At 39.0% G+C, this 65,802-nt stretch overlaps 3 protein-coding genes and 1 pseudogene across 4 annotated transcripts; all 4 read right to left on the bottom strand.

Moving 5' to 3' along the window:
• Window positions 1–373: 373 nt before the first annotated feature.
• On the bottom strand, window positions 374–3,947 carry LOC122641005 (30S ribosomal protein S5, chloroplastic-like). Of its 2 annotated transcripts, XM_043834318.1 has the most exons (3): window positions 3,930–3,947; window positions 3,146–3,855; window positions 374–776 (listed from the first exon to the last, which is right to left on the bottom strand). In XM_043834318.1, exons 1-3 carry the CDS (start codon window positions 3,930–3,932, stop codon window positions 527–529), a joined length of 963 nt encoding a protein of 320 aa, XP_043690253.1. In that variant the 5' UTR covers window positions 3,933–3,947; the 3' UTR covers window positions 374–526. The 2 variants fall into 2 exon arrangements, with proteins under 2 accessions (XP_043690253.1, XP_043690252.1); XM_043834317.1 differs by lacking the exon at window positions 3,930–3,947 and having other exon boundaries at window positions 3,146–3,895.
• A 25,995-nt stretch (window positions 3,948–29,942) lies between these two features.
• On the bottom strand, window positions 29,943–31,062 carry LOC122641008 (annotated as a pseudogene).
• Window positions 31,063–40,700: 9,638 nt separating this feature from the next.
• Window positions 40,701–43,927, bottom strand: LOC122638671 (B3 domain-containing transcription factor LEC2; the record flags this gene model as incomplete). Its single annotated transcript, XM_043831524.1, has 6 exons — window positions 43,133–43,927; window positions 42,948–43,022; window positions 42,532–42,632; window positions 42,394–42,440; window positions 42,224–42,300; window positions 40,701–40,808 (listed from the first exon to the last, which is right to left on the bottom strand). Coding segments are annotated over exons 1-6 (1,203 nt in total), but the record flags the coding sequence as incomplete, so codon positions are not given.
• Window positions 43,928–53,446: 9,519 nt separating this feature from the next.
• Window positions 53,447–54,957, bottom strand: LOC122638672. The gene is made up of 6 exons (XM_043831525.1): window positions 54,921–54,957; window positions 54,626–54,831; window positions 54,327–54,530; window positions 54,088–54,180; window positions 53,871–53,978; window positions 53,447–53,782 (listed from the first exon to the last, which is right to left on the bottom strand). The coding sequence occupies exons 1-6, from the start codon at window positions 54,955–54,957 to the stop codon at window positions 53,447–53,449; spliced, it is 984 nt and encodes a 327-aa protein (XP_043687460.1).
• Between the last annotated feature and the right edge of the window lie 10,845 nt (window positions 54,958–65,802).

Here is a 65,802-nt window from a genome sequence, read left to right on the forward strand (position 1 = left end):
CAACATGTTTGTGTGTTGTGTGCAACTCCAAGTCAATCGACAGATTTGATTTTTCTGAGGCCACAAAGACATGCTATATACGACCCCCATGGAAGGATAACTAACCCATAATTTTTTGAACCTGAAATAAATACTGGATTTAAAGTATGTTTTAAAAATAGCTCATGCAGTACGCAAATGATAGCCAATGAATATCAGAAGCATCCAACTTAGGCTCTTGGCAAATGGTGTTTGCAAGAGTAATTGATAACAAGACCAAGACAAATCTTATTTGGATTCAAGGGAGTGAATCAAGATCAGCTCATGTCTCTCATCTTTGAGATGCTGCCTCTATATGTTCACCTTTAACTTTGTGTCACAGACAAAGGCCATGTTTGATATCCAAATCTTTCATTAGCTTTTCTCAAGAGAAAGATTACAAATTCATTAGCGAAAACAAATTACAAAGTCCTTGCCAGTAAAAGAAGTTCACAGAAAATGGTTCAGGAATCAAATCTAACTAAAAAAGTGATTTCCACCAGTTGCTTCACTTCCAGAGTTCTTCCATGGGGATTCCACGCTCACGAGCAACTTCACTAAACTGTTTCATCTTCTGTACTGCAACAACAGTTGCTCTTGCATTGTTAAGGGCATTTTTACTCCTTATTTGCTTACCCAAAGCATTCTCGACGCCTGCCATTTCTAAAACAATCCTAACTGCACCTCCAGCAATCACTCCAGTACCTGGTGAAGCAGGTCTTAGCATCACCTTTGCTGCTCCATAATCTCCATCGGACCTGTCATTCATTAGTGCAGAAAACTTGTTATAAGTCGAGTAACTTAATTTAAATAAACTAAATAACAAGAGTGAAAGTTATTTTCTTATCAGGATTTCCATTCAATACATAGCTTCATAAATGCACATATGTGTACTAGTAAAACTAAAATCTTTGTAGACTGACACAAAAAAAAAGGCCACGACGATCAAACAAAAGGAGAACGTCGAACCCTCAGATTGAGACTAATAGCTGCCCATAAGCTAAGGACTGTGTGCAAAAATTAACACGAGGAACAGAAATCACAAAAGGGGACAAATGGAAAGCTATACACAACAGTTATCAATGGTTCGGTTGGAGAAGAAATAGGAAATGAGTCTGAAGAAGTCCACTCGGAGAAAGGTCCTGGTATAAAAGATTTCTCAATAGGATCAAGAAGCATAAAGGCCAAGCATACAGTATATCTTTTCCATAAATTAATTTTTTTTTTTTTTGAACATGTATAAATATAAAACATCATAACTTTCTCTGACAAATTGGGTAGATTAATCAATCCACAATGAATTTGAAGAATTCCATATATTCCAGTACATCTCCAGGTCCATTGCAGTTGGGAAAGAACATATAGTGAGCTAGAGGCTGGCCCCATCTTACAGGTTAGGATTAGTAGTTAAAATTGTTTTCTTATCAGGATCAGGTCTTATACTAGGGGGTATGGGAGTAGTATTACTTACCAATCCCATTTTTTCTGCCGTTTCATTGGGATTAGTTCTTGTTTGTATATCCTTATTCTATATTCCATTGAACTCCCATTTTGTAGCTGCTGCACAGCTCCATATTTATGTGGGAGCCAAAAATGTCTTAATCATATTTGCTGTGATGTTCATGAATGGTTCAGAATATTACAACGATTTTCATCTTTGGACCGTTGGAGATGGGGTTACTTCACTGGTTTGTACAAGTATTTTTGTTTCACTAACTACTACTATCCTAGACACATCATGGAATGGGATTATTTGGACTACAAGATCAAACCAGATTATAAAACAGGACTTGATAAGTAATAGTTTCTTGTTCTCTCACAGTGATATGGACAGACACCAAAAGATGCTTTCATTCTCACATTCTGCATCTTAAATGCACCCCCATACACCCCTCCCTAATCCAATCACTTGTATTTGCAGCTCTCCCAACCCAATACCTATATTCTCTCCAATCCTAAATCTCTAAAAATTTTCACTGTTATTCCAAACCTTACCTCTCACGCTATCATGTGTCCCCCACACATTCCCCAATCCAAAGTGAATAAAAACTAGGGATCTCACAGCTCTAATCTAATCCCACATGATTCCTCGATTCATTAACTTTTTTTTGGTGGGGGGTGATGTATCTATTCTTTCACTAGTAGGTCCTTGCAGTCTTTCCATACTTCCATTAGATATACACAACTCCATCAAGCACAAACAACTGTTTAAGTGCAACCCTCATCTATTACTCAGTTAGGATCTTTTAGCATTTTATATAAAGTTGCCATCTCAAAACCTCTTCTTTTGACCCCCAAAAAATAAAAAATAAACAAATAATTAGCCTCAATTATAACCAAAGCTTCTTTGTGTTCTGTCTACTTGTGGTACATTTTATTCCCATTTCTTCTTCTTTTGGAGATGTTAAGAATCAATCAAGTTTATTTAATCATTCTTCTTCTCCTCCAGTCAGAATCAAAGTAGCCCATAAATCAAGAAAAACGTGATGAAAATTGATTGATATAACAATTAGAGATCATCATTTGTATGTTCAGATGTGGGGATATTTGGATAAATCAGCATATCAACATATTGTATGAGCTGTTCACATAATGCCATTGTCAAAAGGTTTAGTTAAGGGCATTCTCCCCTTCCCCTCTTAGTTTATCAGTAAAAATGTAAAATAAATGGAGAAGTTGGAGAAAAGCTCTACCCAAAATCCATCGAAGCAGAGACATTACTGATTCATGCATAATGTGAGTCAGATGCTGAACTTAATATCCTTCAAGTAGGAAACTGTTTCCCAATTTCACAAAAGACCATTTAAACAGAACACAGGACACACACAACCAGCCTCTATTCCCATCCAACTAATTCAGCTACAATGTTGATAATCACTTTAAACTCAGAGAACTAAACCAAAAAACACAAAGACCCTCACTATCCAGAGAGCATTCCGAGATTGGCTGTTACTAATTTAGTTTGTTTGGGGCATTAAAAGAATCGAAATTGGCCTTTCAGGTCAATTTATCTTCCTATACCCAACCAAAAGTTCCAATAAAGTCCATATCTGACCCCATTTTAAATTCAAGATGCAAGGATTTGTTTGACCGGAACAGATTAAGAAGAGTGGTCGGTTTCCTTTACCTGTGAGGGAACGTCTTGTACTTGGTCATGGGCACGGTGATTAAATTCCTCCTGGCATTGGTAGCGGACTTTTGAACCGCCCCAATAACCTCCTTAGCTTTGCCAACACCAACCCCAACCTGACCCTGCTTATCGCCCACCACCACAATAGCCCTGAAATGCAATTGCTTCCCACCCTTGACCACCTTAGTCACTCTCCTCACCTGAACCACTCTTTCCTCTAGCCCATCCCTGATCTTCTCCTTCTTCGTCTTCGACCCAAACCCAGTAGCCTTCTTTATCTTGGAGTCCATGACATAGATGTCGTTACCGAGCACACTAACGCCACTGTAGGCGGGTCCATACATCTCCTCATAGGCAGCGGCGATTTCATCTTCGGTTTCAGGAACACCCTCGTCGAAGGCCGGTGGAGGTACGTAGCCTTCGGGAGGCTCGACAGGTTCGAAGGGAATTTCCTCTTCTGGGTTAAATTCGTCGAAGAAGGTGGTGTCGATGTCGCTGGATTTAGCTTGTGAGGGCTTGAATTTGCTGGGTTTGGGGAGGAATGAGAGGCAAAATGTTGGTGGGGTTTTGGGTCTCTTAATTTTGCTGTATAAGCAACAGAAATTGGTGGGTAGAAGGGGTTCAGGGGATAGTTTGAAGTGAGAGGTCGACAGAGCTGTACGGATAGAGAGCGAAGAAAAAGAAGATAGAGCAGTTGCAGAGGCAGCCATTTTTCCACTTGTTTGAACTTGTCTCCGAGTCGAAGAAGATAAACTCAATAAATGGTGAAGTGATCCATGACCATGAGTGCAATCGCTTCTGCGTCCGTTGCCTTGCCTCTCTCTCTATTCTCTGGAACTGGCAGGCTTATCCTCAACAAAAGGATTTCGAGTCCCAGACTCCCAAACCCATCCTCTCAGCCCAGGCCCCTTTGGTGAGGGTCCAGTATAGAGTGATAACAGAGTTCCTTTGGGAGGCTGTTTGCTACTGGGCCGGATCAATTTTTTATTTTTTTTTTTGGGGAGTAAAGCATGTAAAGGAGCTTTAATATTAATAAAAGAATGAGGGGAGGATTTTTTTTTTTTTTGGGGGGGGGGGGGGTGTAAATAGGGGGAGGAATTTACATCCCATAGTATTTCTTCCCTTTGACATCATTCTACAAGAGGGTGGTAAGAGCTTAAGGGAGATTATCTATATAGAGTGTTGCAATTATTGCAACATTTCCATCGTTAAAGAAAGCTACGATAAGAGTTATCAAAGTTGTTTGGCTTTACACAAGTCTCCATAAACCCAAACAGAACAAGATTATGTTTGGCGGCCCAGTCTATCACAGATCGACGTTTCTCAGGTTCATTGAGGCCCCTGATGTTCCAAGCTCTTAACTTAATCATTGGGAGGAAGGGGAGGTGGAGCTTTGCACTGGGTGGCTCCGACCTGGGCTTCTATCACGTTCATGGTGACTGGTATTGACTCCATCATCACAGTTGGGCTCAATCCCAGGCTCATCTGATTCTTGGAGAACTGCAAATCGGCTTCCCCTTGTATTTGAAGTAGAGGGAATACCCTATTTGGTTGTTGTAGAATCAATGGACTGGGCCATGGCTCGCACAAAGGGCACTATGGTTGGTGTTTCTTTGGAGTGAGATATTTCGGTCCCTACACGTCTGGGCGAAAGAGAAGATCCACTTCTGCTAGAGCCAGGTTTGGATGAGGGGGTGAGTGGTAGAGGTGGGTTGGGGACTGCAGGCGTGATGTGTTTGCAACTGCTACTAGGTGTCACATGAGAAATTGCCACTTCTTTGCCATGATCTCTAACTGCCACTTTTTTACCATGATCTCTAAGTGCCACTTTTTTGCCATGATCTCTAATTGCCCCCGGCGGAGGAGTGTTCTTTGGAGGAGTGTGAGCCACATCAGTAGTTGATAAGTGAGTGGGGTTGCCACATGTACCATTGGTAGTTTCCTGATTTGAAGTAGTCCGTGGACGGTTACCAGTCGGCTGATGGAGCTCAGTCAACGGTGGTAACGGTCGTTTCGCTTGACTCCGGCGATGGGGAGTTTTCTGCCAGTCAATCTCTTCCGTTATAGTATCCTTGTTCCTTGTTGTAGCTACTGGTGTAAGTGTGATAGGAGTCACTGGACAGGTCCTCTCATTATGACCAAATACCTTCCAGGTATTGCAAATTGGTGGATCCCAATCATACTCAACCTTTTGTTCCAAGACAGAACCATCATCTAAATAAATTGGAATAACTGAGGGGAGTCCATCCTTAACATTGATAAGTACACAAAACCTTGCAAAAAAAAAAGACACTCCCTTTGCGAAGTGTGTCGGTCTGCGCAAATAGGTTTCCCAAGCACACTTGCAATCTTTCCTAAGGTGCAGGTACCCTTGAAGTGAAGGTTAAGACCATATAACCTGACCCATAAAGGAAGCCGGGTTTCCTCTTTTTTGGTTAGAGAAATCTATGGAGACCATGATCGGAGGATCAAAGGACGGGTGCCAAGTGACCAGGGACCTTCATCTAAAATTTTTCGGCTTAACTCCGTGACTTGGAAATCAAAAATGAAAATTCAGCTTTCCAAGCCAAATACTTCAATCTCACCTATGTGATCCCATTTCTCGTGTACATACTGTTTCATGGTTGCAAAGGAAGGCTTGGGGTCAAAGACGTATCCAACTAGTGTTGAGTCCCAACGATCCTTTTCCTTAGAGAGGTCTTCTTTATTGTAGTGTGCCACTTTCTTACTGTTCACTATCTCAGGTTCAAAAAACGAAATAGAGTCCGCTCCTTCTCTAACTTGGCCTCCAGAAAAGAGGCTTGCCCATGAGCGCCCTACAATATTTTGGTTGGCTATGGGGACATCAGTAAATGGAATAGGAGTAGAGCCAGCATCGTGGACCACCGGGACTAGGTTCACGGTTCACAGATAGTTGGACTGTCTGATCAAATTTTTCAGACATCCAACCATGAAAACCTAGCAGGGATATTATAGCTCAAACTGTAGGATCACCAAGGCTGCTAATCCTAAGGGTGCAATTTCGTTCCTGTCGGCCCGAGCTTGCCCTGATCCTGAATAAAGCCTAGCTTGAGATATGAGGGTGGGTCATGGCTAGAAATTTTTTACCCTAGCAGGCCCTATCGGGCCTGCCTTCTTCTTTCTATTTCATCCTTCCTTTTCTCCCCAACTCAGCCCAGCCCCTACATCTCTTAAAGATAGTTCTGGTTGATTTATCACTATGCCAACATGAAATCAACTGACTTCATGTAGTTTCACGCATAATAATAGATATAGTAGTACTTTATTGGGAAGATACTTATACTATACATTAGTACCTTCGATTAAAATAGATAAAGTTTCAAACCACAAGGTTAAAATACCTTTGTCCTAAAGGTCAGGCTAGTGAATATTAAAATTACTAAATAGCTTGATATGAATTAAAATATCCAAACCAAAAAGGACGAAAAATAGCAACATAGTTGTCATGCCCCATTGTTAGGGAAAATTAGGGTCAGCTCAGCCTAGCCCTATTACGGGTCAAGGTAGGATTTGTAAGGCCCTAAGTGAGGGTCGAACCAAGCCTGGCCCCGCTAAGAGGACTCAAGGTTGAGTTGGAGTTTTAAAAAAGCTAACCCAACTTGACCCTATTGCAGCCCTGGTTAATCCGTTGGGTTGAGTGGTTGTTGGCCAAGTCAATCGTCAACAACACTTATTGGTAACTAATACAATGAATCTTAATTCAACTAAGCCTTTTCTCATAAAGTTTTAAAAAGTCTGACCCAACCCGACCCTATTGCAGCCCTAGCTAATCCGCTGGGTTGAGTGGTTGTTGGCCAAGTCAATCTTCAGTAACACTTACTAATTACTAATACACCAAATCTAAATTCAACTAAGCCTTTTCTTCTAAGGTTTCAAAAAATTTAGAGTCGAGTTCGCCTAATCTCTAATTCAAATGAAATCAGATCGTGCTCCATTGATTTCGGTTCATCCACCCACCGATTCTTTTAAGAAAAACTAAATCAGCCAAAAAAGTAATAAAATCTCACTATTTCTTATGACCAAAACCAACATCAATTTCATACAAGGGAGAGATTTTTCTATGGGGAAACATGGCCTTTGCACGTGCAAGGGACAATGGGAGCGTACACAAAAGCATGGACAGGACATGCATTTTTCGCCTTTCATGGCGATGGAGCGGCCATTTCCTCCTCTGTCTTTGGACACAATGCACCCCCCCCCCCCCACAAAGTTCAGTTTCCCTTCATACAATTTGAAAGTATCTAAAAAAATGCTTTAAATGCCTTTGAGATCACCCAATTTGAATTTTTGGAGCCAAAGACATAAGCTTTCAAAGTTTTGATAAACTAGGGGAAGGCTAGGTCCAACCTAGTCCAAAATGGAACCAGTCAACTCAAAGGTTTTTTCATAGCAAAATTTCACTTTGACTCCTAATGGACTCAATTCTACGTGCAATGAGCTCGATTTGACGTCGGGCGTGATTCCTTTGAAGCCTACACGACGTCGATAAAAATCTCCTATGTTGAGCGGATCTTTATCCTCTCAATTACATTGCCCGTACTTGACTCAAGCACATCTAACAGAGGAGGCAGAAATGACTATCCTACCCCCTGCCCGAACACACTGCCCGAGGTGGGGTCCACCTCCCTCTATTAGATGTACTTGAAGGTCAAGTACGGGCATTGTAATTGAGAGGATAAAAATTCATGTTGAGCAAAGCCATCATAATTCGAGAACCCAGGACCCTGTATCGATGTACACTGGTCTCTGTTCAATACATGCCCATATTGACGTTGAGTGTACTTCCTTCGATACATGCTCGACATTGAAGTTCATGTTTTAGGTGTCGAACAGAGTATATTAGATGTCGTTGAGATATAGAGTTTTGTAAAAAAAAATTGGATTCTTGGTTTTCATGCAATCCATCACCACAAAACCTTTGGGATGACTTTTTGGGTTCCAAAAACTGTCCAAATGCATTTCTTGGACTCCAAGGTACTCTTTGAATTGTGATTAACCATAACTCTTTCCCATTTATCATTGATTAGAAGATTTTATTCTCTTTTTTCAACCGTTGATGAGAAATTGCCTATTTCTCATCTAATATCCAAAGATTTTTAGTGAGATTTGACCCTCCACAACATAAAGAGAATGAGGATGTTGATTGAGCTTATAAATAGATCATTGCCTCCACATTTGAGAACAATTTTTGGAGAATGCAAGTACCCCTACTACTGCAACTCGACTTTAGGGTTTGAGAGAGAAGTTATGTCCTCCGCCTGAGCTGAAGCACCCTCCACTCTAATATTCTGATGATTTATTCTACTCGGTATACACTTTTTATCCTTCATCTCTTTATTTTATATCATTTAGTGTTCTATTTTGCTTATAATCTAAGAAAATTCAACACACAACTAAAGGAGGTTAATTACTTTGGAAGATGCATTCTTCATTAAAAGAAAATCAAACTTTAACAATAGGTGATCAGAACAAGAGAAATATTCTTGGGAGCAATATTTGGAGAGTATGCTTCTTCAAGATCACATAGACTCTGTCCGTAAATTAGTGATGTAGATCTTGAATGTTTATAAACTCCTTGCTGGAGATTGGACTGACGCTGCTAAAAACAACTTTGACAAAGGGACTTACACCGGTTGTTTTTAGAAGGGGCACCAATACAGTCTAAGTAGACAAATCTCTATACATGCCCACTTTGATGTCAAACATCTTGCCTGATCTCATAGTTCCAAATTGCATACATGTCACTTCTACCGAACTAGCAAGTGAGTTTGGCACAGAGATCCTCTAGCCTTTAATTTCGACCCCGCTTTCGACACTTAAAACTCTGCAAATGTTTGCTCCAACCTCCAGCCCATGAAGAAGGGGAGAGTTGAGGGTAGAAGATCCAACAATGTAGGCAAGATTCTCCAAGAGAAAGAAAACAATAACAATTAGATGCACTTCCAACATAGACTCTTCATTGTCATGTGGAGTTACAAAAAGAATAGAATTGTAACTGTTAACCACTATGGGATAGTGATGAGCATTATCAATAACCTTTTGATGAGCACTATTAATATACATTTGAGGAGCTTTAAAAGCCATAATTGACAAAAGATAAGGAGAAGTTGTAGTTGCATGAAACTGAACTCCTTCATTCCTGAGTTGAGTTGGATGAAATGAGGAGAAGAAAACGGTTGTTGCTTGTCAGAATTGATGGGCGTTGAATGGAAAAGGATTCTGTTCAGCCATGGCGGGAGCTGGACCGTCCAGCCTTGCTAAACGACAGCAAAATCAAGGGTGGGTCCCTTGTGGGCCCCACATGTGAAATGACCACCCCACCCCTGATTTTACTGTCGTTTAGTGGGGCTGGACCATCCAGCTCCTGCCACGGCTGGACAGGAGCCAGCCCACATTGAATTGTGTAAACCGCTTGAGCTTTAAAAGCAATAACCGAAGAAGGATAAGGAGAAGATGTAGTTGCATGAAACTGAACTCCTTCATGAGTAGAATTGCATGGAATGAGGAGAAGAAAACGACTATTGCTTGTCAGAATTGATGGGCGTTGAATTGTGTAACCGCTTGGCAAGTAAATGGAATTAATGGGCATTGAATTGGTGGACTATTACTCAAAATAGCCTTTAGTTGGTGAAACGTTCTCTGCCCCTAATCTGCTGCTCTCCAATCGGCTAAGGTTCACCCATGGCATTTCTTCTTCCTCTTTGCCGATGAGAAATGGTCAGATATAGTCGACTGTGGTAGCATAAAGGAGTTTTCCTTAATTTTTTTTGTCATTGATAAACGATAAATACCTTCACTCTTGTGAGAATTTTACTCTCTCTCTCTCTTAGTTGCATAAAATCATTATTCTTGTCAACTTCTCTTTTTGATATATATGCTACAAAAGAAATCTTATGTTGCTAAACATAGGGAAGAGGTTTTAGGATTTCTATTTAAAATATAATATAAGATAAATATTAAAAATTCATAATTGAAGATATTTTACTAATATATCATCTTAGGTAAAATAATTGATCATTCAAGTAAATTATGATCATTCTCTCCATTTTAACAAAACAATCCTCAGGGCATGATAATAATTATTATCACCACCCTAAACTATTGTAATTCTACGTACAAAGAATCGATACCATTGATAGGACCACTAAAATTATTGCAAAAAAATTATAAATAAATATTAATACTAATTAAAATTTTCAAAAGTTTTCTAGATTATCAACAAACATGCTGCCAGACCTGAATTTCCTCTAATTATCCATAGACATTCTCTCTGATATTCTCGATTATATGAAATGGATTCAATGTTGAGCATCTCTTTTGTGGATATCTCGACAAAATGAATCCATCACACCAATATATAGTTTAAGAGACATGAACTGTTGTTACACCAAAACTCATAATACCTAACTGTTACGAAAAAGATCTCTCAAGTTAGGAACTCAATAATAAGCTACTAATGAGAATCTTGTTCCTTAAACATCTGAAAGCATTAGATTCAAGATTCTCAAGTGATCCAGTCCAATGTACATACATATGTACACTCAAACTTGTGTCTAAGAATTGGCATTCTATACATCACAGACTATAATGACCGTATGTACGAGGTTATGAATTCTATCCTTAACCATGAACAACTTTAGATGAAAACCTAAGGACAACCATCGCCCATTAATATCATGTATAACAATATAAATTAAACAATTTATATAATTGAATTTGATAAATACATTTCCAATATCTCCACCTAAAAAGAACAAAGAAAAATGGTTCTTTGGTCCATTAGGGGAGGGTATGCTAGCATCCTATCTGTAGCTCTGTTCTACTCACATGAAATTACCTAATTGCCCTTTTATGCATGAAAACATTCCGTCCCATGGCCACTTGCTCAAGAACCTCTTAAAAAAAACAATAGGTACATATGAATTTCTTGTTTACCCTCTTTTTTCCAAATTCACTTTATACATTCTTGTGTTATACAATTAATCTTGTCGACAGAACAAAGGAAATAGATAATACACCATTTCATTTAACCGGGGCTCTATTACCCTTTTCGGGCTTGTCGATGCCGCCTTCATTTTTCTTCATAAGGTATTCGTTGTAAAGAGAGTCAAAGTTGGGGAACATATCAAGTTCATTGAAGATAATTTCATCAAAGTCGGTGAAGTGCGAATGCGAACTACAAGCGTCCATAACTTCTTCTTGTGCTACTTGTCTTACAGTTAGAGTAGCGTCATTGTACAGTGAGGGTTCCTCCACCCCCACTGCTGCTGGTAGCAGTGGTTGGGCAACAGTACTGGTAAGAGAAGCAGTAGTTCTGAAGGCAGAAGGAGCTGCACCAACAGCATCAGATGACGAACATTCTCCTACAGCACTACTACCACTACTTTGAGTTTGAGGTATGTAATAGAATTGTTGTTGGTGTTGTTGTTGTTGCAGTTGTCTTTGTTGTAGGTATTGTAGCAGCGGTGCATAGTACAGAGGTCGGTTCACTGGAAACCCGGGCGTTACAGCAGGTTTTGGTTCCGCCTTCTTTCCAAGGATGAACTGCACACATACACAAAGCCAAACAGTTGAAAAACTGAAGCACAACCCTATTGACCCTACACCTGTGGAGGACAACATCAGAATCTGTTGAAGTGTTAGAAATGAAATCAATAAAAATTACAATGTACCGCTCATGCCCAGGCCAGGCATCACCCCACACGTGTCCATTTGGTTTAGTCCTTTTTTATTGTCTTCTATAGCCAGACAAAACTTCTTTTCCCCAACAGCCTAAGAAACCTAAATTTGGCATTTACAAAGGCAAAAGGGGTATTACAGTAATTCCAATCAAAAGCTCACCAGCTCCTTGCTTTCATCCTCTTCATACACCATGATGGAATCTCCAGCTTGAAGGCCATTCTGCTTCACAAAGTCCCCTATTCAAGTATCGAAACTCTATATTTTCAGAACATAAACCCTAAAAAGAACAATAAACACACAAGCAGATTCATCTATTCAGATTTTCTTACCTGTATTTTCAAGTACATACATTCTGCTATTCAGGTTTTGCCAAAACCTGCATTATTTACAGAGACAAACTTGCTTTAGAATAGGCAAACCACCATGATTTAATTTAAGAAAGTATACTCAAGAGAAATGGAAGAAAATGAAGAAACCTACCTGTATCTCATGCACCAGACCCTGGTGGAAGAGACATCTCTCACTGTAATTTGAATCCCTTCTCTCACTGTAAGGTTTGGGAGATGTGCTTCGGCATTCTTCTGTTCATGTTCAAAGCTGGAATTTTCGTTAGGAGGAATTATCCAAACACCAATATCATGTTGGAAAAAAGACGAGACACAGGACATGAAAATCATTAAAATAAAAAATTTGAAAATGGGAATATGGGTTTTTGATTTGTTTATGAAAACCGAGAAAGTCGGGAAGGTGTTTGTTATTGGCCAGTCAGAAGTACGAGTATGTCGCAGCAAGCTCTGTGAATGGAGGTAACTACATTGGGGAGTTCTTTAACTTTTGCTGTTTCTCTTTTCTTTGAAAACGGGAGAAAAGGAAAGGAAACACATAAAGTAGTGAACGAGATTTTATTTTTTGATGGAAGTGTAATCACACAAACCACACACCAATCCCAATAGGTTAACCGACTTTTAGAAGTAGTGAACAAGATTGCAGAGTAATGAACACAACACCAGACCTTTGGGAGAACGATTCTTCCCACGGAACCAACATCGCTCTTTTTCAGTTCTTTCTGAAACAAGAATCTCAGTGTCTACAAAAAGGAAAAATAAAGCAAAATGACAAAAAAGTCAGTTAAACAATTCAGAACCTTAAAAAAACTCAAAACACAACAAAATAGAGATAAAAAAAGAAACCACCTTGTTATCAGATGTCGTAATGTTTTTGTTATCTTCACAGTCGATGTTGTTATCATCGCTGGGTATGGCCGTAGCAGGGAAAGCTTGTTCGTCGCCTATCGGTGCTAGATGAGACAAGATGAGAGAAGGGGAAGAAGAAGATAAAGTTCCCGATGAACCCATTCTCCTTGCTATCCTTCTCTTATTCCTCGCTGCCTTCGTTACCGAAGACGGCCATCTGATAAGCTGCTGCTGGAGTTTCGATCTTGATGATGGCCAAAACAGCTCCTGAGGATAAGAAGCCCCCACACCTGTATCCACCATTCTCCGATGATCCTCGGAGATGGCGTGAGACTCTGAAAAACCAGTGGCGGTTGTAATGGTGGGACAGATGGTGATGGTTGTGGTTAGTTTTGGGATATTCTGATCCATGGTGAAACGCGGAAGAGGAGAAAGGTTCTGGTGGTGGGATGGGGAATTTGCAGGAGGTGTTGAAGGAGCCATGGGAGATAATAGTGGTGTGGATGACAATGGAAAAGAGAAGATGACCAACGGAGGAAGAACAAGTGGAAACAAGAGGAGGAAAACTTGTCAGGAGTTGCAGGGGGGTTGGGTGAAGGAAAGCATGAGGGAGAAAGAGAGAGAAAGAGAGGAGGGGCAAAAAAGTAGTGGTGGAGACGCCTGATGGGGTTGGGTTTTGTGACAGATGGGCGGTGAATGCTGATATCGGGATACCCATCTGACCAATTCTAGCAGAGGCTCTCGAAACTTGGCACAATTCTGGTTTAAATCTAGACAGAGGCCAAGGAGGCCTTGCTTGCACGGAACACCATGTCCATGGTGCTTCCATACATTCGTGGCCCCATGTCATGCCTTCCTCCTTCAGTTCCTCTTTCTATCTTTCTTCCTTTTTTTCTCCTCTCACAGGCTCACAGCTCACATGCCAATGACATCCCATGCCCATCACCATGAAGTCCATCAATCTGGGTTTTCCAGCTCAAGCTCACAAGGGTGGGTGGCTCGCTGAGGGTTGGGCTGGGTTAATAGAGATCATGAATTAGTTAATAATTTTGTTTTGGGCAGGGATCGATGTCTGGTCGTGTAGCACCTACACCAGCACAAGGGCCAATAAGAGCACGTACAAGAGCATCTAACTGAATGGGATTTTTAAGTTCATCTAACAAGTGGTGTCAGAGATTTCTTTCACTAACAAAAAACTACTAAACACCTAAGCTCTTAAACCGCAAAAAATAAAATATAAAAACACATGCATTCTACCAAAAAATACACACACACAACTTAATGCATATACTTAAGTAACTGGAGGCTAGACCTTCACTTGGGTCGAAATCCACACTCACACACACAAAAAATAGACAACTTAATCATGGATTTTTGGTGGAGGGTGTGAGCAGCCATGTATGCATATCACATACAATAAATTTCAACCCAAAAATGCCACATCTGAAGTATGAATTCATTGATGATGAAAATTACAAGCGCACTTGTAGCAAAGCATAATTAAAATGATACCAATGCATGTATTACCAATTAATATCACTTTCCAAGTTATTAGATTTTTTTTTTCTGGCATGCAACAACAACACAACCTGTAATCATAAAATGTAAATGGTCTCTAATATTGATTAAAAATAATAGTAATAATAAAACCACATAAGAGCACTGCACACTAGCCCTGGTGGAGTCATAAACTTTTGCATGCATCACCAAAACTGACATATTAATCGAGAAACCATTTTGACTCATTCTCCTAGGACCTAGATCTAGCATGCAAAGCTAGCAATTTGTGATGGCTCTGTTGTGATATCATTTGATATTGCTTTGCATGTAAACTGTATTGCTTTGGATGCAACAGTATAAACATGTCCTCTAATCGCAAACATGGATGCAATATCAATGCAGATCTAGAAATGCAAGAACATTATATATTCATACTGGATATAGATATAGCGTTGCAGAAATGGTAGATAATTAAAAGATTTTAAAGCCTAAAACAGAACAATCTATCACACCCATAAATGAGAGTTACAATCCATTATTTAGCAATATTCATGCAACATGCAACCTAAGAAACTTCAACACACAACTAAAGGACTGTAATTACTTTGGAAGAAGCCTTTCTACATTAAAAGAAAATCAAGCTTTAACAAGTTAAGGTGATCAGAATAAGAGAAATATACCTAGAAGCAATATTTGGAAAGTAAACTTCTTCAAGATCACATGGACTTTCTCCACAAACTGCTGATTGTAGATTTCAGAAGTTTACAAACTCCCTTGCTAGAGATGGAGCGGACCCAGCTAAAAACAACTTGATGAAGGGACTCACACCGGTTATCTTTAGAAGGGTCATCAATACAAACTAAGTCGACACTACCAAGAATGATGAGGGAAAGGAGAAGAAACACACTTACTTATACTGAAACTTTATGATACACTTGGCATCATGCATGCAGAATTGTCACTTGTCAGTCTCCTTGAATGTCACGAGACTCGTGTTAATAAACATGGCAAATATGGTTAAAGACCATTTAGCAAATGTCATTGCATGCGTAGATTGAGCTGTCCCAAAACTGATCCAATGACTAAATAGGATGGGATGGTTCTAGGATGAGCATCCCAACGGGTCTATAATTGAAAGACCAATAAATAACAGGCTGAAACTAGAACTGCTAGGACCCATTTAAGACACATATTTACTTATTTAGCATTTTTTTTGGTACACTTATTTAGGGTTAGTTAATACTTAATAGTTATAACTTATATATGAGTTATGTCATAATTACCCAAAAAAAAAATTTGTGTCAAAGAAACACCTATATTTGAGTAACTTAAATGTTTGAGACTATGAAGGCCCAAAACTATTAAGGAACCGGACCCAAACCCAGAACCAGAACTAGGTTATGTCGTAATTACAAAGGAACACTTGCATTTGAGTATTTGAGACTTCAAGGGTCTGTATGGCAACGTTAAAAAAAACTGTTTCTGTTTTAGTACTTTTTTGGAACAGAAATGGGACAAAACCTGTCTGTGTTTACCCCTTTTTTTTTTTGATTGAAGAAGTAAAAAAAAACCAGATTTGCCACAGTTTTGAGAAACAACAAAAAGGAGCTCCGAAAAAACAGAAACACAAATTGAAAGCAAAAAAGTGCATGATACAGACTCGATATTCACGAATCACCAGCAACTCCAACTCCACCGCCACCACCTCTGCTGCCATGGAAAAAGACTCAATCGAAACCGCCAAGCTATCGGTTCCACAAGAAACCAAGATGACAGAGAGTGGGAGTTTAAAAAGTTAAAGGTTTCAACTGGTTTCGACCAGTTTTGATCGAAACTGGTCGAAACCAGTTGAACAAACCAAACCATGACTTAAAAGCATGGAAAAAATGAACTCATTCAAAACCGACCGAAACCATTGAGATATCTCGGTTTCGCAAGAAACCAAGACTAGACAGAGTGGGAGTTTAAAAAGTTAAAGGTTTCAGTTGGTTTCAATCGAAACTGGTCGAAACTAGTCGAACCAAACCAAACCATACCTTAGAAGTAACAAGTTTCGATCGAAACTTGCCACTTCTCGCAAGTTTCGATCGAAACATGCCATTTCTCGCAAGTTTCGATCGAAACATAGGAGAACTCAGTGGTTTCGACATAGGGAGTAGGAATTTGGCTAAAAAGTGTGGATTTCTTCGCATATTTCCTTCGTTTGATACATCTACAACTTACATCAATTCTCTTAATCTAGTGTGTGAATATGGGGATATGGGGATGGGTCAGGTGCTGGGTCATCCTTTGTCGACAGTCTCTTCGGGTATCCATCTCAGTCATGTGTGTTGGGTCCAACTTCTTACAGTCACAGTGAGCCCTTCCCTAGGTTGGGATATCTTATACAAGTTGATGATGGGGCAGCTATGGACTATCGGAACAATTGGGCTCAAAGCAAGTCATGGGATACATATGTGGTACATTTAGAGGAATGGCTCCAAAATATTCAATGGTACATAGCTCGCGGATTGGACCCACCAAGAAACTCCGCATGGAATTGAGCAAATGTTGACAGTTGAGCAACTTTTTTTTATTTGGATAACATGTATTATTCAGTGTTCTTGTACTTTAACTTTATGTGAACTAAGTATTATAATACCAGATTTAGTGTATCCTTCAGCATACACTAGTAAACTTGGGTCAATAACCACAAGTACCATTTTGAGTGTTTTCTTTTTATGAAAATAGTTCATGCATTGTGTTTAGAATTTCAAAAATATGCTGTATACAAAAAATCAGACCTAAAAAACCATTTCTGGGCCTCAAACCCTCCGTCTTGAGTTGACTGGGAAAAAGTACCAAGTTTCGACCATATCTCAGTTCGGGCTGGTCGAAACCCGAGATTTAGAACCTTGGCCGCCGCAGCCACCACTACCACCTCCACCTTCACTGCCACCAATACCACCACCACAGAATAAAAGAAATTATTCTCTTAATATGCAATCCATAAATGGCAGAAACAATTTTTTTCCAATTTTACCATACAATATTTGTTGATACAGAATTACTCCAAAATCACATAAACACAAAAAACTGTTTCTGACTCCATCTAAAACTTGTGAGATCTCGACCGAGATCTCAATTTTCCAAGGGTTCGAGACGAGATCTCATACGAGTTCTAAAAGTGCAATTTCTCGGTCGAGATCTCGACCCAAACTCCTTTATATGAGTGCCAGATCTTGAGATCTGGGCGAGATCTCGGTAGGAAATCTTGGTATACAGACACCTATCTCTTAGTATACAAACATTTATGCCAGAAATCAGGACAGACACTTATTTATGCCTAATCTCTTGGTATCATTTAAATAATATGTTTTCCTTAAGATATTATTCATAAATAAGCAAATACCCCCCTATTTGAATCCAATAAAAATAGTTTAAAAATCAAATTCCAAAAGGAAAAAAAGTCAACCCCCCAGTTCAAGAACAAAAATTGGATTTTCGGCGGTAGGTGCAATTTTCAACTTTCTAATGCTGGGGATTTCTCAAATCTTAAAATTCTATAAATCTTAATATGGTAAAACATTGCTAAAAACCAAAAGTACGGTAAAATATTCATTTGTTTAGATGTCCAAAAAAATATTTTCATTCAGAGTGATTTTGACAGCATTCGCGCACACCAAATTAAGTTTGACCAGTACATAACTCCTTCAATATAAATCAGATTTAAGGCCAAGATTGTTTAAATCAGATTTATATTGAAGGAGTTATGTACCAGTCAAACATAGTTTGGTGTGCGCGAATGCTGTCAAAATCGCTCTGAATGAAAATATTTTTTTGGACATCAAAACAAATGAATATTTTACCGTACTTTTGGTTTTTAACAATGTTTTACCATATTAACATTTATGGAATTTTAAGATTTGAGAAATCCTTAGCATTAGAAAGTTGAAAATTGCACCTACTGCTGAAAATCCAATTTTTGTTCTTGAACTGGGGGGTCGACTTTTTTTCCTTTTGGAATTTTATTTTTTAACTATTTTTATTGGACTCAAATACGGAGTATTTGCTTATTTATGAATAATATCTTAAGTAAATGAATACAAAAACATTTACTTAAATGATAGAGAAAATTACTTGGACACCCCCTAGAATATTGCCCATTTTCTTACTATTCCCAACTTTTCAAACAATTACTTGATACCCCCTGAAACCTGACGGTGTTAGTCTGTTGTTAGTGTTTAAATGGAAATGTCCATTTTACCCTCACCCCTAACCTCCAGTAAACCATAAAACGCAGGAAAAACCTGCAATTGAAAATCTAATACCCAGCCCTCGGTGTTGCACTTCTGCTGGCCATTCCGGCAGTCAGCCGCAGCACTGTCCAACACCTGTGATGACCGTCCGTCAGGCGGTCAGTTAGTTTAGTTCTTCTCTCCCTATTATATTTTGGGTTATTTGGGGAAGGAAGGAAGGGAGGGAGGGAGTTGGGAGCGACACGATTTCTTTATTTCGCAAGCAATTCAAAAACCTTAGTTTGTTTGTTTTCTGCTCCAATCTTCCTCTATTAAATTAACTCAATTTCTTCACTTTGATTTTGACAATTGATATTTATTTTCAACAATCTCTCTGTTGATTTGCAACCAATCTTGCGCTTCGATCTTTTATTTCCATCTCAGGTAGGGTTATTAGGGTTATTTTGCTCCCTCCCCCACTGTTCTTTTTTTCTCTTTATTTTTGCTCCTTAATTCTTTTGGTTGATAGATCGGTGTGTTATGTTCTTTCAATGTTTGAAATTCGCAGATTGCAGTTGCAGTAGCAAAAGTCTCGCCATGGCCAAAAGTTCTTTCAATCAAATTGGTGTCGGCTCCATTTCGTGCTTAATCTTTGAGGATGCCCTAATGGTTTTTGAAACAGCGGCCATGGCTGCCCATTTTTTTTTTTTGGTTACAGTAAGAAGAAGAAGAAGAAGAAGAAGGAGAAGGGGGGTAAATCTGTCACTTCAGTACCCTTTAAGGGTAGTTTAGGCATTACAAAAGAAATAACCGATGACATCATCACTAAACTAATGGACATGACCTACTTGAAAGAAATGGTAAAATGCAAGGGGTGTTAAAGTAATTGTTTGAAAAAGGGGGGATAGTAAGAAAAGGGGCAATAGTCTAGGGGGTGTCCAAGTAATTTTCTCTAAATGATATTAGGCATAAATAAGTGTCTGTCCTGGTTTCTGTCCTGATTTCTTGCATAAGTAAGTATCTGCCCTGGTTTCCCACTAAGTGAAACTCCTATTTGGATTTTGTTTTTGCAAAATCTGATAGTGTCAATGTGTTTAAATGGCCTAAAATAGGCTGAGTACCAAGTTTCAGACCAAACTAGGTCTAAAACCCACCGAAACCAGGTTTCAAGTTGAAAAAAAAAATGCACCAACTCGACCGAGATCTCGGTTTTTCCCAGGGTCGAGTTCCGAGTTTTAGTATCTTGTCTGACTCAGAAACATTGCCATACAGAGCCTAAGTGCCCAGAACCTGATCGGCTCATTATTAAAACGAAACCAAATCCTAGTTTTGGGACCGTTTAGTATATAAGGCAATTTTGGAATCGGCCCCTTCAACTGGAACCAGTAAGGAATCTCTCTGATTACCTAGAACCATCCCATTTTACACCTTTATTATATGAGGTGCACCCTTATTGATGTATGCATATGTGCTCTTCCATTGAAGCACTAGATGGCAATTGCCCTCACTTTTCTTTTTAATCGCTACAAGAAAAATGGGCAAGGCCTGAGATTCTGTGGAGGTTTTAACGGCGGTAATACTAAAGTTTCATATTTAGTGGCGGCAAAATAATACCACCATAAAATATTCAAGGGTGCAACTTGTTGTCACCAAGTAGGTGAACTAAGAAATTAAAACCTTACATTTTTTGCCCTTGTCTTATTATCAAAAGTTATTTAAGTCAATGATAAAAAGGCATTTTCAAAATAAGTTGAAAGCGACTTTCATAATGTCATTTTCAATAGTTATCATTGTCCATGTGAAATGACATGATTTATCCTCATGGGAAAAAAAAGTATGTTACACTAAAAGGGTAAAAATGGAAAGATTACAATCTTGTATTAACCAACCTTGGTGACAACAAGATTACCGAATATTGAACATGTTAAAAATATAGTAGAGGATAAAAAATTCCGCTTCTAAAGAGAGTTTTTGCAAACAGTAAAAGCGCATTGAGTTCAACACATTCAGTGGCAGTTTTATATTACCACCACTACAAGTGCATCTTTAGTGACAGTTTATCATTACTGCCACAAATATCTTTTTATAATTCCAAAAATCTACACATTTTAGCAAAGCATGGTGGAATGGACCCTTCAATTCTACCCTTTAAAAAAAAATAGATAGAGAGTTGTGGATGACCACTTTATACATGCAAGTGGGTATTGGGGCTCTAGCCTCTAGTATTCTAGCCATTAAAAGGTTGACTTAGCAATGTTGACCAAATCAATTTGATTGGAAACTCAAATGATTTTATCTTCATCATTAACGATGGTCTCATGCTGATGTAGATCGAAGCATGAAGAAGACAGACAAAATTCCAAAAAAAAAAGTTACTGTTCACGTGAACAATACCGTGAACAGTACCATGAGTTACTGTTTACATGACATTGTTCATATGAACAGTGATTTGGGGCTGATATGGACAGACTGGTGGAGATTGAAAGCAACTTGAAGACTTTATTTAATTTCTATTTTTATTAGGCCTAGTTTCTAATTCAGTCATTATTGTGTTTCTAATTTTGTTCCTTGCATGTTGGCTGAACTATAAAGCCTAGTTTCTATTTTCATTAGGTTTCTATTTTTTTTTAGAAGTTGCTATTTCTTTTAGGAGTTTTTATTTCTTAAGTTTTTTATTTTGTAAGCTGACCTATTCCATTAAATAGGCAGCCCCTCTTGTAATAGAAACAGATTTGGAGAAAATAATTTTCAGGCCTTGTTGCCATCAGTTATGGGAGAAATTCCATGTTTCAACAGCTGGGATAGTTGTGGGTAAGAGACCCAGGCTGAGAGAGCCATTCCCCTACCCCGTTCTCTTCTATATCCGTTTCGTCTTCTTCTTCTTCTTATCCTTTTATGTTATTCTTCAAATGTAACAAAAAAGTAGCAATAAAAAAAAAGAGTTGCAGTTTTTAATTTGATATTTTCATTGTATCGATCTTGGTTGCAATCGATCTCCCGCTGGTTTCCCTGGTTCGAGGTCGACTTTTGCATTACAAGCTCTACTCTATGTCTTTGATTTCCTTTGATTGCCCCGAAAAGGACCCACAAATTGTGCCCATATGGTTTACGAGATTTTTTTTATTTATTTGGATTAAAAGTCATTTATTGATCAAAGCATGATGGGCTCATGGAGTCCCTGTTGCAGAGATGGACAAGCTATGGAGTGGATATAAGTCAAATTGTCGCACACCTTAACGACAATACCTTCTGGGCCAAGGTGCCAGAAACCAAATTGATGAACCTTGGAATATAGACGAAAGAGCACTCTAGGAAATATGGTGAGAGATGCTGGATATCCTTAATGTTAGAAGTTATTGATTAAGGGTTCACAGCACTGTGAACAGTGTCGTGAACAGTATTCACGGGTACTGTTCACGTGAACAGTAATTTGACTTTGATGATGTATTTCCATTTATGCCCTTAATAGGGTTATGTCTTATTATATATTGAATGAAATGGGAGTGATGCAGATACACTACCTTGGACTGACCCAAACCCAGTTTGGAATCCAGATGGAGATGAACCGGGTCCAGATTGAGTTTTTGGAATTTAGTAGGATTTTAGGAATTTATGCTATTTGGGGAAATAATGTCTTTTAGTTTATTCTATTCTCTTTATTTTAGAAGTTAGCTACATAGGATATCTGGTTTTCTAATTGTTCTTAGATTCTTCATTTGAATTAGTTTCCTAGTTAGAAAGTTGGTCTTTATTTTTAGGAGTCTTTTATTTCTCTTTATATATGGTGTAACTCCCCATTGTTGAATAGATTTTGAAGAATGAATTGAATTTATGGTTTGAGTAGCCTGAGGGCTGTGTGCGTGTGCACTCTTCTTCCCCCTCCCCCTTGCTTATGCGATTTCTCCTCTCTCCTCCTGCAACTCTAATTCTTCCCAGCTTCCCCTCTTCTCCTAACAGGCCCTCCACCAATTTGGTATCAGAGCCGAAGGATCCATCTCGTTCCCCATCACCCTCTCTCATTCTCTTCCCTATTCTCTCTTTCCGTTACTGTTCTGCTATACGACCAGCAGCAGTGAAATAAAATAAAAAAAATCACCCTTCGACTCCAGCGACCACAACTCCCCTTCGTTTCGACCCTCTTAGCAAAACCCAACCCACCTTCTCTTTCTTCCTCGCTGTAACAGCAAACCAAAAAAATAAAATAAAATTTCTCCCTCCCTTTGATTCCCATTCCCACCCCAATCTCTTCGATCCCCAGCGGCACCCCATCCCACCACCTCCTTTGTTTTCGTTTTCGCTTAACATTCACTGCCCCCTGCTTCTTGGTTTTGCCAGAACCGAACAAAAAAAAAAGTGCAGAGAGAGCAAGAGAACTGACACCGAAAGAAAAAAGAAATCGCACCTGATTTCAGCAGCTGTGGTTCGAACTCCATCTCCAGCATGCATCACTGGTCATCGAAGTTCCACTGCTGATCGAGCTCCTCGGTTGCAGCTCGCTGCACTTCTCCCACCATCTCCTCTCTGGTTCTCCAGCGGTAGAAAGCAAGTCCATAACGTCTTCTGCCCCCTACGATAAGTTCTCCCATTACTCCCAATTTTCCAACAGTACCCCTCCCTTCTAACGGCTTAGTTGTTTTAAGGGTTAAATTTATTTTTCCAGAATTGCACCTCTTTCTACCAATACTCTAAATTATCCTTTTTTCTCTTTATTTTTTTTTAATTTATTTTTTCCCCAAGTTACTCTTCTGATGTCTCTTGTTTCCATTTTCTCCTAAATTTTCTTTAGTTCCCAAGTTTACCCCCTCCTCTATACGTGATGCTCCTCTGATGTGTTTCCCAGAATCTCAATTCTGCCTATTGTTATATCTTTCACTTCATTTATGGGATTGCCATTAACTCTTTGATTTGATTACTTTCTTCTGGACATGGAATATTTTGTGTTCTGTTTAGAGTTTGATTGCCCAATGGAAAGCTTGCTGTGTTGTTTATTGATGAAGGGCAAGCACCAATTTTGTCTCACGATCTGTGGTAGAGATATTATCCAAGAACGACCAGATCATTGTTCACTCTGAGGATTATGTATTCGTCGAAGTCCCAGTTTCTTATTATTGTGATGGTGCTCATTGTGAAGTGTTTGATTCTCCTCGGCATGTTATTAAATTGGGTCGTGAATGGCTAGAAGAACGAAAAGGCATTATTGATCTTGACGAAAACTTGTGCACTCTACATCCTTTTCACATGCCCCAGACATTCATTCTTCATGGGTTAGTTGATGATGTTTGTTCCAAGCCAAAAGAGGCAGCAACGGTGATACAGCCTCAACCAGAGCAGCCAATAGTGGCAACGGAAGATGAGCAGATCGTAGCTCAAGTAACGACGGATTCTAGTGTAGTGAAAGCTATTCCACATCATAAGTTTGTTCTTCCCCACAATTTTCCAGCCATGGATGCACCCCCAAAGCTTCATATTTTGGATTTTCTTCAAGTTGCAAACATGGAACCTATAGCCCCTGCTAGTGAGCTTTTATTCCTACCATTCTACAAAACTCGTGGACGAGTTTTTCTCAACACTGGAGGAATTGATGCAGATACACTACCTTGGACAGACCCAAACCCAGTTTGGTATCCAGATGGAGATGAACCGGGCATAGTTATCAAGGCGTCGCCGTTGCCATGGCATCCAGGCTCCTTGGTCGTCTTGGACACCTTGGGCGCCATGGCGGTGTCACCTTGAATTTTGACCCTCTAAAACGCATGGTCGCCTTGCCGCCATGATAACTATGGAACCGGGTCCAGATTGAGTTTTTGGAATTTAGTAGGATTTTAGGAATTTATGTTATTTGGGGAAATAATGACTTTTAGTTTATTTTATTCTCTTTATTTTAGAAGTTAGCTAAGTAGGATATTTGGTTTTCTAATTGTTCTTAGTTTCCTTATTTGAATTAGTTTCCTAGTTAGAAAGTTAGTCTTTATTTTTAGGAGTCTTTTATTTCTCTTTATATATGGTGTAACTCCCCATCGTTGAATAGATTTTGAATAATGAATTGAGTTTATGGTTTGAGTAGCCTGAGGGCTGTGTGCATGTGCACTCTTCTTCCCCCTCCCCCCTTCTTCTTATGCGATTTCTCCTCTCTCCTCCTGCAACTCTGATTCTTCCCAGCTTCCCCTCTTCTCCTAACCGACCCTCCACCAGGGAGACTCAACATAATGTTGTGACTCCCAAGTTACAGCTCTCTCTCTTCTTCTTTCTTCTCCTCTCTTCTCTTCTCCACTTCTACAGATGGAGGAAACCTTAGTGGTAATGAATCAACATCTCCTGCTAAAGGGTGGTCTTCTCGATTTTCTTTAGCAAATGATGCTACTGAAGAAGGATTCTCTCCACTTTGTAGAGCCTTCCATGTTAAACGGAGTTCGCACCGCCTCATGCTCCAAGGAGGTTTTTCTGCATAAATGGCTTGCTATAAATCATCTATTATAGGTTATTTCTTAGGACATTGTCCTTCTTTTGAAGCTGTCAAGATGACATTATCCAAAGTGTGGAAGATTTCAGGTTCAATGGAGGTTTTACTCCTTGAAAATGGGTTCTATCTATTTAATTTTAGTCATGAAGAAGACAAACTGAGAGTTCTAGAAGGACCTTGGCATGTTCCTAAGAAAGCTCTAATCCTCCACCCTTGGAGCCGCCCATTGATCTCTCTTCAAAATCAAGATCTCAGTTCACTATGTATGGGACAAATGCACAATCACAAGGAAGAAAGCCAAACAAACAATCACAATATGAAGAATTTAATGTGTTTCGGCACAAATGTCTTAATCCACTGGAGAGAACCAGAAATTTTCTACTAAACCTGAAAAACTCTCTACAACTCTCTCCACCTCGCAAAGTGATTTCCCCTTTGCTTGTGTCTAATACTACAAGGTCTGGGAGTAGTATTACTTACCAATCCCATTTTTTTCTGCCTTTTCATTGGGATTGATTCTTGTTTGCATATTCTTATTCTATATTCCATCGAACTCCCATTTTGTAGCTGCTGCACAGCTCCATATTATGTGGGAGCCAAAAGTGTCTTAATCATATTTGCTGTGATGTTCATGAATGGTTCAGAATATTACAACGATTTCCATCTTTGGACTGTTGGAGATGGGGTCACTTCACTGGTTTGTACAGGTATTTTTGTTTCACTAATTAGTACTATCCTAGACACATCAAGGGACGGGGTTATTTGGACTACAAGATTAAACCAGATTATAGAACAAGACTTGATAAGCAATGATTTCTTGTTCTCTCACAGTGATATGCACAGACACCAAAAGATGTTTTCATTCTTACGCTCTGCATCTTAAATGTGCCCCCATACACCCCTCCCAAATCGAATCACTTGTATTTGCAGCTCTCCTAACCCAACCCTTACCCATTTTTGGATGAACATCCTATACCTATATTTTCTCCGTCGTTAAATCTCTAAAAAATTTCACTGTAATTCCAAACCTTACCTTTCACGCTACCATGTGTTCCCCACACATTCCCCAATCCAAAGTGAATCAAAAATAGGGATCTCACTGCTCTAATTTAATCCCACATGATTCCTAGATTCATTCACTTTTTTTTTTGGTGGGGGGTTGATGTATCTATTCTTTCAATCGTAAGTCCTTTCAGTCTTTCCATACTTCTATCAGATATACACTACTCCATCAGAGACAAACAACTCTTTTAAGTGCAACCCTCATCTTGATGTAGATCGAAGCATGAAGAGAAGAATGACCAAAATAGAAGTCGGAAAAAATTTACTGTTCACATAAAGAGTACGCAATTTACTGTTCATATGAACAGTGTTGTGAGTCCAGCTTAGATTATATGTGCTTCTATTTTCCAATATCTAGAAGCCTTGGACAGCAAGGCACTCAAGGATCGATGGGACAGCTTCTAGAAGTTATTGTTTCCTTTTTGTTATTTCAGTCCTTATTAATCTTAGCTAAATTAGAGTTTCTGTTTTAGTTGTTTAGCAGAGTTAGAGTTTCTATTCTAGTTACCTTCTAATTTGGTTCCATCACTTGTAACCCATTATTCATCCAGACTCCACCCATCACAGATATGTACGAAAGATAGGTGTAGCGCAAGTTAAAGAAGCCTAAAGAAGGATGAAAGTAGGCAAGACACTAGGACCGGATGAGATTCCAACAGAAGTGTGGAAGGCCCTATGAGTATGTGGGGTATGTTGGTTAACCAAGTTATTTAACAAGATTATGATCACAAGGAGAATGCTAGATGATTGGAGGAGAAGCATTGTAGTTCCGGTCTACAAAAATAAGGATGATGTCCAGAGCTGCAATAACTATAGAAGCATAAAACTGATGAGTCATACTATGAAACTGTGGGAGAAGGTTATTGAACCCATTTGAGAAGAGAGACTCATATCTCGAAGAATCAATTTGGTTTTATGCCAGGTAGATCCACAACAAAAAAGCTATCTACCTCCTAAGGAGGCTCATGGAAAGATGTAGAGTTAGCAGGAAGAATCTCCATATGGTTTTTATAGACTAGGAGAAAGCCTATGACAGAGTACCTAGAGATTTAATCTGGCATGTTCTTGTCAAGAGAGGGGAATAAAGTATATTGAGGTAATTAAAGATATGTATGAGGGTGTGGTGACTAGTGTGAGATCTATGGGTGGCCAGGCAAGGAATTCCCAATTCCGGTTGGGTTACATCAAGGATCAGCCCTAAGCCCTTATTTGTTTGCGCTTATCATGGATGAATTAACCAAGAACATCCAAGACGAGGTACCGTGGTGTATGCTCTTCGTCGATGATATCGTTTTGGTGGATGAGACAAAACCAAGGATTAACGCTAAGTTTGAGTTGTGGAGGTTGACATTGGAAACAAGAGGCTTTAAGATTAGTAGATCAAAGACGGAGTATATGATGTGCAACTTTAGTCACACTATGATGGATGATGACATGGTGAAAATTGAGGAGCGAGAGATACCGCCAAGTGACTATTTTAGATATCTAGGGTCTATCATACACAAAGAAAGTGACATAGATGATGATGTTTCACAAAGAATTAAAGTAGGATGGATGAAGTGGAGAGCTACCACCGGAGTTCTGTGCAATCGACACATTCCTTTAAAGCTTAAAGGAAAGTTATACATGACTGTTGTCCACCTGGCTATGATATATGGGGTGGAATGTTGGGCAGTTACGAAGTGCCATATAACAAAGCTATGTGTTGCAGAGATGAGGATTAAGATGGATGTGCGGCAAAACTAGGAAGGATAAAGTGAGGAACAAACGTATTAGAGCTGATGTGGGAGTTGCCTCGATCAACGACAAACTCCAAGAATGTTGCCTGAGGAGGTTTGGCCATATACAACAGAGGCCTAGGGATGCCCCAGAAACGAGAAGTGATCTGATGCCGATTGAAGGAGCTAAAAAAGCTAGGGGCATGCCTAAAATGACCATAGGTGAGGTTGTGAAGAATGACATGCATAGTCTGGGTCTTGTACCAAGTATGACCTCAGATAGAGCCTATTGGAGGGCAAGGATCCACGTTATCGACACCATGTAGCTGAGATTTTCCAGAATTCCTAGGCTATCATCTTTCCTCTTACTTTCATCTTTCATTTATCATTACTTAACTTTCTTATCCCATTTCTTTTTGAGTTTCTCTTACTTTCCTTTCCCTTTGTGAGGACCTCAATTTTCTCTACTTTGTTTTTGAAAGGATCCATGTAGCCAACCCCATTTATTTGGGATAAGGGTGTGTTGTTGTTGTACTTGTAACCCAAGTCTCAGCTTTATAAGGGAACTTTATATTTATTTGTTTCTATTTTTGGGTCTTATATATTGTACTGCCCTAAGAGGCCACCCAACGATTTATGTTGATGAATGAAACTTGCTTTTATGCAACTTATGTCCTGGCAGTAGGATGAGAGGCTGATAGAGCCGACCCTATCCCCCTATCTGTGTTCTTGTATCTTCTTCTTTCTTCTTCCACTCGATCCCGGCTGTTGTTGCTACTTTGAGGCTGCAAATCAACTGCTGTTACAATTCTTGTGAAGACCAGAAACAATTCTTAATCAGTTAATCACCATTAAGACCTGCTGCTGTTTACTCACTCAAGTGAAGGACAGCTGCACACCTGCGGCTCTATTTCTCTACCTGATTCTGCTCAAGGCTTCAGAACTCATCAACTACTAGGCCTATTGAGGCCATATTTGAAGCATCTTGAGAGTCCATCCCGCTCTTCAATCGACTCTGCTTGGTTTTTCCAACTGCTGGTCAGATTGCTTTCTCCATTAACCTTCTATTTTTGAAGACCAGTTCCTATTTTCGAACCCTATAAAAAACTCAGCAATTGGCCATCAGATTTGGCTCAAATGTGGAGCAGACATTCACTTAACTAAGGGCAGTCTTTGATAAGGCTTGGAGGACATTCCCAGTGCTGGTTTGCCTAGTGTTTGCTACTTTCTAATTTCTGTACTTACCTTTTAGTTTCTGGTTTCAGCCTAGAGACCCTAGACTAGGCCTGGGTTTGGGAATTAATTGTTGCTTCAATTATATTGTAATGTGGGTATTCTCGGGGTTTGGTTATCTCTAATCTAGCCATATATTATATCTAATACTCAGTTAGGAGCTTTTAGCATTTTACATAAAGTTACCCTCTCAAACCTCTTCTTTTGACCCCCAAAAAATAAAAAATAAACAAATAATTAGCCTCGGACAATTATAACCAAAGCTTTTCTGTGTTCTGTCTACCTGTGGTATGTTTTATTCCATTTCTTCTTCTTTTGGAGATGTTAGTAATCAATCCAGTTTATTTAATCATTCTTCTTCTCCTTCAGTCAGAATCAAAGTAGCTCATAAATCAAGAAAACATGATGAAAATTGATTGATATAACAATTAGAGATCAGCATTTGCATGTTCAAATGTCAGGATATTTGGATAAATCAGCATATCAACATATTGTATGAGCTGTTCACATAAAGCCATTGTGAAAAGGTTTAGTTAGGGGTATTCTCCCCTCCCCATCTTTGTTTATCAGTCAAAATAAATGGGAAATTTTGAGAAAAGCCCAACCCAAAAATCCATGGAAGCAGAGACATTACTGATTCATGCATAATGCAAGTCAGATGCTGAACTTAACATCCTTCAAGTAAGAAACTATTTCCCAATTTCCCGAAGGACCATTTCAATAGAACACAGGACACACATAACCAGCCTCTATTCCCACCCAACTAACTGATCTACAATGTTGATAATCACTTTAAACTCAGAAAACTAAACAAAAAACACAGAAACCCCCACTATCCAGAAAGCATTCCGAGACTGGCTGTTATTAATTCAGTTTGTTTTGGGCATTAAAAGAATAAAATTTGGCCTTTCAGGTCAATTTATCTTTCTATTCCCAACCAAAACTTCCAATAAAGTCAATATCTGACCTCATTTTAAATTCAAGATGCAAGGATTTGTTTGACCAGAAACTAGAACGGAGTCCCAATAGACAAACAGATTGAGAAGAGTTGTTGGTTTCCTTTACCTGTGAGGGAACGTCTTGTAATTGGTCATGGGCAAGGTGACTAAATTCCTCCTAGCATTGGTAGCGGACTTTTGAACCGCCCCAAGAACCTCCTTAGCCTTGCCAACACCAACCCAAACCTGACCCTGCTTATCGCCCACCAACACAATAGCCCTGAAATGCAATTGCTTCCCACCCTTGACTACCTTAGTCACTCTCCTCAACTGAACCACTCTTTCCTCTAGCCCATCCCTGACCTTCTCCTTCTTCGTCTTCGACCCAAACGCAGTAGCCTTCTTCATCTAGGAGTCCATGACATAGATAATGTTACCGAGCACACTAACGCCATTGCAGGCGGGTCCATACATCTCCTCATAGGCAGCGGCGGTTTCAGGAACACCCTCGTCGAAGGCCGGTTGAGACACGTAGCCTTCGGGAGGCTCGACAGGTTCGGAGGGAATTTCCTTTTCTGGGTTAAATTCATCGAAGAAGGTGGTGTCGATGTCGTTGGATTTAGCCTGTGAGGGCTTGAATTTGCTGGGTTTGGGGAGGAATGAGAGGGAAAATGTTGGTGGGGTTTTGGGTGTCCTAATTTTGCTGTATAAGAAGCAGAAATTGATGGGTAGAAAGGGTTCAGGGGATAGTTTGAAGTGAGAGGTAGGAAGAGCTGTACGGGTAGAGAGCGAGGGCACAGAAGATAGAGCGGTTGCAGAGGCAGCCATTCTTCCAGTTGTTTGAACTTTTCTGTTTCTCAGTTGAAGAAGATAACCTCAATAAATGATGCAGTGATCCAAGACCATGAGAGCAATCGCTTCTGTTTCTGTTGCCTTGCCCCCCTCTCTCTCTCTCTTCTCTAGAACGGCAGGCTTATCTCAAACCCATTCTCTCAGCCCGGCCCCTTTGGTGAGGGTCCAGTGGAGAGTGATGACCGATGACAATGGGGTTCACCGTACACAGATTGAACCGGATGATCAGATTTCAGACATCCAACCATGAAAACCTAACAAGGATATTCCGGATTAGACTGTGAGATCATCAAGGCTGCAAATCCTATGGATGCAATTTCGTCCCGGTGGATTCGAGCCCACCTTGATCCTGAACAGAATTTGAGCTGAGATACGAGGGCGGATTAAATCTAAGAATTTATTATTGTGAGTCAAGGCCGGGCTGAGCCAGGATTGAGGCCTCAAGTTGAGCTCAGCATGACCCTGCATTTTTCTTTCTTTTTCTTCCTCTTCTCCCTGACTCACCCCAGTCCCTACATCTCCTAAAGATAGTTTTAGTTGATTACCACATTGACAACCTGAAATCGACTGATTTTATGTAGTTTCACACATAATAATAGATATAGAGAGGAATAGGTATGTTAGCGGTATACCGTATGCTAACACCTTATGTCTGTCTATCTCTTCCACCCTTTGAAATTATTTCCTTACCCCTCAAAAGAAGCAATAGAGAGAGATAGACTCATAGGGTGCTAGTATACCTAGCCTTTTTCCCTTAATAGATATAGTAGAACTTTAGTGGGAAGAAACTTATACCATGCCTTAATAGCCCATGGTACCTTCAGTTAAAACAGATAGAATTTCAAACCATGCAGTTAAAATACCTTATCCAAACTAGAAAGGAAGGAAAATAATACCATAGTTGTCACGCCCCATGGTCAAGGCAAATCAAGCCCAGCTCAACTTGGCCTTGGGGCAGGTCAAGGTTGGGGTTTTCAGTCGTTGAGTGAGGGTCGGGTTGAATTGGGCCCCTCTATGTGACCTCGAGGTTGAGTTGGGGTTTTGACAACTCTAACCCAACCCGACCCTATTGCAGCCCTAACTAATCCATTGGGTTGAGTGGTTGTTGGCCAAGTCAATCTTCAACTTCAACAACACTTACTACTAACTAATATATTGAATCTTAGTTGCTAATAAGGTTTTAAAAAGTTTGACCCAACCCGTCCCTGTTGCAGCCCTAGCTAATCCGTTGGTTTGAGTGGTTGTTGGCCAAGTCAATCTTCAGCAACACTTAATGCTTACTAATACATCAAATCTAAATCCAACTAAGCCTTTTCTTCTCAGGATTCAAAAAATTCAGAGTGATTTAATTTCTAATTCAAATGAAATCAGATTGTGCTCCATTGATTTCGGCTCATCCACCCACCGATTCTTATAAGTAAATCAACCAAAAAAGAAATAAAATCTCACTATTTCTTATGACCAAAACAATCATCAATTTCATACAAGGGAGAAATTTCTCTATGGGGAGCGTGATCCCTATGCACCCGAAGCCAACGGGAGCACACGCGAAAGCATCAACAGGGCATGCATTTTCACGTTGCATGGGGCAGGGGGCCATTTCCCCCTTTGTGTTTGGACGTAGTGCACGCGCTCCTCGACATAGTTCTTTTTCCTTTCATATAATTTGAAAGTATCTAAAAAATGCTTTAAATGCCTTTGGGATCACCTAATTTGAATTTGGGGAGCCAAAGACAAACTTTCAAAGTTTTGATAAACCAGAGCAAGGCTAGCCCCAAAGGCTTTTTCATAAAAAAAAGTAATTTCACTTTGACTCCCAATGGACTCAATTCTATGCGCAATGAGCTCAATTTGATGTCGAGTGGCGTGGTTCCTTCGAAGCCTGCTCGACGTCGACAGAAATCTCCTTCAGTGAGCAAAGCCATCATAATTTTAAAACCTAGGACCCTGTATCGATGTACACTGGTCTCTATTCAACGCTAAACATGCCCATATTGATATTGAGTGTACTTCCTTCAATACATGCTCGACATCAAAGTTCATGTTTTAGGTGTCGAACATAATCTATTAGATGTTGTTAAGATATAGATTTTTGCAAAAAAATTGGACTCTTGGTTTTCATGCAATCTGTCATCACAAAATCATTGGGATGACTCTTTGGGGTCCAAATTAAAAACTATCCAAATGCATTTCTTGGATGCCAAGGAACCCTTTGAATTGTGATTAACCACAACTCTTCCCCGTTTCTTATTGATTGGAAGATTTTATCCTCTTTTTTCAACTGTTGATGAGAAACTACCGCTTTCTCAACCAAAATCCAACAGTTTTGGTTGAGATTTGACTCTCCACATCATAAAGAGAATGAGGATGTTGATTGAGATTATAAATAGATCACTCCCCCCCCCCCCCCAACATTTGAAAACAAGTTTTGGAGAATGCAGGTACCCCTACTACTGCAACTCGACTTTAGGGTTTGAGAGAAAAGTTAGGTCCTCCGCTTGAGCTAAAACATCCTCCACTCCAATATTCCGATTATTTATTCTACTAGGTATACACGTCTTATACTTCATCTTTTTATTTTATATCATTCGGTGTTCTATTTTGCTTATAATCTATGAAATTCAACACACAACTAAAGGAAGTTAATTACTTTGGAAAAGCCTTTCTTCATTAAAAGTAAATCAACCTTTAATAAGTTAAGATGATAAGAACAAGAGAAATATTCCTAGAAACAATATTTGGAGAGTAAGTTTCTTCAAGATCACATAGACTCTATCCACAAACTAGTGATGTAGATCTTGAAAGTTTACAAACTTCTTGTTGAAGATCGAGCGGACCCTGCTAAAACCAACTTGACAAAGGAACTTACATCAGTTGTCTTTAGAAGGGGCACCAGTACAATCTAAGTTGAAATTAAAAAGATGATGAGGAAAAGATGAAGAATCACACTTAATTTAGTGAAACTTTGTGATACACTTGCCATCATGCATGCAGAGTTGTCAGCCTCCTTGAATGTAACAACGAGACTCGTATAAAGATGATTAAATATGGTTAAAGACCATTTAGTAAACGTCAATGAATGCGTAGATTGAACTGAGCTGTCCCGGAATCGATCCACCCGCTAAAACCCGGAATCGATCTAGTGACTAAATGAGACAAGATGGTTCTAGCTAGGATGGGCTTCCCAACAGAGCTCGAATTGAAGACCAATAAGGAATGGGCTGAAACTAGAACTGCAAGGACCCATTTAAGACGCATATTTATTTATTTAGGGTGTTTTTTTGTCCACTTATTTAGGGTTAATTAATACTTAATGTGTCAAAGAAACTCCTATATTTGAATGACTTAAATGTTTGAGACTATGAGGACCCAAAACTCTTAAGGAACCGGACCACGGACCGAGAACTAGAACTAGGTTATATTATAATCAAAGGAACATTTTATATTTGAGTGTTTGCGACTTTAAGTGCCCAGGACTTGATTGGCTCATTATTAAAACAAAATCGGATCCTAGTTTTGGTTACCGTTTAATATATGGGGTGATTTTACGAAGCAAGAGAGAGTGATTGAAACGCATGGAAATCCAATTTGGATTTCCATTAAGTAGGAATCATGTGGGGGGGGGGGGGGGGGGAGTCGTTCTACCTAGCCATCTTTCTCTCTCTCATACTTCCTTATTGTATTATTAGGGTTTACTCCTTAGTTGCAAAAAACTTCTCTTCTATCTATTGTGATAATCGGGGTTGGGAACTCATAAAGTTATTGTGAGAAATATTTTCTTTATGAGTTCATCATGCAAGGATTGTGGAAGGATTTGCAATAGAGAGCTCTTTACGTTGCTTGGTGGAGAAAGAGCGAAATTCCCTATTTGGTATTGCATGTGTGTAGACACCTTATTTGTCACCTTGATAGTAGGCTAGACAACGAGTGGGACTCATTTTATGGTTCCTAAGGCTCTTCATGACCCCAATAATATTTTGAATCCTTAAAAGGGATTTGGAAGAAAATGATAAAAAATGAATTTTATAAAAAATAAATTTAAAAGATGAACTTTTCATGTATGGTTTAAATTGGCCCAAACCTAGAACCAAGTTTAGCCTTAGTCCAAGGATTAACTTGGACAAAGCCCAATCCCCAGGTGTCAATCCAAGTTAGTTGAAATAAACTAGCTTTCAACTGGTCGGTTGACCAATCACCGACGTCGGCCATACTGCACATTGTGTGTTGGTAGATTCTCTTTTGGTGTTGATTTTTGGGGATTAGCAAAAATAAGGACGAGTCTGCGGCTTCCAATGCTTGGATAAGCCTTATCTACTATTGTTGACCTAATGAGTTACTTACACTCATCGAAAACCTTTGGGGATTGTAATAGAAGCAACCAATTGAGTTGTATTAATCTTCTATTAAACATGAACTTTTTGTACGTAGATAGAAATTCATTCAAAAAAATGGCATGAGGTACACAAGGTTTAGATACAAAGTACAAGAAACTAAGCAGTGGAATATGACCATACTGTCTTACATGCCAAAGACATGGTCTTCTTGGCTAGGGGATGGAAAAAACCAATGTATTCCCTTGAGAAAAAGTTGTAGAGGTAGCTTACAAGACAAAATGATACATTAAATATATCCTTGGGTGGAGAAGAAACCACCAATGGAGGTGTGGTAGACAAAGTCCTATACATGCCTACTTTGATGTCTAACATCTTGCCTGGTCCCAGAGTTCCAAACTACATATGTGTTACTTCTACCGAACTTACAAGTGGGTTCTGCCTATGGATCCTCTGGCTTTCCATTCCGACTCTACTTTCGACACTTAAAACTTGGCGAATGTTCTCTCCAATCTCCAACCCATAAAGATGGGGATAATTGAGGGTAGAAGATCCAATGATACATAGGCCAGACATAGCACCCAAGATCTCGATCAAGCCTAAGGATGTCATCATTGGTGTCATCAATGTCGGCGTTTGGTTCAAGTTAAAGAGTTTTGACGATTTGAGAATGCCCCAAGTCCCTTCCAGATGGTGAGGGAAGTGTGATTCCGATGTTGATGTCAGCCCTTCTCTATGCAACAAGAAACTCATTGGCACAACTTTTCTAAAGGCTACCGCGTGGCTTCTGGTTGGAGTTTGAGGAAGGATCCCAAGGAGAATGAGTCACCTTAGGACCAAGATGGACACGAAACCCACACAAAGAATAAAAAGTGTGGGTCTCCCATCACCAACACTAGCCTTCTAGCCTATGCCAGTGGTACTGCTCATTGTATGATCATGTCGGTCGATATGTACGACATCGGTTCCCAAAGATGGGAGGAGTGTGAGCTAATGCCGGTCTTGCTCAAGAACACCGCCACCTGCACCATGCTCTCCACCACTATCGCCATCGACAACAAACAATGGGAAAACGCTAGGCTTTGTCTGCCAGGCCAGTGTCTGGGAACATGGGGACTAGACATGCTATCAATCATCATCTTTAGAAAACATATGGTTTTGTCTGTCATGTGGTTCATGCCCATCCCTCTTGTTTGTTGTATTCACATGGATATATGTCCGGTGTCTAGTTGTAATGTAAGCTATGTCTACAACTTTTTCTCTAGGGAAGTTGTTGGGGCTTACCCATACCCTAGCCTAGAAAACCCTCTTAATTGCATATAAGACAGAATGGTCATATTCCACTCCTTGATTTAGTATACTTTGTACTAGGGCTACAACAAGGTCGAGTTGGGCCGGGCTTTTTAAAACCCTAGTCCAACCTTGAGTCCCCTTAGCTGGGCCCAGGCCTACCCTGACCCTGACCCTGACCCTGCTGCAATAAACAAATTATTAATTAAAATAGCTAAATGTTTATATAGCAACACAATAAAGGGACATATTCACATTAATCTGGTTATTTTATTATGTTTCTTTTTTCTTGGTACAATGGTAGGCCTCATTTTAAATAATTATATTCCTTGATCACATGTATCATAACTTCTATTTTTTGATCAGTAAAGAATTTTCTTCACGGAGTACAACCCAGAAATGATATATGCTTTAGTGAACCATAGAACACATACTAGAAACAAAATCAGGGTTGAGCTGAGCCCGAGGTCTCAACCCTAACCCGGCCTGACCCTGACTTAGGGCTAAGAATTTCTATCCCTAACCTGCCCTCAGGGCCAGAAATCTTTAGCCCAGGCCCTGTTCGGGCTCAGGGCGGGCCAGGGCAGGTTTGGGCCAACAGGGCCAAACTTGCAGCCCTACTTCGTACCCAAACCTTGTGTATCTCATTCATTCTATCCGAATGAAATTTTATTTACCAAAAACAAAAAAAAAAAAGGTTTAGCCTTTCTACTCAAAACCAAGTTTAGCCTTAGTCCAGGTTTTGACTTGGACCAAGCCCAAACCCCAGGTTTCAGTCCAAGTCAATTGAAGTAAATTGGCTTTCACCTAGTTGACCAACCAATCGCCAACATCGGCCATACTGCATTGTGTGTTGGTATTTTCTCTTTCAACGTCAATTTCTGGGTAGTTGCAAAAGTTAGGACTTTTGAGTCCATAGCTTCCAATGCCTGGATAAGCCTTAAATGCTATTGTCAACCTAAGGATCGTAATGGAAGCTACCAATTGAGTTGTAATCCTCTATAAAACCTGGATCTTTTTTTGGTAGATAGAGATTCATTCTGAAAAATGACGAGATGCACAAGGTTTGAATACAAAGTACCACAAACCAAGGAGTGGAATATGACCATATTGCCTTACATGCCAAAGACAGGGTCTTCCTGGCTAGGGGATGGGCACAATCATTGGATTCTCTAGAGATGAAGTTGTAGGCACAACTTACAAGATAAAATAATACATTAAATATATCATTGGGTGGAGAAGAAACCACCAATGGAGGTGTGGCAGACAAAGTCCTATACATGCCTACTTTGATGTCTAACATCTTGTCTGGTCTCAAAGTTCCAAACTCCGTATGTGTCACTTATACCGAACTAGCAAGTTGGATTGGCCTAGAGATTCTTTGGCTTTCCATTCTAACTCCTCTTTCAACCCTGGAAACTTGGCCAATGTTCGTTCCAATCTCCAACCCATGAAGATGGGGAGAGTTGAGGGTAGAAGATCCAACGATGTAGGCAAGTTTCTCTAAGAGAAAGGGAACAATAATGGTTAGATGTACTTCTAACGTAGACTCTTCATTGTCACGTAGAGTTACAAAAAGAGTAGAATTGTAACCGTTGACCACTATGGGAGAGTGATGAGCATTCTCAGTAGCCTCTTGATGAGCAATATTAATATACATTTGAGGAGCTTTAAAAGCCATAACCAACGAAAGATAAGGAGAAGATGTAGTTACATGAAACTGAACTCCTTCATTCCTAAGTTGAGTTGCATGAAATGTGGAGAAGAAAACGGATGTTGCTTGTCAGAATTGATGGGCATTGAATTGTGTAATTGCTTGGCAAGTAAATGGAATTAATGAGCATTGAATTGATGGACCGTTACTCAAAATAGTCAGTTGAGTTGACTAAAATGAAACGTTCGCTGCCCCTAATCTGCCAAGTCTCTCTCCAATCGACTAAGGTTCACCCATGTCATTTCTTCTTCCTATTTGTCGGCAAGAAATGGTCAGATGTGGCCGACTGTGGGGTGGGCATTTGAACTTCAACAAAGGACTCACTTATAGTAATAACATTGGTAGCATGAAGGAGTATACCTTAATTTTTTTTCCATTAACGAGCCATAAATACCTTAACACACACACAACTCTCTTTCTCTCTCTCTCTCTCTCATCTATAAGTTGCATAAAATCATTATTTTTGTCAACTTCTCATTTTGATATATATGCTACAAAAGAACTCCTAGGTTGCTACAAACAGGGAAGAGGTATTAGGATATCTATTTAAAACATAATATTAGATAAATATTTGAAATTCATAATTAAAGATATTTTAGTAATATACATCTTAAGTAAAATGATTCATAATTTTTTCAAGTCACTAGTTAATTATGGTCATGTCCCTCCATTTTAACAATATTACATAACAATCCTCAAGGCATGGTAATGATTATTATCACCACCCTAAATTGTCGTAATTCTACATACAAAGAATCCATATCATTGATTGGACCACTAAAAATATTGCAAAAACAATTATAAATAAATATTGATTAATATTTTTAGAAATCTTTTCTAAATTATATATAAACATGTAGTCTGATTTGAATTTCTTCAAATTATCCACACACATTCTCTTTGATATTTTTGGTTACAAGAAGTGGATGTAGTGTTGAGCATCTCTTTTGTGAATAGCTTGACACTATGACTCCATTGCACCGATATCTAGTCTGAGAAACATCAATCGTTGTTTCACCAAAACCCATAATGCCTAATTGCTAAGCTACTAATGAGAATCTTGTTCCTCAAACATCTGCAAGCATTCCATTCAAAATTTTCAAGTGATCCCCGGTCCAATGTACACGCATATTCACACTTGTGCCTTAGAATTGTCATTCTAGAGATCATAAAGTGTGACGCCTGTATGAATGAAATACCCAATTCTATCCCTAATCATGAACAACTTTAGATAAAAACCTATAGACAACCATCACGCATTAATTAATATCATGCATAACAAAATGAATTAAACACTTTAATTATTGGATTTGATAGATACTACATTTCAAACATCTTTTGCCCTCTCATTAGTGCGGTTTCTCACTCTTTGAGCCGCCAGGGGAGGATATGCTAACATCCTATCTCTATCTCTTTCCTCTTCACATGAAATTACCTTATTGTCCTTTCATGAACGAAACCACTCCGTCTCACTTCTTTGGCATGCTCCTTATACCACTTGCTACAAGAACCTCTCCCAAAAAAACAATTACACATGAAAGTTTTCACAGTTTTTTTTACCCAAATCAACTTTGTACATTCTTGTGAGATACAAATAATTTCTCGTCTTTCTAGTTTACATCCCTCTACCTATTCTACCAGATATTCAGATTTCAATAAAAAGTCACAAAATTTTTTCTAGAGGCCCAATTTCCCAAAAAAAGGGAACAGGAAAAAAGAAAATAGATAATTCTACTCCCATTTCATTTGGAAAATTATCTCCTCCAGGTCCGTTTCCGTCCAGTTCCCCAATGCCTCTAATAAGGGGGCAGTGGACTCCATCCGGGCAAAGTGTTCTGGCAGGAATAGGGTGACCATTAGGCCTCCCCTTGTTAGAGGCACTGAGGAACTGGGCGAACAAGAAACTGGAGGGGATAAAGATCCCATTTCATTTGTCCAGGGCTCTATTTCCCTTGTTAGTCTTTTCGACTTCGTCTATGTTCATAAGGTAATCGTCGTACAGAGAGCCAAAGTTGGGGAGCATATCAAGTTCGTCGAAGACACTGTCATCGAAGTCGGTGAAGTGCGAACTAGAAGCGCGTATAACTTCTTGTTGTACTCCTTGTCTTACAGTTAAAGTACTGTCATTGAACAATGAGGGCTCTTCCAACCCCAGTGCTGGCGGTGGTGGTGGTGGCGGCGGCGGCTGTGGTTGGGCAGTAGAAGGAGCTGCACCAGTAGAATCCGACGACAAACACTCTACTACAGTACTACTACCACTACTTCGAGTTTGAGACATGTAATAGAATATTTGTTGTTGTATTTGTTGTTGATATCTTTGTTGTTGTTGTTGGTATTGTTGTTGTAGTTGTTGTAGTTGTTGTAGAAGTGGTGCATAGTATAGAGGTCGGCTCGTTGGAAACCTGGGCCTTACAGCAGGTTTGGGCTCTGCCTTCTTTCCTAGGATGAACTGCACATACACAGCCAAACAGTTAAAATCTGAAACACTACCCTTATTGGCCCTACACATGTGGAAGATAACGAGTTCGGGTTCACGTATGAGAATCATCTCGTACCATCTCATACGCTCCTGAACCGACGAGATGAAATCCACAAGGTGAGGTCCACAAATTGGATTCCATCTCGTCAGCTCAACGGCGTATGAGATGGTTGTTGTACTTGCACCTCAAGTACCGAGGTGCATGCAAAGAAAAGCTTCAGTCACAACCAATAGTCTAAGTGTTAGAAATAAAAAAAAAAAGAACGTAGCCAGTACTCAAGGCTCCCGCCATTGTGGGGTCTAGGAAAGGTCATAATGTATGCAAAGACCCCACAGTCGAAAGTGTTAGAAATGAAATCAAGAAAAAAGGAGCAAATATTTTATTGAAACTATTAATTTCTTGAAGTTTTTGATCTAATAAATTCAGGAATCTTGGTACAAGTGATAAATTTCATTTATTATTACTATTTTAATAACTAAAATAGTAAACTCAATCAATTAATTCCTTAAACCTCCTCTTTTTTTTTTTTCAAAAAAACTTATAGATAAGTAATGAATAGATTTTTTTTTTTTTGGTAAATAAGTAATGAATAGATCGATCTCCATAAATATTGACTGAGATTAAGATATGGATGTCAAACCCAAAATCAAACCGGTTAAACCAATGAAATCTGACTAAAAAGTCTGAATCAAATCCAACCGATCTCCTATTAGGCTAATTTCGATTTGGGTATTATGAAACCGACTGAAAATCGAACCTTACTGAACCCAAATCGAACTAAGCCTGTTATCAAACCGATAATAACCACATAAAAAAAACCAAAATAAACCAAACCCAAATCGAAATCAACTGAAACCGAATATTTCCTTATTGGGCCAGCTTCGGTTTCACCCATTTTCAACTAAAATCCGTTCCGCTCAACCTGATCAAAATTGGACCGAACCAACCATTGAAATAAGGAGTTTCTACGGTTGCATAGTACAGCCCAAGCACGCACTTTGTCGGATCAGGATCGTCTACGGCCTGCTGCCCATAGCAGCCTCTTAATGAGGCGTGGCATAATGATCACCTTACCCCTACTCGGGCAAGACACTCGGGTAAAGATAAAACGATCATTGCACCGCGCCTCATTAGGAGGCTGCTACGGCTACTACGGGCAGGCACGCCTAGACGATCCAAATTTCACTTTGTCTAAATTACAAGGTAACGCTCATGCCCAGAGCAGGCCAGGCGTCACCCCACACGTATCCGTATCCGTTTGGTTCAGTCGTTTTTTGTCTTCTATAGCCAGAAAAAACCTCTTTTCCCTAACAGCTTAAGAAACCTAAATTTGGCATTTACCAAGGCAAAAGGGGTATTACAGTAATTCCAATCAAAAGCTCACCAGCTCCTTGCTTTCATCCTCTTCATACACCATGATTGAATCTCCAGCTTGAAGGCTTTTCTGCTTCACAAAATCCCCTGCTCAAGTATTGAAACTCTATATTTTCAGAACTTAAACCCTAAAAAGAACAATAAACACAAGACCAGATTCATCTATTCAGATTTGATTACCTGTATTTTCTAGTAAATACATTCTACTATTATTGTTTGGCCAAAACCTGCATTATTTACAGAGACAAACTTGCTTTAGAATGGGCAAAGTTTCATGTTTTAAATTGAAGAGAAATGGAAGAAAATGAAGAAACCTACCTGTATCTCATGCACCAGACTGTGGTGGAGGAGACATCTCTTACTGCAATTTGGATCCCTTCTTTCACTGTAAGGATCGGGAGATGTGCTTCTGCATCCTTCTGTTCATGTTCAAAGTTGGAATTTTCGTTAGCAGGAATTATACAAACACCAATATCAATAAATCATGTTGGAAAAAAGACAAGAGACACAGGACATGAAAACCATAAAAAAAGTTTAAAAAAAATTGAAAATGGGAATATGGGTTTTGATTTGTTTACGAAAATCGAGAAAGTAAGGAAGGTGTTTGTTATTATTGGTCAGTCAGAAGTACGACTCTGTCGAAGCAAGCTCTGTGAATGGAGGAAACAGGAGAAAAAGGAAAGGAAACCCGTAAAGTAGAGAACGATTGCAGAGTAATGAACACAACACCAAACCTTTGGGAGAACGATTCTTCCCAGGGAACCAACATCGCTGTTTTTCAATTCTTTCTGAAACAAGAATCTCAGTGTCTACAAAAAGAGAAAAAAATGAAACAAAAAGAAAAAGCAGAGTCAGTCAAACGATTCAGAACTTCAAAACTCAAAAAACACAACAAAACAGAGATAAGAAAGAAACCCACCTTGTTATCAGATGTTGTAATGGTTTTGGTATCTTCACCGTCGATGTTGTTAGCATCGTTGGGTGTAGCAGTAGCAGGGAAAGTTTGTGAAGAGGAAGAAGAAGATAAAGAGCCCGAAGAACCCATTCTCCTTGCTATTCTTCTTTTACTCCTCGCTGCCTTCGTTATTGAAGAAGGCCATCTGATAAGTTGCTGATGAAGTTTTGATCTCGATAATGGTGAGAACAGCTCCTGAGGATAAGAAGTCCCCACCCCTGTATCCAGCATTCTCTCGAACCCATCAGATTCTTCCATTCCCAAAGGGTTCACCGGAAACATAGACGAATCAATGTAATCAGAAGGAAACCCAAATTGGAGAAACTGGGTTTCTTCTTCTACTTGATTCTGTAGAATCCGATGATCCTCGGAAAAACCAGGGGTGGTTGTGTTTAGTTTTGGGATATTCTGATCCATGGTGAGACGAGGAAGAGGAGAAAGGCTCTGGTGGTGGGATGGGAAGAAGCCATTGGAGGTAATATTGGTGTGGAAGACAATGGAAAAGAGAAGATGACCAGTGGAGGAAGAACAAGTGGAAGCAAGAGAAGGAAAATTGTCAGGAGTTGCAGAGGAGTTGGGTGAAGGAAAGTATGAGGGAGAAAGAGAGAGAAAGAGTAGAGGCGGGGAAAAAGAGTAGTGGTGGCGACGCCCAACGGGGTTGGGTTTGGTGACAGATGGGCGGTGAATGCTGATATCGGGATACCCATCTGACCAATCCTTGCCTGCACGGAACACCATGTCCATGGTGCTTCCATACATTTATGGCCCCTGGCCCCATGTCATGCCCTCCTCCTTCAGTTCCTCTTTCTCCCTTTCCTCTCCTTTCACAGGCTTTCAACTCACATGCCAATGCCATTCCATGCCCATCACCATGAAGTCCATCAATCTGGGTTTTCCAGCTCAAGCTCACAAGGGTGGGTGCCTTACTGAGTTGAGTTGGATTGATCAGATCTAGCTGATTTGAAATGCCAGAACAGTGACCAGGTACAAGATTGGGGATGTCTCGTATTCTGATTCAATTCTAATTTGTATTGTCTTGGAATCAGATGGGAATTGGTCAGATTGGACTCAGCTTAACTCAGTCTGACTCAATACTATAGAGTCAGGGTTCCAACTCCGATTCAGGTTTTTAAACCATGATATTGAGGCCATCTTTCTTGCTTAATTTATGGGACTCCATCCTCTTTTCTCCTCTTATAACCCTACATTAATGCTTTTAATCAGAAAGAGGAAGAAAAAAAAAAACTGAATAATGTTTCAATGAGAATCACATAGCTAATATATATTGAGAAAATAATGCTATCTTCTAAATTGTTTTAGCAGCAAAAGTTAGAGAAAGGGTTCTTGAGCAAGCTGTTTAGGATAGCAAATCAATAAGATGCATCGGAACAATTTCATATTTAGAGAACAACAATGTCATTTCATGTGAGGAGAAGAGAGGCAGAGAGAGAGAGGGGTACCCCTTGCGGTTCAGAGAACCTTTTGCTGAGAAGTTATTATCTTGCATAATTTCTACCCAAACAAAAAAATTTATTTTGCACAATAACATAGGGAAATTTTTGTTAGCCCCTTAAACTATATTTATCCCAACTCCCCTATATAACACTTCTTTTCTAATTCTCCCAATAAAACAAACTTTCACTTTTTCTAAGATGACCTATCTACAATTGCATATTATTAATGATATATTAATCCTTCAATACTACATGTTTAACATCCACATGTACACCCTAAATCTATCATATGGTATCCAATTTGTCATTAAATTAGTGGACTGATTAAAGCATCAAATAGTAATAATACATATTCTGACCTCTCTGTGAAAGTAGGGGTAAGGCTGCATACATTATGACCCTCCCCAGTCCTCGCAACGACGAAACCTTGTGCATTGGGTACACCCTTTTTTTTTTTTTATATAAAAAATATGCTATAAAATTAATCAATCTGTACAACGTATATAAAATGTTATACCTTGTTAGATTAAGGAGGGCTTTGTGGATGATAGAATAAAATAAAATATACACACTAAAGGAATAATATAAAATTAATAAGGGAAAATTACACTACCACCTTTGAGGTTTGTATTAAATACAGAGCGACCCCCTGTGTTTTGAAATTATACAACCACACCCCCTGAGTGGACGGTGAGTGGATGGTGTTAATATATTTTAAATACCAATTTTGCCCTCTTCTAATATCTTGTTAATACTCAGTGGGAAATTCCAAATTTGTCCTCTTCTAAGATTATAAACCAAAACCTTTTGCAAGACAAACCCTTTTTACTAGAAAGGGAAACAGCCACCACTGAGATAATTTTCCGTGAGTGAGCGAGGGTAAGAGTGAAAGTGAGAAGGAGAAAACATGGGTAGTCTTTGGTTCGCTTTCTTCCTCTGCCTACAACTACCACCCTTACTTGGAAACCCTCGACCTGGCTGACAATTCTTTGTCTGGTTCCCTACCGACCTCTCTTTCCAACCTCATGCGTCTCCCCCGTCTCGCTCTCTTGGGAAACTCCTTCTTACGCAAGATTCCCACTTCGATTGGCTCTCTCTCTGCTCTAGAGGAGCTCTTTCTCGACTGGAACCAGCTTTGGGCCCAATCCCCGCTAGCTTCAAGGGCCTGGCTAGCCTCAAGAGGCTGGAGCTCCAAGGGAACAGGCTCTCCGACGAGTTACCCGATCGGAGTTCTCTCAAGAACCTTAGTTTCTTGGATGCGAGCGACAATGTGATCTCCGGGGGAGCTCTGGTCGATTTGCCCAGTTCCCTGGTTGAGATTGCCATGAGGAAAACAGTCCGGAAGAGAATCTCCTGGAGAAAATCAAAATCAGGGATTTGGGGTTTCAGCACATGATGGATCGCACTCCACCATCTCTACGACACCTTATAGAGAGGAAAGAAGATAGAAGCAGCGACGAAACAATCAAGAAAGAAAACTTCCTTGTTTTTTGTGTCAAGGTCCTTATCAGTTGTTGTGCCCTTTCTCCATTCCTTGAAAATTCGTCCATCTCCCATGTTCCTTACATCATCCATCTTTGAAAAACAAAAGTCGCTTGGCAAAATTTCAGGTTTCTTGATATATATAGTTTGATACTGTTACGATCTTACTCATAAAACTGAAACCAGTGAGATTACTCTCCAAATCCCTTACATAGAGACAGAGAGATTTTGAGGGAATAACAGAGACGAAACTTCAATATGTTTTCTTGTTCTTAGAAGTAGTCCTGTTTCTCTCAATTGGAGATGCAAATTCAGTTTCAGTTGCCTCCATCATTGCCTCCAAATTCAGTCTCAGCTTTGACATTCATGCTGATAATGTCGAAGCTGTCGGCCCTATCGTTGGAGAAGAACAAGTTCACAGTGAATGATGGGGGAAGCTGTCGACCCGATTATTGTAGCGTACTCTTGCAAGGAAGTTGGGGGTTGGGGAAGGAACAAAGGGAGAGGGAGGGGAGGGTGAGGATGGGGTGTGGTGGTGGTGGAGGTGTTAGTTTGCAGGGGGTGGGGTTGGGTTGCAGCAGGTGGTGGGGCCAGTGGGATGGTGATGGGGTGGGTCCCATTAAGTTTATTTCAAGGGTAAAATTGGAAAAAAGAAAAAAATTGAGCACTTAGGGGTATATTAGTTATTTTAAGTCATGAATTACCAACACCGTACCACTTAACGGGAATGATATAACGGATTGGGGCTGTCTGTAACAACTAACCAAACCTCAGAGGGTGTGGCTGTATAATTTAGAAACACAGGGGGTCATTCTGTATTTAATACAAACCTTAGGGAGTGATAGTGTAATTTTCTCAATTAATAATTATGCATTACGTAGTTAAATAATCTTAATACGCAATTTGAAAAGCAGATTTAAAGGTGAAGTGAAAAACAAAAATAAATGAAAATGTGCCACTAAAGGGTAATTTAGAAATTAGAAAAAAAAAAAAAAAAAAACACACACACACACACACACACCATGGGGAAAAGAAGGGATGAAATTTTGCGTTATTAGGGAAACTAGAAAAGAAGTATTGCGCATAAGAGTTTGGGTAAATATAGGTTAGGCTTGGACGGACAGAAATTTCTTTCACTAACAACAAAAAACTCAATACCTAAGCTCTTAAATTGCAAAAAATAAAATATAAAAAATAAATAAACACACATGCATTCTACAAAAACACACACACAAACACACAAAGTATAGAACTTAAATCACGGATGTTTGGTGGAGGGTGTGAGCAGCGATGTATGCATATCGCATACAATAAATTTCAGCCCAAAAATACTACATCGAATTATCAATTCAAGATGGCGAAAATCACAAGCACAGTTGTAGCAAAGCATGATTAAAATGGTACCAATGCATGTATTACCAATTAATTACACTTTCCAAGTAATTATAATTTTTTTTTGGCATGTAACAACAAACACAACCTTAATCATAAAATATAAATAGTCTATAATGCTAATTAATAATAATAATAATAAAATTAACCGCATAAGAGCATTGCAGACTAGCTTTAGTGGAATCATAAACTTTTGCATGCATCATCACCAAAACTGACATATTAATCGAGAAACCATTTTGACACATTCTCCTTGGACCTAGATCTAGCATGCAAAGCACGTCCTCTAATTGCAAACATCGATGCAATATCAATGCAGATCTAGAAATGTAGGAACATTATATATTCATACTGGATATAGATATAACTTTAAAGAAATGGAAGATAACTAAAAGATTTTAAAGGAGAAAAAAATCAATCTATCACACCCATAAATGAGAGTTACAATCTATTATTTCTCAATATTCATGCAACATGCAACCTTGGAAATTTCAACACACAACTAAAGGAAGGTAATTACTTTGGAAGTAGCCTTTCTACATTAAAAGGTCTACATTAAAAGAAAATCAATCTTTAAAAAGTTAAGGTGATTAGAACAAGAGAAATATATCCAGAAGCAATATTTGGAAAATAGGCTTCTTCAAGATCACATGTACTCTCGTTGCAAATTGGTGACTGGATCTCAGAAGTTTACAAACTCCCTAGATAGAGCTGGAGCGGACCCTGCTAAAAACAACTAGACGAAAGGATTCACACCAGTTATCTTTAGAAGGGGCACCAATACAATCTAAGTCGACACTACCAAGAACGATGAGGTAAAGGAGAAGAAACGTACTTATTTATAAAGAAGCTTTGTGATACACTTGGCATCGTGCATGTAGAGTTGTCAGTCTCCTTGAATGTCACGAGACTCACGTTCATAAAAATGGCAAATATGATTAAATACCATTTAGCAAATGTCATTGCATGCGTAAATTGAGCTGTCCTAAAACTGATCCAATGACTAAATTGGACGGGATGGTTCCAGGATGGGCATCCCAACAGGTCTAGAATTGAAAGATTAATAAAGAACGGTCTTAAACTGGAACTGCTAGGACCCATTTAAGACGCATATTTACTTATTTAGGATTTTTTTAGGTACACTTATTTAGGGTTAATTAATACTTAATAGTTATAACTTATCTACAAGTTAGGTCATAATTACAAAAAAGAAAAGAAGAGTTATGTGTCAAAGAAACACCTATATTTGAGTAATCTAAATGTTTGAGACAATGTGATGAGTCAGGAAATCGCCGTCCACTCAGAGAATGACACATGGAAGGACCGAGGCCGAACCCGTGTGCCGAGCCGAGCCAAATGGTGCATTGCCAAGCCGGACGCCAATGGGAAGGGCGATCACCTTGATCGCCAACGGGAAGGGTGATCACCTTGATTGTCAATGCAGCCGAACGCCGTGTCCGAGCACTATGTTCACTGAGCAGTCACACGAGCCCGCTACGATTGGCCACATATGTGATCATCGCCGATGGCAAACACTAAGCCGAGGTGGTCGAGCCGGGCGTTATGTGTACAGAGCCATTCACTCGTCGCTCGTGCCGGGCAAGGAGCCGAGTATCAAGGGCATGACCGCCCGAGGCCGAGGCATCTCTAGAAGCAGTAACGACGACTCGCCCCGAATCACGGGGCCAGGTCAGCACATCTCGAGAATCACGGGAAACGAATCGGGCCACTATCCCAGGACGGAATCAAGTTACACTCCAATAAGGACTCTTACCTCATTAAGAGTCCGACTCCGAGAATCACTCTCCACTCCGCTCCGCGTGGAAGAACCCAACCAAAAATGGACTCTTACCATACAAGGACTCATCCAGCCGCCTCACCTCATCCTATAAATACTTAGGTACAGAGCTCAAACGCCCATCTCACTTTTGATTAAGTCGATACGCTGTTGCACTGGAGACCTGACTTAAGCATCGGAGAGTCCTTGGCCGGAGCCACACCTGCTCTCTTGTGCTCACTCGATTTTTGTAGGCTCGTCTGTAGGCGAACCGGGCGATGGAGGTTTTCACACGCAACACTATGAAGGCCCAAAACTGTTAAGGAGTTGGACCCAAACCTAAAACCAGAACCAGGTTATGTCGTAATTTCAAAGGAACACTTATATTTGAGACTTTAAGTGCCCAAAACTAGATAAGTTCATTATTAAAATGAAACTGGATCCCAGTTTTGGGACTGTTTAGTATATAAGCAATTTTGGAATGGGCCCCTTTAACCGGATGTCCGGAACCAGTAAGGAATCTTCCTGATTACCTAGAACCATCCCATTTTACACCCTTATGGATGCATGCATATGATGTATGAAAGACAGTTTTTTAGACAATTTTTTGATGCATGTGCTCTTCCATTGAAGCATTGGATGGAAATTGCCCTCACTTTTCTTTTTTAATCGCAAAAAAAAAAAAAAAAAGAGGCAAGGACCGAGATTCTACGGAGGTTTTTATGGCAATAATACTAAAGCTTCATATTTAGTAGCGGTAAAATAATACCACCATGAAATATTCAAGGGTTCATCTTGTTGTCACCAAGTAGGTGAACTAAGAAATTGCAACCTTACTTTTTTTTGCCTTGTCTTATTATCAAAAGTAATTTAAGAGTATAAAAGCATTTTCGAAATAATTTTAGAGCAACTTATTTTCAATAGTTGCCATTGTTCATGTCAAATGACATGATTTTCCCTCATGGAAAAAAATATGTTATACCAAAAGGGTAAAAAATGTATAATTATAATATTAATCTAACCAACCTTAGTGACAACAAGATTTATCCAATATTCAATTTGTTAAAAATATAATTGTAGATATAAAATTCCCTTCTAAAGGAAGGGTTTAGCAACGGTAACATATTCAGTGGCAGTTTTATGTTACAACTACAAGTGAATCTTTAGGCGGTTTATTATTACTACCACTAATATTTTTCTATAATTCCAAAAATCTACACATTTTCTTACCCAAAAAAAAATCTACACATTTAGCGAAACATGGTAGAATGGACCCTTCAATTATGCCTTTCAATAAAAGACGAAGAACAGATAGAGAGCTGTAGTCGTGGATGGGAACTATATCCACGCAAGTGGGTACTGGGGCTCCAGTATCTTGGAAAAATATCACCTCAATTTGTCTGTCCGCCAATTTTCTCAATTCCCTCTAATAGAGTGAGGTGGACCCCACTCCGGGCAATGAGTTTGGGCAGGGGGTAGAGTGGTCATTTCCACCTCTTATTAGATGGAATTGAGAAAATTGAGGGGCAGGCAAATTGAGGGGATAAAGATCCCTTCATCGTTAACGATGGTCTTATGCTCTCCTCTATGTAGGGATGTAAATGGATCAGATTTAGCTCGGATATGGATTGGATGTGATCAGATCCGGATATGTCCTAGCCAAATACATAACCTCTAAACGGATTCAGATGGATTTGGATACGGATCGAATGTGGATTTTCGACCATCTGTTGCCTTGTTTAATCTAGACCTTCCTCCCCCTAGTGGATACAGTTCACCCTCAATCCATATCTCTTAGATCATGATTCTTTTTTCCTCATATTCTGGAACCGCTAACTGCTTTCAGTGTCCCTTATATTAAACATTATCAGTGGACCGTTATGCCTTTTGAATTATGCATTGCTCCACAAATCTTTCAGAGATGGATAGATTTCATTTTTGGTGATCTTCCCTTTTGTGTTGCATACATTGATGACTATTGAATCTTCAAAAACCCTCAAGATCATTATTTACTTATTTTTTTTTATTATTATTAAGTATTTGGGTTTTTTTTTTTTTTTGGGTGGAGTTTTATCAGAGTATTCGGAATTTTTTTTCCGGATATCTCTAAACGAATACGGATATCCCTAAACGGATACGAATACAGATCGGATTCGGATTTTCAGATATCCATTTACATCCCTACCGCTATGTCCTTCATTTCCTTTGATTGCCCTGAAAAGGACCCATAGATTGTGCCCTTATGGTTTACGAGATTTTTTTATAGATTAAAAGTCATTTATTGCTCAGAGCATGATGAACTCATAGTGTCCTTGTTGCAGAGATGGACAAGTTATGGAGCGGATATAGGTCAAACTGTCACACACTTTAATGACATAACCAAATTGATGACCCTTAGAATATAGACGCAAGGGCACTCTAGGAAATATGGTGAGAGATATTGGATATCCTTAACAATGGATAAGACTTCTATTGGAGGGTAAGGGTTCTGCCAATGAAGGAGAGATATCAGCTCCTCGCTGTCAGACTCCACAATAAGCCTTTCATAACTTTCAGCTAATGCATGCTTGGATCAGTCTAGATCTGATGGCTGACGCTTCCAATGAAGAATGGAGGAAAATACTAGTAGGAGGAGCATTCCAACTTGGAGGAGGTTGGAGATATGGAGTAGAGCCCTGGAAGAGATTTCAAGGATTTGAAGAGTCAGACCAAAATTCTTCTAAGGCATGAGTGGCCATATCATATGTATTCAAATGGGAAAGGGCTGCCCAACCATTCAGTAAGTTATTCCGAGCTCTCCATACATATAAGCGAAAGGCGAGAACCGTTTCTTTGAAGGAAGTGTGGTTGGCTGGTTTAATTGGTTTTGGTTCCCTTTGGATGGAACGGAACAACAAAAGGTTTGATGGAGTGAGGTGTGTTAGAATAAGGATTCTAGGCAGTCGGTATAAAACTTGACAGAATCAATATATCTATATATATGTATATCCAAATATATATATAGCCAAATGAAATATCAAAGTAAAACAACAAAATGAAATAAATTACAATACCACGATGAGTATCTTGTTGTATCTCCATAACAGTAAGCAGCAATACAAGTGGAGTCGTACAAAGTGTACTTTCCTTAAGGTATTTGAATGCCCTAAATTGTGCAGAACCGGGTGACCTTTGCATTCTCACCTCCAAAGTAAAACCACTTCAATCACGAATGGCAGCACCCCAAGAGTGATTACGATACAGAGTATCCGAAGGTAGTACTCAATACGTAGTTCAGAACAGAAATAGAAGAGAAGAACAAAACAGAGTACAAAAAACACTGTTTAAACAAAGAGAGCAGAGAGCATAAACCACTTGCACTGTTGTGTGTTGTGAAGCCCAAAGGAGTTCTATATTTATAGGCCCACAAGTGCCTGTACGCATAGATGTGTCTCTATATACAACTATACATGTACAAGTATGTATAGTATGACCCCTCATATAGGACCCTTACGAATAGGTACATGTATATACCAAGTTCCTACGTATGATGCCTATACGGATAAAGGTGAATGTATGTGGGTGAATGTATTTTACCAAAAAGAATACATCATATGAAGTCAGTGAACCCGACCCAATTATAAATACAAGTACAATAATAATTATGTGGACACTGTCACCGAAGTCAGTGAAGAGAAAACTATAAGCACCCATAGCCTTCTTGTTGTACTCCTTGTCTTACAGTTACAGTGGTGTCCTTGAACAATGAGGGTTCTTCCACCCCCGCTGGTGGTGGTGGTGGTTTAGCAGTAGAAGGCGTATCAATGGCGATAGCAATGCTGAGAGAAGCAGTAGTTCTAAAGAAAAAAGAAGCAGTACCAGCAGCATCCGACGACGAGCAGGGGTAGCAGCAAAATTTTTTCTGGTCAGACCAGCATCACCCCAGATGTGTCCATTTAGTTCAGTCTTTTTTTTTTTTTTGGTCTTCTATAGCCAGACTAAAAACCTCTTTTCCCTATCGGCCTAAGAACCCTAAATTAACATATCTGATCTCTTTCATGCTTTTTGAATCTAAAGCAACCCAGTAAATTAAGACACTAATCAATAATATCTATATAAGGGACCAAAACATTAAACATTAAATCCACCAGTACATCATTAATAACAAGGGATTAATATGAGGAAAATTCCAATCTAAGATTGTTGTCCTTTCATGACTCGCAAACACTTTTCCATTTGGGCTTGGAGCATTTCATATTTATCCTTCAATTCATTTATCTCTGCTCTATGTTCATTGATAGTTTCCTGCAACATCATAAAATGAGTCCGCAGCTGTGCATTCTCTCGGGAATATGAAGCAGCGCGTTTTGCTGCTGTCCCATGAATCTGTTTCGGAGTTAATCCAACTCCATACATGCGTACTCTTCCATGAGTATCTTCACCTATAGTTTCCCTGAAGATTTTATCTTGCATGTCACTGTCATCACGCATTTGAACAGGTAATTTACTAAGCTTTTCATCCATTTTAGCCTGCATTGGACAATTAATACACAAATGAGTTACATAAAAATTAATCATTAATTAGTAGTTGTTTTATGAGATTATTAATTATACTTACAATCTTCTTCTCTACAATGGGGTACGCAGAAGATCCATCTTTCTTTGTAAAGGTCGTCTTGAATAGCTCCATACGAGAGGGAGGCAATCCATCTGGGTGCTCCTTACGCTAAACAAAAACAATAAAATATTGGTATTATGAAGTATGAATAACGAGTTCGATATTAGAGTGGGGTGAACGTCCATAAACAACATTTATAAATTAAAAATGATATTACCTTCCTCTCTCGAATCACAGCGAAAGGAGTCTTTCCTGTGGTATGCGAATATTCCCGGTTGGAACTATGTCTAGAATTACGCTCCGATATTATCTATCATTGTTCAAAGACAGACAATTAGAAGAGAAATATAATGTGAACCGACTTACATAATCCATTGTTTTAATTCACACATGGCACACATGACCTCTGCTGTGCCGCCGGATATTTTAATTCAACTTATATGTGCCTGCATATACCTGACTACTATCCTGACTCCATGTCTCGAGGAGTATGTTCCATTGTTCTAGTGGAACACGAGCATCTAGATGAGCCAGCCTCTCCTCATGTGTCGAGTACTTATTAAACACATTTGACTTTATTAAGTGCTTAAAGTCCCTCCATCTTTTACTCAATTTCTTTTCAACCCATTTCCTTTTATCTTCTGGGATATTAAATTTTTCCTGCAAATTAAACAAGACAAGATAGAGTTATGCAAACCAAGTAACAAACATAAAGAGAAAAAAAAAATGCTATTTATTTTTTATATATATATTACATATATCTTGTTCACAGCATCATCTTTGTTTTGTTGGGGAATTTTCCTCCAATCTAAGTATGATAGGGGTAACAAGTTTGCATCTCGAGCTTTAACCCCTATCCAACTCAAAAGCTGTGTTGTTTCGTCATTGCAGGGTTGGCCATTATCATCAAACTCTATAGTAATTTTTGCATCTCGAGCCTGTTTTTTGGAATTTCTACTACCTGTAACATTCAATATTTGTTAAATATACATATTTACGATTCAGTTAATCCTTCCACATAAATATGAGTAAAGATGTTTGTCCTTTTACTTGAATATTTGGAGTTTGAGGAAACATCAAAGCTCATTGCTGATCGACACCTGTTTAACAATAAACAAGTGCTGTTAGTGCAATCACAGTACATGAATGGTTTTGCAACTGGGAATTGCATTATTATCATCCCCACCCTAACTCTGTGAGCTACTTTGCTTATATTGTTGTCATGGATGAAAAGTAAGAGAATCCCATATAATAAAGAAAATTTATCCCTTTAAAATTCCTGACCAAATAAAAATAGTTACCAACTTGAGTTCATCAATGTGAATGTATAGGAGAAACAAGGACCATTATATAGGAGTCATAATTTCCATATATACCATCCACAGTTGCATTCTCTCAAATATAGAGAGCAACTAGAATCTATAACAAGAAGTATACATAAATTAAGAGTGCAAAAATACTAAAAATATTTCTCATTTCCAAATTCCTATACAGATATCAAAAGTTCCTATGTTATCAAAACTAACAGCTAGTCCCAAAATCATTTTCTTGAAACAAAACTTAAATAAATCTAACCTAATATGTATTTTAAATTTCAATCGATTTAGGAAAATCAATAAAAACCCAAAACCATGATAATGTAAACTACATTAAGAGAAAAGATAGTCACTTATCATCACATCTTGATTGTTACCCTAATACCCCACAAAGGTATAAATTTCTATTCAATAAACTAGTCTAACTACTGATTTATTGGTATTTGTTGATCAAAACAGCTCCCCATTTCATTCATCATACTCCAATTCTAGGGACAGCATTCACTTACCATAATCCCAGAATATTGTACCAAATAAATCAGCATAAGTGACCAAGTTGCATTTTGGAGGTTCACCAATATAAGCAGCAAATACAAGGCATTAGAATTGATCCAAAAATAGACTGAAATCAAAGGGTTTAATACTAAAGAATGAAAGAAAAACATTACAAGGACTGGCAAGGCTAGAACAACAAACAAAAAAATCGCCAATTCAAACCCCCAACTATGACATAGCCATCAATAGGGGATCAAACCGCAGAGAAGAAGAAGAAATCAAAAAGTAGCCCGAGAGGACACTAGGGCCAAGAGAAATATACCTAGAACAAGAGAAATATACCTAGAAGCAATATATGGAAACTAAGCTTCTTCAAGATCGACTCTCTCCACAAACCGGTGATTGTAGATGTCGGATGTTTACAAACTCCCTTGGTGGAGATGGAGCAGACTCTGCTAAAAAAAACTCGACAGAAGGGACTCAGACCGGTTGCCTTTAGAAAGGGCACCAATACAATCTAAGTCGACACTACCAAGAACGATGAGGGAAAGGAGAAGAAACGCACTTATTAGTAATGAGGTTTGTGATACACTTGTCATCATGCATGCAGAGTTGTCAGTCTCCTTGAATGTCACAAGAGTCGTGGTAATAGAGATGGCTAAATATGGTTAATGTCCATTTTAGCAAATGTCATTGCATGCGTAAATTGAGCTATCCCGGAATCGATCCGTTAAAACCTAAAACTGATCCAATGACTAAATAGGACGGGATGGTTTTAGGATGAGCATCCTAACGGGTCTAGAATTGAAAGACCAATAAAGAACGGGCTGAAACTAGAACTACTTGGACCCATTTAAGACGTGTATTTACTTATTTAGGTTTTTATTAGGTACACTTATTTAGGGTTAATAGTTATAAACTTCTTTTTTTTTTTTCGCTAAAGGTAATTTGTATTAAAAGAACGAGAAAAAGAATACAAACTAAAATAGATAAAAAAAAAAAAAACCTCCTGATAGAGAAGCACAGGAGGCTATGTTAGCCCCTCCCACCTACGACCAAGCCCGCAACAGGGAGACCTAACAACAAACATTACAATAAAAGGAAACAATCAAGCACGGAATCTCAATCGGCCTTATGCATCATAGATGATCGATCTGGGAAAAACAACCATGGTATAAGAAGCTTCATATTTGGCAGCGGACTTGGCAAGAAAATCTTCTATAGGGTTAGCTTCCCGGTAACAATGCGAAATGCGACACTCAATAGAACAAAGTAAGCTATGCAAAGAGAACCATTCCTACCGCACAAACCAAGATACTAAACCTTTGGATAGAAGGATGAACACTGCATTAGAGTGACACTCAATCCAAACTTCTGAGAAGTTTAGGGCTTTAGCCCAAGAAAGCCCCTGGATCACTGCTACAAATTTTGCCTCAAAAATTATTTTTAACTCCCAAGAATGACCTGTAGGGAAAATCACATTAGCTTGAGAGTCACAAAATACACCACTTGCGCTTGATTTGCCTGGATTACCCAATTAAGGAACAGCCGTCCACGTTCAGCTTGACCCAAGAATCGGGGGAAGGGCACCAAAGAACTTCCAAGAAAGCATTTGGCTTCTTAGGGATCATCGGAATCCTAAACAGTCTGGCACAAAACAGGTCCCTAACTGAAGCAACAAAGTTCTTGAACTTTGAAGATATGAATGAGACTTCAGTCACTAAAAGTCTGCAAACCAAATTTAGATTTCTAGACTTCCCCTGGAAACATTTAAGGTTTCTTTCCGACCAGGTCAAGTGAGGTGTCAAAGTAATGCCAAAAAGCCACAAATCCTTTAGGTCTGCTACCCTTGTCTTTCGGAAAGAACATCCATTAATAGTTATAACTCATATAAGAGTGATGTCATAATTCCAAAAAAAAAAAAAGTTTTGTCAAAGAAACACCTATATTTGAGGTCCCTCAAAATTATTAAGGAACTGGATCCAAACCTAGAACAAGAACCAAGTTATGTCATAATTACAAAGGAACACTTATATTTGAGTGTTTGAAACTTTAAGTGCCCTAAACTTGATCGGCTCATTATTAAAACGAAACTAGATCCTAGTTTTGGGACCATATCGTATATGGGACAATTTTGGAATTGGCACCTTCGATCGAAACTAGTAAGGAATCTTCCCGATTACCTAGAACCATCCCATTTACACCCTTTTTATATGAGGTGCACCCTAATTGACGTATGCATATGGTGTATAAAAGATAGTGTTTTGATTTGTTCTTACATTGAAGCATTGGATGGCGATTGCCCTCACTTTTCTTTTTAATTGCTACAAGAAAAATGGGCAAGGCTCAAGATTTTACAAAGGTTTTAACGGCGGTAATACTAAAGCTTCATATTTAGTAGAGATAAAATAATTCCACCGTGAAATATTCAAGGGTGCATGTTGTTGTCACCAAGTAGGTGAACTAAGAAATTGTAACCTTACATTTTTAACCCTTGTCTTATTATCAAAAGTTATTTAAGTCAAAGGTAAAAAGGCATTTTTAAAATTAGTTGAAAGTGACTTATCATTACGTCATTTTATATTTATCGTTGTCCATGTGAAATGACATGATTTACCCTTATACAAAAAAGAACTATGTTACTAAAAGGGTAAAAAAGGAAGATTACAATCTTATTTTAACCAACCTTGGTGACAATAAAATTTACCCAATATTCAACATGTTAAAAATATAGTTGTGGTTCAAATATTCTGCTTCTAAAGAGAGAGTTTTAGCAATAGTAAAAGCGTATTGAATTCAACACGTACATGTAGGATGTTAATTTCTTGATCATTGGACATGCTAGTGAACTATATATGTAGAACATGCTGGTTGATAGACCCTTTTTTTCTCTTCTAAAATATCATTTATATTAAAGGAAAAAGTAATACAAGTTGGACTGAAATCGAAACACCCACAAAAAACAAGGCAGACCCCTACCACCTACTATAAAGCCATAAGTGGGAGGGGAAAGCTCGCAACATTAAGGGAAAATAAACGGAAATCCCATCATAACATACGATATTGGGACAACATTGAGCATCCGCCAACAATTCGTCCCGCATAGAGGGGGACAGGGCACCATAGTTGAAGAAACTTCCAATCTCGCATCTGATCTAGCTAAAAAATCAGCAAGAGGGTTGGCTAGCTTCTCTAAAATAGTGGGAGACTTTCCAATCGATAGAGGACAGGACAGACTACAAAGCCAATCAAGCTTGATGAACAAACCATGGAACAACATGCGACGACAACAAAAGGACAACTGAAACCGAGTCTCACTCCACCCAAATCTTCTGAAAGCCAAGGTCTTTAGCTAACTCAAAGCCATGAATAATAGCAAAGAATTCAGCTTCAAAGTTTGTTTTTACTCCAAGAAATCTTCTAAAAGAGAGAACGTTGGCTAGCTCATCGCGATAAATTCCTCCCGCCACTAACTCACCCTAGATTTTACAGAGAACAACCGTCAACATTTAGCTTTAACCAAATAGCGGAGGGAGGCCTAGGGCACCAAAAAACTTCCAGGGGATACCAGAAAGGTCTAGACCGGAGGGAGATACCCAAACGTCTAGATGGTAGCAAGTTGATAGGCACTAGTTCCTTCTCAACCAATACTATTTTTCCATATGGAGATCTTTTCTTAGGGCAGAGATATGGTGGAGATCACAACAAATGATAGATCCTCTTGTTGCATACTTGCAAACTATGAGATTATCACTACCCCAATAAGTGGTCCTCCCCACCGGTTTTTTATTTTCCACATTATCTAACTCAACTTTTTTTTCCCGACTTCTAATGAATGATAAACATTTATAAATAGAAATGGTTTTTCCTTTTATATGAGATTCATGATCAGCTGAAGTTTGTAATGGGTACTGATTCTTGTGGAAGTGACTACCCACTAGTTAAATTTAAAGGTAGGTGAAAGTTTGGAGAAGATGGTGCCTATGGTTCACTATAATCCCTAGCAACAATCGTCTTCATGTAGAGCTTCTCCCCCCTTCACTCCAGAGGTGAGAATGAGAGAAGTTTGATCGTTTATGGGATGTATTAGTTTTATAATGAGCCAATACTAAAACCCCTTCCCACCCCCCCCCCCCCCCCCTATCGAATCAGAAACCCCTTCCGAGCCCCCATCGTATCTGAAACCCCCTTCCCAGTCCCCATCAAATCTGAAACCCACTTCTGAGCCCCATCGCCTCTGAAAGCCCCTTTCCAAACCTATCGACTCTGCAACCCCTTCCCTAAGTGAAATCATCTGCATGCTGCTTTCTTGGTTTCAAGATTGTCTTGAGTTGAGAGCATGTCAAAAGAAACTCCTCCTACATCATCAATCAAAGCTTTGAATTTGCTATAAATATGGTTGTGGCTCCTCTTCTGAGCAACCTTCAGATTTGATATAGTTTCCACCTCTTCCACCAACAAAATCTAATCAAGAGGTTGTTGCAACTTCTACAGATGTAGAAACCCTTAGTGGTAATGAATCAACATCTCCTGCTAAAGGGTGGTCTTCTCTATTGAAGAAGGATTCTCTCCACTTTGTAGAGCCTTCCATGGTAAACGGAGTCCGTACTACATCATGCTCCAAGGAGGTTTCTCTGAAGAAATTATTGCTTGCTAGAAATCATCTATTATAGGTTACTTCTTAAGACATCGTACTTCTTTTGAAGTTGCTAAGATAACATGACCTAAAGTGTGGAAGATTTCATGTTCAATAGAGGTTTTCCTCCTTAAAAACAGCTTCTTCCTATTTAGTTTTAGTCATGAGACGACAGACTGAGAGTTCTAGAAGGAGGACCCTGGCATGTTCATAAGAAAGCTCTAATTCTCCACCCCTTGTGTTTGCTGATCTGTCTTCAAAATCAGGATTTTAGTTTATTATGTTGGGGATGAATGCTCAACCACAAGGAAGAAACCCAAGCGAACAATCACAACACGAGGAATTTAATGTGGCTCAACCCACATGCCTACATCCATTCGAGAGAACTAAAAATTTTCCACTAAACCTGAAAAACTTTCTACACCTCTCTCCATCCACCTCACAAAGTGGTCTCTCCTTTAATTGTGTCTAGGATTTTCCACACAGACACAATATACAGGAAAACTTAAAACCTTAATCCCCACACAATTACAATTTTACTCATGTGCTTGTAATGAACCCAAAACCCAATCCAGTTATAAATACAAGCCCAATAATAATTATGTGAACACTTTCATTGAAGTTAGTGAAGAGAAAACTATAAGCATCCATAACTTCTTTTTGTACTCCTCGTCTTACAGTTACAGTGGTGTCCTTGACCAATGAGGGTTTCTCCACCCGCGCTGCTGGTGGTGGTGGTCAGTGAAGACAAAAAGAAGCAGCACCAACAGCATCTGATGACCAACACTCTCCTGCAACACTACTACCACCCTCTCCGTGTTGTTTCTTAAGAGGCGTAACATATCATTGCACTTCTGCTACTTCTACTATGTTCTCTCTACTTATGCCTCTTCTTCGAGTTTGAGGAATGTAACAGAATTGTTGTTGTTGTTGTTGATATTGTTGTTGGTGCTATTGGTGTAGCAGTGGTGCATAATATAGAAGTTGGTTCACTAGAAATCTAGGCTTTACAGCAGGTTTGTGGTCCGCCTTCTTTCCACAGATGAACTGCACATACACAAAGATCAACAGTAAAAAACTAAGATACAAGTGTCAAACCCTAAATTGAATCGGTTAAACCAATCAAACCTGATCAAAATATCCAAATTATCAGGGTGCAGATTCGGTTTGGGTACAATGAAACTGGATGAAATCGTCCAAAAAAACTGGATTGAAAATGATAAAAAAATGTATACCAACCCAAAAATCATAAAAATACTTTTCTTTTTCGGAAAAAAGAACCCTGAAAGGCAGCGTGGCCCTGCCTAAATATAGAGTGGCTCAAGATGATCGCACCATCCCCACAAAAAGTTCAAATCCCACCCTTATTGATGCTTCCATGAAACTCACATTGGGCCACACTACCTTTCACAAAACCCTCTTCCTTTTTTTTCTCCCATAATTATGTTTATTTGTATATCCATGATAAACTGAACCCAAACCGGACTGAGACAATTAGCAAACAGAGAACAACCTAGCAAGAGAGAATCAAAATAAACTGAAACCGAAATTCCCTTATTGGAACTTGCAGCATTGGAACTCTATGTTTTCAGAAAAGAAACCCTAAAAAAAAAAAAAACAATAAACACAAGAGTAGATCATCTATTCAGATTTGCTTACCGGTGTTCTCCAGTACTTACATCGCTATTTTTAAGTTCTTTCTAAAACAAAAATAAAAAACAGAGTCAGTAAAACGATTCTGAACTTAAAAGCTCAAAAAAACAACAAAACAGAGAGAATAAACCACCTTGTTATCAGATGTCGTAATGGTTTTGTTATCTTCACCGTTGATGCTGTTAGCATTGCTTGGTGTAGCCGTAGCAGGAAAAGCTTGTTCGTCGCTTATCGGTGCTAGACCAGAGAGGTTGAATGAACGGGAAGAAGAAGATAAAGTTGTCTGAAGAACCCATTCTCCTTGCTATCCTTCTCTTACTACTCGCTGCCTTTGTTATCGAAGAAGAAGGCCATCTAAAAACCTGCTGCTGGAGTTCCAATTTCGATGATGAGCGAAACAGCTCTTGAGGATATGAAGTCCCCACCCCTAGTGGAGTCATAAACTTTTGCATGTATGACCAAAACATATTAATCGGAAAACCATTTTTATGCATTCTCCTTGGACCAAGATCTACGATGCAAAGCTAGCAATTTGTGATGGTCCAGTTGCAAAATCATTTGATTTTGCTTTGCATGTAACTGTATTGCCTTGTATGCAACATTATAAACATGTTCTCTAATCACAAACATGGATGCAATATCAATGCAGATCTAGAAAACACAAAAACATTATACATTCATTGTGGATACATATATAGCTATGCAGAAATGAACGATAGCGTAAAATCGATCAATCTATCACGCTCATAAATGAGAGTTATAATCCATTATTTAGCAATATACATGCACCATACAACCTAAGAAACTTTAAAAAACAATTGAAGGAAGATAATTAGTTTGGAGGAAGCCTTTTTATATTAAAAGAAAATCAAACTTTAACAAGTTAAGGTGATCAAAACAGGAGAAATATACCTAGAAGCAATATTTGGAAAGTACGCTTCTTCAAGATCTCATGGACTCTCTCAACCAACTGGTGATTCTAGATCTCGGATGTTTACAAACACCTTGTTGGAGATGGAAAGGACCTTGCTAAAAATAACTTGACGAAGGGACTCACACCGAATGTCTTTAGAAGGAGCAACAATACAATATAAGTCAACAGTACCAAGAATGGTGAGAAAAAGGATAAGAAACACACTTATTTATAATGAAATTTGTGATACACTTGCCATCATGCATGTATACTTGTCAATCTCCTTGATTGTAACGGGAAAGCTTGTGATACACTCGCCATAATGCATATAGAATTGTAAGTCTCCTTGAATGTAACAAGAGAGCTTGTGATGCACTTGCGATCATGCATGTAGAGTTGTCAGTGTCCTTGATGTAACTAGACTCTCATTCATAAGATGACTAAATATGGCTAAAGACAATTTAGTAAGCGTCATTGCATAGATTGAGTCATATTTACGTATTTAGGGTTAGCTAATACTTAATAGTTATAACTTATATAAGAATAACGCACACACATATGGATTATGTGCCAAATAAACACCTATATTTGAGTGAAAAAAATGTTTGAGACTATAAGGGCCCAAAACAGTTAAGAAACTGGATCCGGACCCAAAACCAAAACCAGGTTATGACATAATTACAAAGAAATACTTATACTTGAGTGATCTTGAATAAGCTTACTTTCCAAATATTTCTTCTAGGTATATTTCTCCTATTCTGATCACCTTAACTTGTTAAAGTTTTATTTACTTTTAATGTAGAAAGTCTTCCTCCAAATTAATTACTTTCCTTCAACTGTATGTTGAAGTTTCTCAGGTTGTACGTTGCATGTATATTGCTAAATTATGAATTGTAACTCTCATTTAAGGGTGTGATATATTGATTGATTTTATGCTTTTAAATCTTTTAATTATTGTTCATTTATGCGCAACTATATCCATATCCAGTATGAATAAATAATCTTCTTGCATTTCTAGATCTGCAGTGAAAGTACATCCGTGTTTATGATTAAATGACGTGTTTATAATGTTGCATGCAAGACAATACAGTTACATGCAAAGCAATATCAAATGATATTACAACAGAGCCATCACAAAGTGCTAGCTTTACCTATTAGATTTAGGTTCAAAGAGAATGCATAAAAATGGTTTCTCGATTAATATGTTTTGGTGATACATGTAAAATTTGACTCTGCTAGGACTAGTCTAGCTTTGTATGCTAGATTTAGGTCAAAGGAGAATGCATAAAAATGGTTTCTCAATTAAAATGTTTTGGTGATACATGCAAAAGTTTGACTCCACCAAGGCTAGTCTGCAGTGCTCTTATGCGGTTGGTGATACATGGAAAAGTGTGACTCCACCAGGGCTAGCAGTCTCGATTAATATGTTTTGGTGATACATGCAAAAGTTTGACTCCACCAGGGCTAGTCTGTAGTGTTCTTATGCGGTTGGTGATATATGCAAAAGTTTGATTCCACCACCATGGATAAGAACATCCCAAAACTAACCACAACCACTATCTGTCCCACCATTACAACCACCACTAGTTCTAAGGGTGTCAATCGTTACGGTATCTGATATTTGGTACGGTATTGGTACAATATACTACAAATATACCTCGTACCAAAACCGTATCAATATGATATGGTGCATTTTCACTGTTTTGTTTATACTGATACCTTATCAAATATTGACTCAGTACATATATCTCATACCGATACCATACCAAATTTACTTGGTATGATTCAGAAGAGATACACTGGTAGGGTATCCGTATACGGTATGTGGTACTCATTGGCACCCCATCTATTCATGGAGAAGAAAGGTCGTGGTTCGAAGAAGCTGGACTGAATCTTGAATCAGGTTGTTTAGCATCACACCATCTCTAAAAATAGAAGACGAAAGAAGCTAGTTCCTCCAATTCGGGTTTTCTTCAGATTACATTTATTCGTCGATGTTTCCAGTGAACTTTTTGGGGATTGAGAAATCTGGTGGGTTTGATCATGTAATGCCTAGTACTATTGGGGCTTTATTTCGAGAGAATGGGAGATATAGGGGTGGGGACTTCATATCCTCAGGAGCTTTTTCTCTCATTGTTGAAATCTAAACTCCAGTAGCAGCCTACCAGAAAGCCTTCTTCGATAACGAGTGTAGCCTTAGCAAGGAAAGCTTGTTCGTCGCTTATTGGTTCTAGACAAAACAAGCTGAGAGAAAAGGAAGAAGAAGATAAAGTTCCCCACGAACCCATTCTCCTTGCTATCCTTCTCTTACTCCTTACTTCCTTTGTTATCGAAGAAGTTCATCTGATAAGAAGTTGTCGAGGTTTCGATCTCCATGATAGCTAAAACAACTCTGAGGATAAGAAGTCCCCACCCTTGTATCCACCATTTTTCTCGAAATGAGCCCCAACAGTAATAGGCCCTACATTATCGAACCCACCAGATTGTCCATCCCTAAAAGGTTCACTAGAAACATCAAAGAATCAATGTAATCCGAAGGAGACCCAAATTGGAGAAATTGGGTTCCTTCTTCTTCTTGATTCTATAGAATCCGATGATTCTCGAAGATGGTGTGAGACGCTGAACAACCAGATTCCAGATTCAGCCAAACTTTTGCGAACCATGGCCTTTCTTCTCCATAAATGGAACTACCGGTGTTCGTAATGGTCGGACAGATTGTGGTGATTGTGGTTAGTTTAGGGATGTTCTGATTTGATCTATGGTGAGACGATGAAGAGTAGAAAGTTTCTGATGGGATGGAGAATTTGCAGGTGTGAAGGAGCCACGAGAGATAATAGTGGTGTGGATGACGACACCTTAACATAGCCGTATTTAACCATTTTAAGTTCACATTTGAAGTTTCACCCAAATCCAACACCT

This window comes from Telopea speciosissima, chromosome 9, assembly GCF_018873765.1.
Source record: "Telopea speciosissima isolate NSW1024214 ecotype Mountain lineage chromosome 9, Tspe_v1, whole genome shotgun sequence".
Classification (NCBI taxonomy): domain Eukaryota; kingdom Viridiplantae; phylum Streptophyta; class Magnoliopsida; order Proteales; family Proteaceae; genus Telopea; species Telopea speciosissima.

Coding starts and splice junctions, on each gene's coding strand:
- LOC122641005 (XM_043834318.1), bottom strand. Junction 777..3,145: donor TACAAGACGTTCCCTCACAG/GTAAAGGAAACC, acceptor AATGAATGACAG/GTCCGATGGAGATTATGGAG.
- LOC122638672 (XM_043831525.1), bottom strand. CDS start 54,957: ATGAGCTTTGATGTTTCCTCAAACTCCAAATATTCAA. Junction 54,181..54,326: donor GGAGTCAGGATAGTAGTCAG/GTATATGCAGGC, acceptor GAACAATGATAG/ATAATATCGGAGCGTAATTC. Junction 53,979..54,087: donor CTGTGATTCGAGAGAGGAAG/GTAATATCATTT, acceptor GTTTTTGTTTAG/CGTAAGGAGCACCCAGATGG.